The 72,089-nt window shown below is 39.6% G+C and overlaps 1 long non-coding RNA gene across 1 annotated transcript; it reads left to right on the forward strand.

Moving 5' to 3' along the window:
- Positions 1–26,150: 26,150 nt before the first annotated feature.
- LOC112653714 (uncharacterized) lies at positions 26,151–52,039 on the forward strand. The gene is made up of 4 exons (XR_007409843.1): positions 26,151–26,306; positions 43,003–43,700; positions 46,336–46,422; positions 48,445–52,039. It is a non-coding gene; the product is annotated as an uncharacterized LOC112653714 (long non-coding RNA).
- Positions 52,040–72,089: the final 20,050 nt, after the last annotated feature.

Consider the following 72,089-nt stretch of genomic DNA (forward strand, 5'->3'; position numbering starts at 1 on the left):
ACTAAGCAAAACATTAAAAAGGAAAAAATTAGAGGATGAGATATCCATACAGGGTTTTGAAAAGCTCCAACATATTCTTGAAAATCTAGAAACCCACATGCAAGTGCAGGGCTAGGTACGTGCTTGGGAAAGACCCAAGAAGGCTCCAATTTCTCACCTCTGGTGATCTTGAGTCTCTGTAATCAGAAAGTGAAGGCTAAGGTGGGGTTCTCAGCTATGTAGGTGAGCATTGGAAGTACCCCCTCTCTCTTTCAGAATTCCTTGGTGAAGGCTGAGAGACTTAGTGATTGAAATAATTTAAGGAAATCTCCTCTAATCATGAGCTGACCACTTATAGACACTTCAGTGGCTGCGTATGACACAGACTATAGATGTTATAAAATTATTTCAAGAAAATGACTAAGCAAACAAGCAGCAACAACAATAAAAACTTCATCAGCAATAAACTCTGGGCAGGGGGAGGGAGGGAATCTTATTTCCAGAGTAACACATCATACTTTTTTCTAAACAATCCAGTTTTCTAAAGAAAAAGGAGAGTCTGGCCCACACCCTCGGGAAAAAAATCAGGGAAAGAAGCTATTCCTGAAGTAGACCAGATGTTGTACTTAGTAGGCAAAGACTTTAAAAGAACTAAAGGAAAGTATATCTAAATAATTAAAGGAAAGTATGAGAATGAAGTTTTGCCAGTAGAGAATACTAATAAAGAGATGGAAACTAGAGGGGCATTTGAGTGACTCAGCTGGTTAATTACCTGACTCATGGTTTTGACTCAAGTCATGATCTCAGGGTGTTAAGATTGAACCCCACTTGGACTCCATGCTCAGTGGGGAGACTATTTGAGATTACTATTTGAGATTCTCTCTGTCCCGCTGTTTCTCCCTCTGAATGTTCTCCCTCTTTCTCATAAATAAATAAGTAAGTAAGTAAGTAAATAAATAAATAAATAAATAAATCGTTTTTAAAAAAAGAGATATAAACTATAAAAAAGAACTCAATAGGAATTCTAGAGTTGAGAAGTACAAAAATTGAAATGAGATATTTGCTGGAGTAAGTTAGGATATTGATTTTAATACCCAGGGCAACCACTAAGAAAATAACAACAACAACAAAAAAGGTAAGACAAACAGCAGAACATTAAAACAGCATACCATAAAATATCAAAATAACATACAAAAAAGACAGTTACAGATGAATAGTGGAACAAAAAGGCATAAGATATATAGAGAACATAGAGCAAAATGTCAGTTATAAATCCTACCTTATCAGTGATTACCAAATGTAAATGCACTAATCAATCAAAAGCAGAGATTAGCAAAATAGGTAAAAACAACAAGAGCAACAAAAACAACAAACATGATCCAACTATATGTATGCTACCTACAGAAGACACACTTAGAGCAGACACAAATAGACTGAAAGTAAAAAGATAGGAAAATGTTTATCAGGTAAGCAGTAATCAAAAGAGAGCTGGGGTGGCTATACTAATCCAGATGAAACAGACTTTAAGACAAAACTGCTCCCAGATGTAAAGAATGACATTTTATAAAAATATAAGTATCAGTTCATCAGGAAGACTTAACAATGATAAACATATTACCCCTCCAATACAGAGTCCCAAAATATATAAAGCAAAAAACCCGACAGAATTGAAGGGCAAAATAGATAATTTAACAGCAATAGTTGGAAATAAAACTATTTCTATTTGAAGATGACTGATCTTGTTTATAGAAAATCCCAAGGAATCCACCAAAAAATATTAGCACTAGTAGGTGAATTTTGCAAAATGTAATGGCAATATACCAAAATCAATTGTGTTTGTATACATTCATAATGAATACTTCAAAAACGAAATTAAGAAAACAATTCCATTCTTAATATAAAAAAAGAATAAAATATTTTAACAAAAGATGTACAAGACTTACAAGCTAAAAGCTACCAAATCTCGGGGATCCCTGCGTGGCTCAGCGGTTTAGCTCCTGCCTTTGGCCCAGGGCGCAATCCTGGAGTCCCGGGATTGAGTCCCACGTCGGGTTCCTGGCATGGAGCTTGCTTCTTCCTCTGCCTGTGTCTCTGCCTCCCCCCCCCCCCCGTCTATCATAAATAAATAAATCTTAAAAAAAAAGCTACCAAATCTCACTGAAAGAAATTAAAAAAAGAGCTAAATAATTGGAAAGACATGCCATGTTCATGGATTGGAAGACAATATTCTTCAAATAGCAACACTTCTCCAGATGGTCTATAGAGTCAACTAATTCCATTCAGAATCTCAGCTGCCTTTTTTTTTTTTTGCATTAATTTACAAACTGATTCTAAAATTTAAATAGAAATGCAAGGGACCCAAAATAGCCAAATGATCTTCAAAAAGAACAAAGTTGGAGCACTCACATTTCCAAATTTAGAACTTAGCGTAAAGTACATTGATGACAACTGTGGTTCTGGTATAAGTATAAACAATTAGATCAATGGAAGAGAAGTGAAAATCCAGAAATAAATCCTCACACGTACCGTTAACTGATTTTTGGCAAGATTACCAAGACAGTTCAATGGAGCAAAGAAGAATCTTCTCAAAAAATGGTCCTAGGACTACAGGTAATACACATACAAGAATGAAATTGGACCCCATCCTCTCACCATATTAAAAAATTAACTCAGGATGGATCATGGACATAAAGGTAAGAGATCAAACTGCAAAACTGAATTAGACGATGGTTTCCTAGATATGACACCAAAGACCAAAACAAAAAAACAAAACAAAAGGAAAATACAGATAAACTAGACTTCACTAAATTTTTTTTTAAAAAAAGGCTTTATGCTTCAAAAATCATCATTAAGAAAGACAACTCGCAGAATGGGAGAAAATATCTTCAAATCATATATAAGGAACTTAGATCCACTGTATACAAAGTATTCTTACAACTGAACAATAGAAAGACTAAGAATCCAATTAAAAAGGAGTGGGGGATAAGAATGGAAATTTCTCTAAAGAAGATAAACAAACAGCCAATAAGCCCATGAGAAGATGGTCAGTATCATTAGCCTTTGTAAAATACATATCAAAATCACAATAAGATTTCACTTCCTACCCACTAGTATAGCTAAAATATAAAGAGGCAGACAATACCAAGTGTTGGTAAGGATGTTGAGATATTGGAATGCTCATGCATCGTTTGTAGAATCATGAAATGGTACAGCCCCTCTGGTAAACAATTTGGCAATTTCCCAAAATGTTAAACATGGAGTTACAGTAAGACCCAGCATGCTTACATGTATACTTAAGAGAATGGAAAATACATGCTCACACAAAAACTTCAGGAATATTCTTAGCAGCATTAATCGTAATAGCCAAAAAGTGAAAGCAATCCAGATGTCTATCAATGGATGACTGGATAAACAAAATGTGGTATATCCATCCATACAATGGAATATTATTACAAAAAGGAATGCAATGTTAGTATATATTGTAACATAAATGAAAATGTCATACAAAAGAAGCCAGGCACAAAATGTCACATTTTGTATGATTCCATTTATATGAAATAACCATACTGGACAAATGTATGAAGACAAATTAGATTCGTGGTTGATAGAGGTGGGAAGAAGGGGAGATGGAAAGTGATGAAAATGTTCTGAAATGGATTGTGGTAATGATGGCACAACCCAGGGAATATACTAAAAACCACTGAATTGTACACTTTAAAAGGGTACATTTAAAAAAAAGATTTATTTATTTATTTATTTATTTATTTATTTATTTATTTATTTATAGAGAAAGAAAAAGGGAGCAAGGGAGAGAGTCTCAAGCAGACTCCCCACTGAGCATGGACTCTGATGCAGGGCTTGGTCCCAGGACCCAGAGATCATAACCTGAGCCAAAACCAAGAGTCAGATGCTTAACCGCGAGTGCCACCCAGGTGCCCCTAAAAGGGTACATTTTATAGTATATGAATTATATCTCAGTATTACTATCATACAAAATGCTAATATGCTCTATAAAATTAACTTCTGTAAGAAAAAAATCAATGTCTTATTAGATAAATTTCTAGGAGATAAAATAACTGTGGCCAGGATTCAGAATCATCCTTCAATATCTACTATTCTGGTTCTCCTATCTGTGGTCATAAAGCCACTTAACTGGACTGTGTTTCCCAACTGCCCTTGCAAGTAGGTGTAGCCATTAGGCTAAATCCTGGGCTATAGTCTAAGTATAAATATTTAGTGAAACTGATCTGTTGTGTCTGTAAAAGGAAGCTGCTGGCCCTCTACTTCATCATTCCCATTTCAGTCAGGCCGAGATGAGGACATGGGAGTGGTGATCAGTCTTTAGATGGCCATCCAGAGCAACATCCTAGGGCATGATGGAAAATAGAATGGAAGGAAGTTGGGTTGCTGGGCCATCTTGAAGACTAAACTTTTTTTTTTTTTGTAAGATTTTATTTATTCATGAGAGACATCCGGAGAGAGGCAGAGACACAGGCAGAGGGAGAAGAGAAGCAGGCTCCTTACAGGGATCCTGGACCCCGGGATCATGCCTTGCGCCAAAGGCAGACTCTTAACCTCTGAGCCATCTAGGCGTCCTGAGAACTAGAACTTTCTGAATCACTCTGATGTGGAAGAGAACTAGACTCTACCATATATTTGCCTTTATTATTCTGGACACTTATAAAGCAGTCAAAGCGATCTTCTCAACTATGTAATAACTCTTTGGGCTGAGATCAGGTAATTTCTGTTAGAGGCTTTTTTTCTTTCTGTGGATCAGCACTCAAATGGTTTCAAATGAACAACTCTGGGAGTACAAGGATAAACAAGGCACAATCCTTTTCCTCTGAGAGTTCAAAGCATAGTGTAAGAATTTGTGCATGAGTCTAATGCAAAATGCAACAGCTACAGAAGCAAAGATTCGAGTAGAGTTTTGTGAACATATATATAATTGTGGGGCTGGAGGCACTTGGGTGGTTCAGTTGGTTAAGTGACCGACTCTTTTTAAAAATTTTTAAAAATATTTTTATTTATTTACTCATGAGACACATGAAGAGAGGCAGAGACATAGGCAGAGGCAGAAGCAGACTCCCTGTGAGGAGCCTGATGCAGGACTTGATCCCAGGACCCCAGGATCAAGACCTGAGCCCATGGCAGACCCTCAACCACTGGCCACCCAGGCATCCCAAGCAACCAACTCTTGATTTTGGCTCATGATCTTAGACTTGACATCAAGCCCCGTGTGGGCTCCACACTCAGCAGGAAATCTGCTTGAGATTCTTTCTCTCTCTCTCTCTCTCCCTCTGTCGTGTCCCACATCCCCACCCTGTGCACATGGGCACATGCACGCTCTGTCTATAAATAAAAAAAAAATTGTGACTAGAGGAAGCTGGAGAGAATGAGCAGGCATGAGTTGGAAAACCCATTTGCAAGTGGATGAAGGTAAAACATTTTTTTTTTCATTCCACTTCATATGTTCTTATATAATGTGGTTTTGTATCAGGATAATTGGAGTTGTTGCTCTTTTCAAGACCTTTTTATTTTGAAAGAATCTTAGAGGTACAGAAGAATTCAAAGATAGTACAGAGAATTCCTCTACACCTTTCATCCAGTTTGCTTTTACATAATCCTAATACTGATACTAACAAAGTAAGACTGTGTGTGTGTGTGTGTGTGTGTTTGTGTGTATAAAGTATAATACTATTAACTATACTATACTACAGGCTTTATCAGATTTCATCATTTTTTCCTGAAATATATACATTGTATTTCTGTTCTAGTATCCAATGGGAGATCCAAAAATCACACTTGGTCTTTAACTTGAAATTCTCCTTAGCCCGATTTAGATAATGGGCTATTCACCGAGTATTTGTCTAGTCTGAAGTCAAGAAGACTGGAATGGGAGCTGCAACATGCCGGTGGAGGCTCAGATCAGTCATTAATGAAACACGAGGCCTGTCAACTGGATGGTTGTGGGGATCAAACATGAAAGCACTCTGAAAATTATAAACTGACTATCCTCCAGTGAGATCATTTATTCTTTCATCAATCATTCAGAAAACCTTTCCTGAGTGCCAGCCGTATCTCAGACATTGCATTAGGCACAGAGGCCACAGGATGCTTGACTTCCATTCATCTCTTACTGGAGCTTTTAGTCTTGTAAGGCTGATCCTTAAGTATTTATTGAATGCCTACCATGGGTCCTAGGATACTGATTATTAACTTTCCAAGACAGTGCACTGTCTGAATATTCCATAGCGTGTCTGAAAGAGTTAATGTGTTGCAAACACCTTGGCAGTGTCTGGGGAACTTCTCCCTTGATGAAGGCTGCAGATGCATTAGGGCTCAAGTACGTATTTTCTTTTCCTCTCTGTTTATGTCTCTGTTTTCTGTAAAGTCTCCTAAACTGCAGTAGTATCTACCAAGTTCTCTGACAATGCCATAAATTTCATTAAGAAGATGAAGCCTTATGGGACAATTAACTCCAAAAGTGGTACAAAGCAATAGCAAGGAGATACTGGCCTGTAGTACTTAGCACTAGCTCTGAAATTGAGATAAGCCCTATCAACTCGGGGTTGTGTTTAATGTTCACTGCCGCTTCCATACCACAGCTACAACCTAGCGGTCACCGTGTTAACACTCCCCAATATCTATTACAATTAGTTTTTGATTAAGAGGCCTTACATGGCTTTTGAAGCCTTTTATGTTGTGTCAAATGGCCAGTGATGGAGTGACATGGGCAGACACCTCCCAGTAACAAAGCATCTTGTAAAAGGTTTCAAGTGAACTATTTTATCATCCTAATGGAAACCAGATGACTCGAACTCCCCCCTGTAATTTCAACTATTTACTGAAGAGTCCTTGTTTTGAATTACTTAAAAGATTTATTCCTAAATGCCTACCTCACGCACTAAGAATCGCTAATAATGGTGCCATTTGGAATTTGGGAACACTTTTAGAGGTGACTGAGGCAATTTTCACAGAAAATTTATTTTATTTTATTTTTTGTTTTCTTTTGATTTTTAAAGGAAGAGATACCCCTGTCTTTTTCTAGTAGTTAAATATTATTTTAATTATTGTGCAGGAGGCCTTTTTCTGTGGAGTTATGCCTTCTCTGATGGGGTTTTTTGGCAACAAAAAAGTTTATTTTTTAAGAGAAAGGTCACTGGTATTTTTCAGGAAGAAAAAACTAACTTTGTTTGTTATGTAAGATTTAATTCTGCACCAGCACAAAATACATGTTATTTTTATAAAGTAAAATTTTATCAAATTTTTGATATGAGATCAAAGAAAGAATTATTTAAAGAACTTTTATGAACTATAAATATACTTGTAAATTTAATGAAAATAGTATATAAATAAGATATAACATATGAATATGAAACATATCAGCATTTTTCATGACTGTCTTTTTATTGTCTTTGTGGCATTGGCCACATACTATCTTTTGAACCTCAGTTTTGTCATTTACGATTTGGGGTTGGACTAGATGTGCCTGCATTTTCATTCACCTCTAGAAATTATTGGTTCAGGGCACTTGGGTGGCTCAGTGGTTGAGCATCTGCCTTTGCCAAAGGTCGTGATCCTGGGGTCCTGGGATTGAGTCCCACATCAGGCTCCCTGCATGGAGCCTGCTTCTCTGTCTTCCTGTGTCTCTCCTTCTCTCTGTGTCTCTCATGAATAAATAAATAAAAATCTTAAAAAAAAAAAGAGAAATCATTGGTTCTGTGATATCTGATGTGCTGGAGACTATTAGCTCCTACAGTATAAGGGCTTCATCGTGGAGAATGTGACATCCTGAGTTGACACCTGTTTACCCTTCGGTGTGGTACCCGACTCATTGAGGCTCAGATTTTCTCCCATGTAAAATAAGGACAGTGATCTCTACTTCACTTACAATTACAAGTGTAATTATAATTTGGTTACAATTAATAAGTAAAACCAGGTGTGTAGAATGCCCCATAAATGGTAGCCTCTCAATTTCTATTTTCCTTTTTATCTTTCATTTCCATATTGTTGAATATTGTCTAGTACAGTGTGAATGAATGGGAAATTACCACAATGTTTGTATGGACATCATTCTATTATAAGCATTTAGTGAGCACTTGCTAATTGCTCAATGTCTTATTAAGCTTGAGAATCTTGAGATTAGAGGCAGAATCCTCACTTATGTGCAGATTGGACTGTAGACAATAGAAAATTTAATATTTATTCATTTAAAATATTTACTTATTTTAGAGAGAGCATGCAGCATGCAAATCCACAAGCATATGTGAACAAGGGAGGGGGAGGGGCAGAGGGAGAGAGAGAGAATCTCAAGCAGACTCCCTACTGAGCACAGAGCCCCTATAGGGGGCTCAGTCCCAGGACCCTGAGATCATGACCTGAGCCACAGCTAAGAGTCAGATGCTTTAAAGACTGAGCCACCCAGGAGCCCCAGCAGAGAATTTTAATAGAATCAGCAGAGATGCATGGAGAAGAGTCAACCATCCAGTCTAGGTTCTCCAGTTGGGGCTTTATCATTCATAGGGTGACTCTTTTTTTTACATGGTCCCGTATGTCATTTCAGGTAGCCTTCTCAACTACCTGCTGAGCTGAGGGGGTTGGGTGGTGGTGCGGGGTGGGGAGGCATTATCAGCTCTATATTACAGATGAAAAGCTGAAGCACTGAAATTTGGGATCTTTTATGACTGTGCTTACTAAGATTCATAAGATCCTTCAAAATAAAACTTGCTACCATCAGTGTCATTGCAGCAAACATGTGCAAAGTTTTAAACCAACTAAGAAAGCTATAACGATCATTTATTAATATTTTCCTTATCAGAGTCTTTTTTTAAAAAGATTTTTTATTTATTCATGAGAGACAGAGAGGCAGAGATATAGGCAGAGGGGGACCCTGATGTGGGACTTGATCCAAGGACCCCAGGACCACACCCTGAGCTGAAGGCAGATGCTCAACCAATGAGCCATGCAGGCATCCCCAGAGTCTTTTTTTCTGAGTATTATTGCTCTGGGATCTGTGCATGCCATTCCTCAATACATTCATTCCACATGAGTGTGCTGCTTTCTGAGCACAGAGTGAGGTGGTGGAGGGTCCAAGATTGAACTCAGTAGCCCCTGCCTTCCTCTAGGAGTTCACAGCCCAGGTTGGTGGGGGTGGGGTGGGGAATGTGTCTACCCATGTACCCATGATTCTAGTGCAGAGGTGAGCGCTAAGGCAGAGATTGGCAGAGGTGCTCCAGGCATCAAGGGGAAGAGGCATTATGGACAGAGGTGAGGAGTCAGGTGAGGTTTTCTGGAAGAGAACACACTTGAACTTAGCTGAATTTTATGGGACACATAAAGATTTGCCTATGTCAAAAGTGAAGATGTTGTGGATAAGGCTGTAGTCTAAGAAAGATTAGGAGAGCTGCAAAAGCATGGCTTAAGGGTCAGCTGTCAATGATGAGGAGAAATTACAGTCAGCATGGGCTGTGGCCAAGTACGGAGGGACCAGACCGTGATGCCATTAGACCAACACCTGTCCCTCCACAATGGGTTCAGAAACAAGATCCCACACAGCCTCTGTATTTCATATGAAAGGTCTAACTCACATTTAACTAGTAAATATGTCCTATACCTGATTTTCTTTCCACCTCTTCTTAAACCTATCTCATTTGCTGCTTTTGGCAAGTCTGGTTTTATAGTCAACCTTAGCAGTTGGTTAGAGGCTGTTATTAATATAACCAACCTTAAATAATTTGATTTTCAGGTTGGGTACGTCACAATATCTCCTGTGGGCTTGATAGCCAAACTACACATTTATTTAAAAATTGGTTTCTTCACATTATATTTGAAAGCACTGCTACCCACTCATCTGTAAACCATTAGACCACATATATAAATGTATCTCATTTGACTTTTATTCACAGAGCTCTGAGAATGAGGTTTAGGTCCTTGCAGATATTCTGGTTTTCTATTAAGTCTATTGTCTTATTTTATTTGTTTTCTTTAAGAATATATGTATATATATTTTTTTATAGAGAAAAGTGTGTTTGAAGGAGAAGAGAGACTGTAATACATTTTAAAGGCACACTCAGACTCTCCTCCTCCTCCATGAATTTTCAGGGATTTTTGTTTGCTTTTTAAATTTATTTTAAATTTAGACAAGAAATTTAAATTGAGCTGGTATGGCCTGCAATAAATGGGTATTGTTTGGCCTGAGGAGGGTTTCAATGATTTTTCAACATTCAAAAGTCCAGAAATCTAGTAATTTGAAATGAAATCTGGCTTCCTTAAAAAAATAAAAAATGTGGGGCACCTGGGTGTGCAGTTGGTTAAGTATCTGACTGTTGATTTGGGCTCAGGTCATGATCTCAGGGTCATGGGCTCAAGCCCCATGGCTTGAGCTCTGTGCTCAGCATGGAGTCTGCTTAAGAGTTTTTCTCCCACTCTCTCTCCCTTGCCCTCTGCCCTTTCCCACTGCTCTCTTGCTCTAAAATAAATAAATAAATAAATAAATAAATAAATAAATAAATAAATAAATCTTTTTAAAAAAAATTAAAAATATGATGCCATGAACTCATAGGATAGCACTCTGTGGGGCTCAGGCACATTCATTACTACAGTCCTGGGGGGAGTCATCTCACTCACCAAGGTTCACTGTCTATCCCCCAACCCCTTCCCCACTCCTTTGCCTTCATAACCACAGCTCTGGCTTGGCATTTCGCAGTAAAAAACAAAACTGAAACTTATGTCCACACCAAAAACTACATGTGAATGTTGATAGTAGTGAGTTAAAAGATCAGAAGATTTGTAGGGCAGTGAAAATACTCTATATGATACTATAAAGATGGATACATGTCATCACATATTTCTCCAAACCCAGAGAATGTGCAAGACCTAGAGTGAGCCCAAATGTAAACTATAAACTCTGGGTGACAACGATGTGTCAAAGTAGGTTCATCAACCATAACAAATGTACCACTCTGGTGGGGCATACATACAGAGAAGTATGGAAATCTCTATGCCTTCCTCTCATTTTTGCTGTGAACCTTAAAAAATGTCTTAAACTCCTCCCCGCCCCCCAAATAGGAGTAAATGCCAATCAGCCCATGCAAAATTTAACCCCCTCAGTTCAGAAGTTTTAATAGAACACAGGGGCATAATAACTTCAAGAACTAATACTTTTAGTGATACCTTATAGGTTAGTGAGAAAATATATTTCTTAATCAATTTTATAGATTGTCCCAACAGGTAAAACAAGGGAATAGTTAGTGATGGGCTGAGTATAACTTTTCAAACACATTTTTTACCTAGAAGTTTTCTTTATAATCCCTTCTCTTATTCTCATCTCAAAACTGTTTTTTGGGGGTGTGAATATGAAAAATGTGAACATGGAACAGAAAAATTTTCGGGATGCCTGGGTGGCTCAGCAGTTGAGCGTCTGCCTTGGGCTCGGGGGATTAAATCCCACATTGGCTCCTTGTAGGGAGCCTACTTCTCCCTCTGCCTATGCCTCTCTCTGTGTCTCTTGTGAATAAATGGATAAAATCTAAGAAGAAGAAGAAGAAGAAGAAGAAGAAGAAGAAGGAGAAGGAAAGAAGAAAGAAGAAGAAGAAGAAGAAGAAGAAGAAGAAGAAGAAGAAGAAGAAGAAGAAGAAGAAGAAGAAGAAGAAGAAAAGAAAAATTTTCACTCTGTAGCGACCAGAAATCACTACTGGGTTTTTCTCATTCTGGGAGGGGGTGGCGGAGGGTTTCCAACCTGAGTTTGGTTGAAAGCGCGAAATTTTTTCTGGTGTTAATTATTAATGTGCCCTGTTTATGTTCCAGTTATCCGGCTAACCATTAATATCTGTTTACTCATTGATGACCTTTGCAATTTCGTACCTCTCCCTTGGTTGTAAATGTCAACCCTGCTCCTCCCCTCCCAACCTTTTTTTTTTCATATGCTCAATGTTCTCTTCCTATCTACTGGCCACCTCAAGCAACTCCTTCCCAGGGTAAAAGACCACAGGGCCACACAAATGTGATCTTCATGTCGATCAAAGGAAAGACAAGAGCTTTTACATTAAGGGTACTAATAAGACCCAGAACATTCCTTTTCAGAATGAGCAAGAGATGTACACAAATGGCGAGTGCAAAGATCCCTGGCCCTGGGGGTGTGGGGGGGTAAGGGGGTGGGGGTAGCAGGGGACAGAAGTTGACCAGAAAAAACTTGCTTAGCTTCTGTGCTTCAGTGGAGAGAAAAACCCAGGAAGGGACTCTGAACCAGTCCTGGGGAACGGAGCCTGAGTTTCTTTTCTTTTTTTTTTTTTTTTTTCAAAATGTCAGTATAAGCACTTGCAGATCCAAGCAAGCCTGCAGGATTTATCTCCAGTTCCCCAATCAGTCTACATTAACCCCAACACCAGCAAGACATTACCATTCCGCTCACTTGTAATGGCTAAAGCTGAGATTAAGCAATGCAGCTGGATTAGGGCTGCAACTGGTGACCTTAATTTTACCCATCATTGGAGCCTGTGTATATTTGACTCGTCTTAATTGCATTTACCTAATTTAAACAGACAATAGCAGCCCAAGAAAATTTTTCTACTCCCCCCTCCTCCCCAAATAATCAAAAAAGGAAGAGGAGCTATATTTTAGAAATGAAGCACAGAGCAGTCTAGCTCTGGCCGCTGCCCCGGTAACAAAAGCAGACGGTTCCCTTCGTTTTGCTCCATTAACATACTAGCACAGGGAAGGACCCATTGAAATATTATTATCTTTGCATAACAATACAATTTTAAAGTCTCACGGCGCTTCTTTATTGAAATGTTTTAAAATATTAATATCATCCCGGCCATAAATAACCATTATGGCATTCATAGAGATTAAAGTTTTGAGATATGCCCTAGGTGTAGATTCACATTTTCTCGTTCATTGAGTTCTAACTTCAGTAAAATTAGTTTTTTTAGATACAGCCCTGAACACTTGCTGTGACTGTCACTTCGTGTTGAATTTATCATATAGAATTTAAGGCGGAAGGCTGGGGAGCAATCTGTCACAAACGATTGTATTCGTAATCTTTGAGGGTTGGCATGAGGGCTGGGGGGAAGATAAGCATTCTAGAACGCTGCTCTTCATCGCCCAGACCATTCATTCGGCTCCAGCTGCTGTGGCGGTGAGAGGATTTGCGTAGACTGTGTCATGCGTTTTCTTCAAGCCTGCCTCTTTGTCGGATGGCTATGCTGTACTTCATGCACATAAATGCCTCTCAGGTTTTCTTGGCTAAATGATAACTCAGCTTGTCTTTCCCAGTGAATTTGGTAATAAATAGATACATGGGCTAGACGTGGGGTGTTCTGACTTAGTTAGATCCTCCAGTGTCCCAGAATAGACAAGTGGACTCAATCATTGTGCCAGCAACAAAACACAGACCTCCAAGGAAACACAGGGACCAGCGTTTTATGCTAAGTTTGCAATGACATGAGCTGAAAAACAATTCAAAGTCAAGGTTAGTGTTGTAACTTCATGTCAGTCCCACGCATCTGGGAGGGAAAAATGGCCCCAAAGCACTTCATTTTCCTTGAAGACTGAGTGGCTATTAGGAGAATTTGAAATGATAGGTAAGTAGAACAGTTGAGTTCATTCTCCATCTCATTGGATGTGTAGGTTTTGGTCTGGAAACTGAGCAGAGTATTTTCCCAAGGCTGCTCTTCAGCACTGTATATTTTCCCTCTGATGTGCAAAGCAAGCATTTCTTCACAACCTCTGGATTCTGGAAGTCGACTACTCTTGGTAGCTTGCAGATCTAAATCTGAGTATCAAAATCAGAGGCTTTGAACTTTGCCAATCAGAATCCCACATTTACATTTTCTCTTCATGTCACATGGTCAACAGGCTTCATTGACACATTGAAGATTTCCTTTACACATCTTATTCAAGGCAACACTGGAGATTTAGGTTTATGGAATGTGCCGGCAGCTCTGAGCTGTCTTGGCTTCTCCACTGTTGGCTTGGTCCGTGGCCCAGTATGATGCAAGCTATGCATAGCTCAGAACTCAAATTAACTGCTAGAGCAATATTGGGAGTGTGCTTGGGCCCAGGAGCTTTTCGGAGGGGTAGAAGGGGGAGTGGGGAGGCTCCCAGCTCACTTCCCACTGTGACGCAGAGGTTACCGTTGTTTGTAAAGACTTGGGCCGTTAACTTCTGCAGGAAACCTGCCCTCATTGCCACCCTGCTGTCTCCTTAGGGGCCCTTGCCCTGGGTCCCCATGGGGATCTTGGGATTATCCCATTCATAGTGCTTACCACATGGCACTGAAAGATTCCCTCATGTGTCTCTTCTCCAATTGGACCTCAGCAGCCAGCACAGTGTCTGACATACAGAGATACTTACTAAAAGCAGCCAGGGCATCTGGGTTGGCTATAAGACCAAGCAGGACTAGCCACCAGAATGGTAATAATAATTAATGACAATAATCTCTTAATTGGTGCACAGTTACTCAATGGTTCTAACTACTGAGCTGGGGGATTTCTTTGTCTTGAGTTTACAGATGAGAGACAGACCTGGCAGCGTCAACAAATGTTCACCGGCCAAGTTAGGAAGTGGGACAACTGAAGGGAAAAAACTAGAATCCCGGATGCCCCCTACTTGACTCTGTATTCTGATCACATGCACCTCTGCTCAGTCGGAACAAAGACAATATTTCCATCATCGAAACATAGTGTAGCAGAAGTCACAGAGCCAGTAATGTCCAGAAAGCGGCCCCTTGTTCAAAAAAGAAGCATGTCTGCTGTTCAGGCCTTGCCTCTGCTTCCCTTCCAGAGGCTCTCAGATTACCTCTTATTTTCAGTTTTGGTGTTAGTTTTTTTTTTTTTTTTTTTTTCTGCAGCATTTCATTCTTAACATTTTATAGTATGTTGGTGGCCCCTTTTCATATTTCTACCTGAACTAGACTTCTCGTTTCACCACATCTAGCTGTGCCATCTTCATGTCTAGCTATGTCATCTTGGACAAGTTACTGGACCTCTCTGGGCCTCCGTTTCTTCCTCTGTGATCTGTGTGCACAGGGTTGGCTTGGGGAGCACTATCCTAATACTTTTAAAGATCCCAGAAAAGCCGGAGAGGGCAGTGGATGTGAGATATCATGATTCATCGTTTCCCTCTATCCTGGTCTCCTGTGGTGGCCACTGTCCTGGCCTGTATGAGCTTCATTACTTCTGTGGCTCTGCTGCCCACAGGTGCCTTGGGTACAAGGAAATAGTTGGTGGAATGTTTGCTGAGCCCAGTGGCCTGGGCCTGGTCCTAGCATCTAGTTATCTAGACATGGCTTAAAGCCATTCTCCTTGTGGTCCAGCTGCTTCCCCAGGGGGCAGCCACAGATGGGGACCCAGGCCCTGCCAGAAGCCGGGTCTTCTGGCCTTTGCCCCCTTCCCAGCTATCAGAATCTCTCTCCTCTTCCCTTCCTCTCTCTCTCTCTCTCTCTCTCTCCTCTTTCTTTCTTTCTCTCTCTCTGCTCTCAAAGTTCCCAAGCTTCTCCCCTCATCCTCCTGGCTGGCATGATCTCCTCCCGGAGTGTGGGGCTTTGGGGAAACAAAAGCCAGGTGTCTTGGCTTCGGCCTCTCAACACGAGCCTCCCCAGGGCAGGGGCACAGAGAGGCCTGGCTTCCTTTGTAGAGCGGAGAGCCGGCAAACGCTGAGATAAAAACACAAATTAATATATCAGTAAATTATCCTGCCATGCTGACATACTCTCTAATCAGGAGGACAGTGAAAACACGGGGAGGATGCCAGCAAAGAATCTGGAGGAGGAGGGAGGAGCCACAAAGACCAGGGCTGGAGGAGGAGCAGACCTTTGGGAAGCTTCAAAGTCTGAAGCCTTCCCCCGAGATTCCCCAGAGTGTGTGGGGAGCAGCAGCCAGCTGCCAAGGGAGTGATGGGCAGGGGGGCAAGACAGAAAGAAATGAAGAGGGATCCCTGGGTGGCGCAGCGGTTTAGCACCTGCCTTTAGCCCAGGGCTCGATCCTGGAGACCCGGGATTGAATCCCACGTCAGGCTCCCGGTGCATGGGGCCTGCTTCTCCCTCTGCCTATGTCTCTGCCTCTCTCTCTCTCTCTCTGTGTGACTATCATAAATAAATAAAAATTTAAAAAATATATTTTAAAAAAAAAGAAAGAAATGAAGAATAAGAGGAACTTCAGAAGGAAGGGGCAGGGCAGAAGAGGCAGGTAAGGATGAAGAATCGAGAGGCACACGTCTGAGAGCTTCCCATGTGCCAGGCTCTGCTTGTGCTGGGACTGGACACCACCTGACCTTGCAGCCAGCATCCCAGCCACCGCTGCCCCACTCCGTCCTGCACACTCTTGCCCTTATGCCCATTGGAAAGATGAGAAAACTGAGGGGGCATAGATAAAGCTGGGTGGACATCTCCAATTTCCCACATCCAGTCGGTGATGGGACCGAGTTTGCAGCCAGAGAATCTGAGGCTGCACTTAACCACTTTGCTCTCAGGCTCCCTGCTGCCAAATCCTTGTCTTGATCAAATAGGGGTGCCGGGAAGTCATGTCCTGTCAGCTGGGGAATCTGGTGGTCGCTAAGAGGAGACTGAGTTCATACCTGTTCAGCCAAGAAGACATTCAGAATAGAAAAGAATATGAGCCTCTCCTCCCAGGACTTCAATATAATCACAACTGTCAAAAGGAAGGAATAAAGCAATCACATCCTACAACCAATGAAGAGCTTACGTGAGGGACACCCGGTGGCTCAGTGGTTGAGCTTCTACTTTTGGCTCAGGTCGTGACCCTGGAGTCCTGGGATCGAGTCATGCATGGGACTCCCCAGAGGGAGCCTGCTTCTTCCTCTGCCTGTGTTTCTGCCTCTTTCTCTGTGTCTCTCATGAATTAATAAATAAAATCTTAAAAAAAAGAGCTTATGCAAATATGGCCTCATTGGCCCTACCCAACCCCATCAGATAGACCAGGCCCAGGGCACTAGTGCCATTTTCTAGATTTGGACACCAAGGATGCAGGAAACTGAATAAGAGGCAGAGTTCAAGGCTGAACACAGACCTATAGGCTTGAAATTCAATGCTGGCAGGATGGTGCACATGGTCTGTCAAGGTGGTCCACAGCTGCATGCTCAGGGGCTGGCTAGAGAAGTGGGGCGGGGGGGGGGGGAAGGAATATTCCTTGACCCCATGCTCACTGCTGGGCTCACTCAGGGGAAAGGGACATTCAGGATGGTGGGGATTGTCAGGATGGGAAGGGACTGGAGATCTTTTTAGGGAGATCTCAGTTTCAAGTTTTTGATTCAGCAGAAGAAGGGAGAGAGTGAGATTCATGATACAGAGTAAAAGTGGCAGAGGAGTGCAGGAGCAGCCTGCAGGGTGCAAAGCCAGGAGGGGAAGAGGAAATGCAACAGGGATGGAGCAGTGGCTTCTGAGCAGAGAATGCTGGGCCTGCAGTTTGGAGAAGAAAGAGACAGGAAGACAAAGTAGGCAACGCAAAGGGAAGGAAGTGGCGAAGAAAGCCAACATGTGGCCGATTGGGAAGTTGTCCTCAGGAGCTAGAAAATGCTGCCTGGAATTTGTACAAAACACAGCAATCTTGCTGTGTTAAGGGAATATCATGTGTGGGGGCAGGAGAGGAAACACCTGTGTAAAGAATGATGTGGGAGCATCAGAGCCACACCTAGACCAGAAGATTCGGGAAGACCAATGGGTGTCATCACCATGAGAACAGAAAATAGCATCGCTTAAGTTTTGGCCAAAAGAGAAGAGAAAAAAAGGCAGGCAATAGGAAAAGGGAGGACAAAACAAAACAAAACAAAATGTTTTGTTCTCTTTTAAAAAATGTTCTTTTTTTAAAAAATATTTTATTTAAATTCAATTTGCCAACATACAGCAAAACCAATGTTCTTTTCAGAAGTTGCTAGGGTCGTAATAGAAATGTTTCAGCTGTCACTATTAGACCAATGTTTCCTGAACATGACTATAATAACCCCTCCTTTAAAACAAAATATTCTTAAAGACCGTCTTTCACATCTTGTGGAATGATTGTTTTATTAGTAGTATTAAAGTAAGCCTCTTTTGCCCATAAATTCTTCCCCCCGGAATCATAGTAGATTTTGAGTTTTCAATCGTGGCTAATAATTCTTCCCCGTTTTGCTGCTTTCACGGTGCTCGCCTCTGTATGACATCTGGTGAGGTATCAGCTGGAAATCCAGGCTCGTTAGCATTTTCCCTGTGTTCCCATCACAGGATGGTGGGTGTCGGCCTTAGAGACCCTTCCAGGGGTGTAGACAGGGGCCTGGCGCCCTGCTCTCACAGCTATTTTGACTGCCCTCGAGATTTTGCTTACTTGCTTGGTTCTTAGCTTCCATTCAGAGAGCAGAATTTTCCAGTTAATTGACCTCTAAATAGTTGAAGCATGATTGTGTTATTGCTACTAATATTGGCATTGCATAAAAGCCACAGAATCAGCCTGCAGATTATACACTGCTGAGGCCCTTTAAAGAAACAGTTAATCCAGAGATTAGGCTGCATATTTCGAGGACTTTTTCAAATTTTTTATCATGCACACACGCTCATCTGATGCTTGTAACAGTGGCGAGCATATTGTTTGTCAAATGATAGTGAACCATAATGTGAGAAATACATGCCAACCTACTGGTGAGGTTAAGAAGGCCAGGAATTTGGCCATGATCAAACACATTCCTCTACTTTCTACAACTCCATGAGGCAAGAGTATAAACTCACTTGTGGAATTTATGCTGTTTTCCTCAAGTGGATTTGATGGAGGCATTGCACTGGGGGATGTTTCGGTGGCTTTCATTTTTATGCATCTTTTTCTAACAAACTACAGATCCCAGAATTTAAACGATGCAGGAATTAAGGTTAACTTCTGGCTGTGTTAGGTGAGCTTCTATCATTGAATACATCCCAATCACTAGCCCCAAAGGTTATACCCAAGATACTTCTTTGGGTGAAACTAAGAAAGGGCATTTGAATCAAAACAGTTGCATGAAAGGAAAAAAAAAAGTTAATACTAAAATGGCTTCCGGGTGAAGATAACTAATAGTGTCACTTTGTGCTATACTTAGTGTAATTTGTTTCATACCAGGCATTACTTTTATCCCTCCCCCCCGCCCAGTATTTTATGCTGAAAATTTTTTTTGAAGAATAAACTTACTATGAAAGATTTTAATCATGGAAGCTGAATGAAGTGGACAGTGAACATCCAGATACCCACCACTTAGATTCCACAATGAACATTTTACTCTCATTGCTTTATCCTATTTTTTTTCACGTTTCCATTCTTCTATTCAATCATGCATTCCTATTGATGTTTTCATGTTGATTTTTGGATACATTTCAACATAAGTTGCAGGTGTATTGGTGCCTTCCCCACCAACTATTTTGGCATGCAGATCCTTAAGTAGAGTTCAATATTGACAGAATTGTTTTTGAGACACAGTGTCATGTACAAATTTTAAGTACATCTTTAGATTTATTTTGGCAGATGTATGCAACCTTGTAAATCAAATGACTGTCGAAATCTGCAATATTTCTATTATTCCAGAGAATTCCCTGATGCTCATTGTGGTCAATCCCTGCCCCATTCTCCCATAGACAACTGGCATTCTCATGTTCGCTTAGTTAAGTTTTGTTTTCACCATAGATTAGTTTTGCCTGTTTTAGAACATTTTTTTTTTTTTTTTTTTTTTTTTTTTTTTTTTTTAGAGTTTGATATACATGCCCTAAGAGCACTTTAGGTAAAGCTTTTTTACCTGACATAAAGATTTGGAGATTGATCCATGTCATTGGGTATCTGGGGAGTATATTTCTTTTTGTTACTGAGTACTATTCCATTGTATGAATATAGCACTAGATGATATTTTAAGAAGGATAAAATATGTAGTACCAGAGAAATTCCAGGGAAGAGTTTCTAAGATGACAAGAGGTTGGGGAGGCCAGGGGATTTGAGATATTTACCATAAAAAAAGAGAGCATATTTAAAAAAGGACATGAGAACTACCTTCAAATATCTAACACAAATGTCAGCAAATGTTTTTTTGTAATAAGCCAGATAGTAAATATTTTATGCTTTGTTGGGCCATATGGTTTTTGTCATAACTACAAAACTCTGACCTTACAGTAGAGTGAAAGCAGCCACAGACCCTGTGTAAATGAAGAAGTGTGATGGTGTTCCAATAAAACTTTATTTATGGACACTGAGGTTTGAATTTCAGATATTTTCATTGTCGTGAAGTATTAGGACTTTTTTTGATTTTTTCGACCATATGAGTATTTGAAATCCATGCTTAGCTCATGATCCATACAAAAGCAGGCCAGACTTTGCTAATACCTGACATAAAGGACTGTCAAACTGATGGAGGAATAACTATTACTCTGTTTAAGGCTAGGGGCCATATGAAAACTTAAAGAGGTAGATCTAGCTTAGAGAATCAAAGATCTTTCTATTAGGTCGTGTTGAAATTACTCTGTGTTCTCACCCTGTCTCTCTCCTCCCTGGTCCCCAGGCTGAAGGGACAGGCTCCAGAGCTCCTTAGTTCATTGAATTCCCCAATTTCCCTCTCCATCTAGCTATGTGACCCAGTGCAAGGTATCTAACTCCTTCCCGTTTCCATTGATTCATATATAATGTTAGAGGCATTGTAAAGACTCAGGAAGTTAGTGTATACCAAGTCCGAAGAACAGCACTGATTTACAATCAGTATCCCATAAACTTAGCACAGCGTCTGGCACATGGTATGTGTGAAGTTAAGTGTCATGATCATAATAATTATCATCATGATATTGTTGTTCTGTTAATACCACTGGGAGGCTGGATAGACGTGTATGAGAATTTTGTTGAAGGAATTCCTACTTTTCATGGTAGGCTGATCTAATACATGCTTAGATGCTTTCTAGTTTCAGCAATTAGCCTTCTCTTCAATTTAGTGCCTGAGGCCTCAACCCTGAGACTCAACTACTGTTGAAATTCAGGAAGACTCGGCACAATATTTTCATCATTTACATTCACTAGCCTCTACAATAAGTTAAAAGAATGTTTTGTTTCTACTCCGTCTTTCCCAATTTTGGATCTTAGACTTACCTCTCAGGGTCCCTTATTAACTATAAAGACTTATGCAGCTTGCTGCCTGATAGTAATGCTACTTTAATTTTTTCTCCATATGAGAGAGTGAGGAGGGATCTTTGCTTTGTGATGGGAAATGAGTTACACCAAAAGCACTAAGCAAGGTCATGATTCTTTCTGTGAGCTGTACTTACTTACCTATTTGATGATGCTGAATAACTGGACCGTGGTGGGGGTATCGTGAGATCAGGTCTAGGTGTCATGGGATGTCGTGTAACTGTGTCCCAAGACACCATGATTGCTGCTGCCTGTCGGGAGGAGAGTGATAAAGGTAGAGTTGGCTATGGCAGATGTCCATTGGCACCTCTTCATCTCCTGCTTATAACTCTTGCCTAATATTGCTGTGTTCGTTTACTTGCTCTCTGACATTTGTGTTTCCAAGCCCATTTATCTTTATTGGTGTCTATCTACTTTGCCTTACTTCACTCTGTTCCTGGCTGGAATGATGGTCCCGATGTCTAGGGGTGGTAAAGCACAATATATAGTCACAAAAGAGCCCCAGAAGAGACATGAGAGACTATTAATGGCAACATATTTACTCTCTAGATGAGAAAACCATGGCTCAGATAATATAGAACCTCATGGGCTCCTCATGTGGTCCAGTCCATTGTTCTGTTCATTAGGCCATGTTAATCTTTGTCTATAAGTAGGATCTGGTATTTGGGGGGCATGAGACCCACACTCATGCCTGAAATGTAGAGTTTTGTTACTACTTCCACATGAGGATATGCTACAACTGGAATAATAGTCTCTATTATATTGAACATTTAGTGATGACATTAATAAATATTAAAGCCTAATCCTTTTTTAAGCCCTCTTTGGAGATGTCTTTATTCTTTCCTATGTTGGAATCTCAAAACATGACATTGGTTTCAACCTTTCTGTAACTCCAAAATCCTAGCGGAGAAGAAGGGAGGTGCTCACCACAGCAACCCCCCAAGAAGTTAAGGTGAAAGGGGGAATGAAAAGCTTTCTGGTGAGTGAAGCTCCTAGCCTTTTGACATCAGCAGGAATGGACTATCCTCCTTAACCTCTCCTACTTCCACATCACTTAATAAACACTTCCAATCATCTCATATATATTTTGAAGCATGAAAGAATTTGAATCAACTCTCAATTATTTTCCATCTTGATCACCACATGGTTAATAGCAGAGGAAGCTTCAAGTTTCCACAAAAACAATATCATAAGAATTATTGATCTTAGGAGTAAAGATTATTACCTCTCTCCCTAACTGACTCTCTGGACTTTTTGGATTTGGCAACTATGGCTTTGAATGCAAAGGAATTCTGCCTTTTGTAGTATAATGGAAAATGACACACTAACATGAACTATGCTGATCATTGGCCCAAATTCTTTTTTAAAAATATAGTATAAGGGTGCTTGGGTGGCTCATTCGGTTGAGCATCCGGCTCTTGGTTTTGGTTCAAGTCATGATCTCATGGATGGTGAGATCCAGCCCTGCCTCAAGCTCTGTACTCAGCGGGGAGTCTGCTTGGATTCCCTCCCTCTGCTCCTTCCCCTCTCTAAAATAAATAAATATTTTTAAAACACATATCTATGAAATTGGAAAGCTATCTTACCCTCGTGTGTAAGAAATCTATGTTAATGACATTCGTTTAAGGAAAAGGTCCTTTTTAAGAAGAATAAAGGATTCTGCTGTCAAACAAGTTGTTTGAATTTGTTTATCACAGTGGAGGCTTCAAGATCACACATCTCCATTAGGAGATGCAGGGTCACAGAAGGGTCTGCAAAAGATAGCCAAAGCCAAAACTGACTGTTTTTCCTTTCAAAGTCCTGTCTGTTTCCTTCACTCTCTTCAAAACACCCTTAAGTAGACAGATGTATCTCGAGGTCAAGGTAAAAAAAATAAATAAATAAAAGTCAAAAAAAGGAAAAGACATAGAATAATGAGAGTTTTCTTTTACTATCCAATGGTCATGCATTTTGTGTATTTTTTTGCATTTAAAAAATTTTTATTTAAATTCAATTAATGAACACATATTATTGGTTTCTGAAGTAGAGGTCACGCATTTTAAAAACCTATCATTATGAAGAGAAAAATGAAGCCAAGTGTCTGATTAGAAGATGAGCTGCACAGTAGAACAATGTTCCACGTTGTCAGGATTCTGACTCAGGCGGCAAAAGCCACTGAATGAAATAGTCGAATCCCCACCATGGAGGAAAGATGGCTTTAAAGTTGGAGCAGAAGTATTTGTTTAGTGTGGGGAGAATCAAGAGTTTCTGGTATTTACGGCAGAAAATACAACCACCCCCAGCCTATCTTTCAGAACAGGAATGCATGGTTAAATTGCCCTGCTTGTCCTTAGCAACCTCAACTCAGAGGCCACATTTTTTCTTCTCTAAGAAGCAAGTGGGAACTTGAAAAGTATGTAGCATGTCGTGAAAAGGGAGCAGTGAACTTTGCTCAGGTCTGCAGCCAGCACTGAAATCTGAACCTTCAGAGGGTTTGCGATGGCGGGATTCCCGCCCCCTTCCTCTGAAATCCCTGTATATCCAGTGCCTTTGCAAAATACCTTGGTCTCGGATCAGAGAAGTCCCTACCCCGAAGAGAAAACCTGCTCTCTCAGTATTCCTGATGTCATTTAAAAGGAAGTACTAAAAACAAAAACCAAACATGAAATCCACCTCTCTGATGATCAAATTTCACCTGGTTTTCTAGAGCTGGGGGACGTGTAGAAAGATTTCTTTTTGCATTCATTCTGAAAGTAGCTTTCAAAATTTTTAAAGATTCCCCATGGCGAGATTATCACCGGTTGGAAAGATTTCCCTCCCTATGACCGAGGGAGAAAAAGATCTTGAAAAGCCTGTGCATTCAGGCTGCTTGCAGTACGAATCTTTTCACGACAGCAAGTTACTTGGTAACTTGAGCTTGTGTTCGTTCCTGAAATTCTTTCACATAATTGAAGATTAATTTGATTCCCTAGATTGTTGAGGGTTGTTGACAGTGGGGGGCTGGGGTGGGTGGAAATAGATTATTCAAATCACAAAGAGGTAGGTGTGTCCTAAGTGACTGTTCTATTACTGCTCAGAAGTGTTTGCCTTCCTCAGTATTCATCAGACTCGGAGCTGTAGGATCGCGCTGCTGGGAGAAAGGAGAGGGCCCTGCTAGCGCTCCAAGAGCAGGTGAACCTCAGAGAAACTGAAATATTTTGTCAAGAGAGTTCTATGTATGAATGGCCCCTCCAGAATCCATTACCGCCCAAACAAGCCAACTCAAGGGCTCTGGCTTTCTCAAGTGTCTAATGTAAACAATATGAAAGTCAATAGTGGGGGACATTCCAAGATAGTATTAACACGATTGATTTATTGATGGTTGCACAATGGGAGGTTATCTTTTGTTAATTGACTCGGTAAATAAACTCATAGGCGACAGGGGATGGGGGAAAGTAGCTGGTGCAGGGGAAGGTGAGGCCCCCCTGGATTGCCATTTGTTTCTTCAACTCCCAGCCTTTCTTGGTAAATTGCAAATACCATTCCCTCTGCCAACCTCAAACACAGGTTAGCAGAGTTAATTGTCCCCAGGACTCAGCCTCACCCCCCACCCCCCAGCCTGTGAGGGGAAGACTGCAAAGTCTTGTATTCCTGTCAACGATTGTTTTGGAAAAATTCAAAAGCTGGTGATACTAGATGTTAAAGAAAGGGAAAAATGCATCGACTCAACTTCTTGTCCAATCTAGAAACACTTGGAAGATGCAGGTGCAGCGTTTGGGATACTTGTGACCTCTGAGCGGTGAGTGGTTGAACACTGGGGAAAACAGAGCATTTACTGCTTGACAGTCATTCTGTATTCAGCTGCTCTCATTTGGCCCTTCCTGGGAGAAAAGACAGAGAAAAGACCCACCACCAACATATGCTGTATTGGTACCACCTGAAGTGGCATCTCCTGGGTGGATGGGTGACATTTTAAACTTGTTTAGATGGATTCGGGAAACTGAGGAAAAAAGAGACAATTATATTTTTTTTCAAAGTTTTATTTATTAAAGTAATCTCTACACCCTGCATGGGGCTTAAACTCATGACCCTGAGATCAAGAGGCACGTACTCTTCTGACTGAGCCAGCCATTCCCCCTCTTTTGGGGACTTTTAAACTGCCATCAGATATGGTTTAAAAATTAAAAACCCTCACAGTTCATTCCTTCCCATCTTCTGGAGCATTTAAGAAACATCAACTTCTCCTTTCAAGATGGCTTTCCCTTCATCCTCTTAAGGCTTTTTTTTTTTTTTTTTTTAATATGGTCATGCCTCCAACTCCAGACATTCCCCTCTCTCTGTCCTCTACTGGATCTCCCAATCTCCCCTCCACCTCCTCGGCTACCAGGTGTGCTCTCTGCAGGAGAGGCCAGAGCATGAATCAAGTGCACATCACTTACTGTACCAGCTCAGTTCCCATCTTTACCTGTGAGCCTGGCTCCTCTGTCCCTTCATCCTTCTATTATCTTTGGTCCTAAAAGTTGGAGTCCACCTTGTTTTTCCCTTCCTTTTGCTTGTCCCATCCAAGAAGTACTCAGGTCTTCTAGATCCTGCTTTTTAAAATGTATACACTAGAATGTATCTAGTTTAACCCTCCTGACTGAAATGAAGTGATCCAAGAATGGACTTGTGGTAGGATCTTCAACTGATTGTTGAATGAAGGAGTCAATGAGTGCGTAGCTTTGCCTGCTACTGTATTTTTTTCCATGATAATCATCTCTGATCATATTATTTCAGGGCTTGGAAACTATTGATAATGACTTATTTCCCTAATGAAGTAAATCTCTTATTTTCCAGACACCCACATAGACTCGCCCCCGATTTTATCTTCTGCCAAGCTCCAAAACACCCTATGCTCAATCCAGACTATTCCTGCATCCCCTAAAGTCTTCGTATGTTGCTACCTACATGTTGTAGCTTATCTTCATTTTCTTCGGCTGGAATGTTTGACCAGCTTCTCAAGTTCAAATTTTGCCAGGTTCTTAAGGTCCAACCCACATGTCACCCCCTCCATGGATCTATTTTTAAATTCCGTATGCCTCTCTCTTTCAGCCAAGCTGGATGTGTTCTCCCCCTCTTGATTCTATTCAGCATGTGTCATAGATATTTCTATACCTGATTTACTCTCTCCTGATAGAAGGCAACGCTTAGGGGACAGCAGCTAAGGAAGCAGCTTCCTTCTTTTCCTGTGACTGGATTCTCAACGCCTCCTAAATAGTAAGTGCACAGAATTTTCCTATCTTTGAATCACACTGACTGTTTTTGCTTTCTCGTTGTTGCAGGATTTCTCTTTCTGTTTTGATTGCGTGGTGTTCAGCACTGTGTGCATGTGTGTGGTTCCCCCTGCTTGTTAACCCACGTGGCTCCTCTGGTCTTGAAATACACATCTGTTAACCAATATTTTACCACCGTCTTCAGGATGAGCCGAGGCATGGTAGGAAAACTCCTTCACTGTGGACAAGGCTTGCTTGGGGTTTACCCAACTTGATGCTCTTTCTCTGCCCCTTTTAATGTCTGGGAATGAGTTACACTACAGTTCTACTGTGCGCTGAGCTGCAATTTGAGATGCAAACTCCAACATCGTGGGCTACTTTTTAGAAGGCTGTGGTCATTTGGGGAACAAAGGCAGTCCTGTTTCCTCTTCTCAATAACAATTAAGACATCAGATTAATAGAATCTTAAAATTCTTCAACGATGCTTGCAGAATAGTTTGTGTTTGCCTTAACACAAAGGAATACTTTCCAAGCCATAAAGGTCATCCAAGAAATAAGAGAGAGTGAGAAAGAGAAAGAGAGATAGAGAAAGAGAGAGAGCGAGAGCGAGCTTATGAATTGGGCATGTTTGTAGGTTTTTGGAGAATGCCATGTGTCCGTAGCAGTGCATTCTGGCTTTGGAGCTACTTGGCATGGGAGCACTCTTGTGATCTACTCCAGAGAGGCAGTTCTCAGGCAAGGAATCCCTTGTGTTGAAGGGGCCCGCCTATAGGACAAGGACAGGAAAGGAGGAGGGGGTGGGGAGGAGGAGGTTTCTCTATTCCCATCCAGGGTTCACTTAATGAGTGTAAGATTGTTGCTAATGGGATTTAACCACAATACCCATCCCTAACCTTGTCACCAAAAAGGTAGTCTACATGCTTCTTTTTTCAATACCGTCTGCCTGGTAACTATGCAGAAGTCTGTTCTCCCAATTTTCTAAGTGGTAATCCTAGAATTATCTTGGCTCAGAAATAAATGAAGAACTCGTGTACAGGACTCAAATTTCCCTACAGGGGTTGTAACTGAAACAAGGCTTAAGTACCAGTATACAAAACCTCTCAAGCAGTGGACAACGTGTCAATTGCTAAACATTCTATCGAAGGAGGCCCTCCGTCTTTCTTTTTTATTAAGCTTCGGATCAAGTTTGGATAGGGAGTAAAAAGCAAGGCAATTTAGCTCCTTTAAAGGCTTGCTCCTTGGGAAGGCTGGAGCTATATTTAGCTCGGCGATGGTCTCTCCAGGAAGCTAAAGCAACCAGGCAATGAAATGGTAAAAGGTGTGTGTGTGTGTGTGTGTGTGTGTGTGTGTGTGTTTAGGAGCCTGTGCAAGAGGAAGGCAGGCTTGGGGAGATGATAATAGTTCTCAAAAAGAATCTGTTCAGAAAGATTATAATAGTTGCACAGTATGCAGAGAAAGGAGCCTATCACTTGACCATCTGTTGCACCTCACAAACATTTATTCTGATGTGGTGCAAACAGGGCCTGGATGACTGTAAATTAGCTAAACTCTTACACCTCACGTCCCCTCCCTCTATGCAGCAATAATATTAATAATCCATCAACCATTTATTGTGTAGCTATTCTGTACCAAACACAATGCTTTACTTGTCATGTCATTTAGTTTTGATAACCGTGCTCTGAGAAGCAGATAACCCGAGGGTTTTGCCCCAGATCATGTAGCTACTAAGTGGTTGAGACAGATCTGAATCTAGTTCTCTTCCTGACTCTGCTTGTTGGTGCTTCTCTGTCCTACCTCCTATACTATTTTCTGCTGCCCTGGCATTGCAAGGTTTTAAATTCATATATAAAAGCACTTTGACCTTCTCAGAATAAGGCACAACACACAGGCACACCATCTATATCTAAATCTACATTTTAAGTGGACTGGTATCCTTAAGAAAGGAATAATGAGGGACTCTTATTTACATTTTAATTTACATTCAGATATCCTAGAACTGTAACTTGTACTCCTCTGTTTTGTTTTGTTTTTTTTTTAAACCCTTTCCCTTCTTTTATTTATGGTGATCTCTGGAGACTTTGCTGTGCTCATGTTTCTAGATATGGGACCACAGTGGTGGGACAGAGATTAGGGAGATAAAAACATGCCAGAAAAGTAAATCAAAGGGTACAATTGAGTGGTATATAACCAGCTCTCAGTGGCTGTTTCTTTCATTTTGTATAGCAAACCTAAGATCTGTTCAGTTCGGCATCTTTGAGTTTTAACCCCAGGTAAATCAGGTAGTCGATGGTGAATAATTGCAAGTAGAAACTTGATTTACGGGAGGGTAAAAGATTTGACTTAATCTAAACAGAGGTTACTTCTTCTTTTTTTGTTTTAAAAAGATTTTAGTTATTTATTCATGAAAGACACACACAGAGAGGCAGAGACACAGGCAGAGGGAAAAGCAGGCTCCCTTCAGGGAGTCCGATATGGCACTCGATCCCAGGACCTTAGGTTCATGCTCTGAACCAAAAGCAGAGCTCAACCGCTGAGCCATACAGGTGTCCTTTTCTTTAGTGGGGGCGGGATTCTTCTTCTAAGGGCATTTTAGTGCAAGGTGATTTTCCTTTTTTATAGCTATCTTCTTACTGAACAGGTGAGAGTCAAGGATTGTATCTTTTGGAAGATTAGTGTTCTTTCATAAACAAACAGAATATGAATAAGAAGTATATTTCCTTGGAATGACAAAGTTGTTGGTTTAATGCTTTATGTGAAAAAGGGATTTGATAATTATTTGGCAAATCAAATACAGAAGTAAACATTAATCTACTGAGGGCCTGTCAAGGTCTCTCTCTAAGTAGACAAACGAATGCGTCCAATCTTATGCAACCTCTTTGAGCCAGGTTGGGCAAGATTACCTCCCAGGCTCTGCTAGCCATAATATTCCATGGATCTATCATAGCCAAACTAGCTTTCGTTCCTGGGCTCATTCCTTGAGGGATGGGGATGAAGTGGTCAAGGAACCAGAAATCAGCTGTTAAGCCCAGATGTAGTTACAGATATAAAACAGAATCTTTCCTTCTCCCAGATCAAAGAGAAAGAGCTCTTAGATCTTCTCAAGTTTGAAGCAGATGAAAAAGGGAAAGAACACTGAGGATCAAAAAATAGTGGTGTATATAAAAATCTGGGCTTATTACAGAGACTTGAGAAGCAACTCTTGGGAGGACATTCCTGCTGCTAGTTACCTGGGATTATTTAATTACAAGCAATTCATGATTACCCGTGAAGGAGAGAAATAGAGTGAAGAACTCCAACAGTAGATGTAGTAAAATCACATCAATTGGCTTGGGGATATTCCATGTATGATTCTCCCCCCAAGAAATTTGCCTTCCTAATTATGTTTTGCTTAGCCCAATATTAAAAATCAGTTGGCTTCCCTAGAGTCTCTCTGAGGTTAAACTGCAGAGAGAGTTGGTTAAAGAGCATGCCCACTGGAATAGAGAAGATGAAACGTTTTCTGGCACTTATGTAAGAAAAAAAAATTCCAAAAGTTATTTTAATCTTAAAGAAATGCATATTTTTCCCCAGCTTTCGCATATTGCCTGGAATGCTATAAACATTTGTAACAATCACGGAAATGAGATTATTTTTACTTAGGTATATTTTTTTCATTGAGAATGCTATGTCCTCACCCCTATCCTTCTTGGAAGCCATAGCAAATAATCACCTCTCAGATTTGAGTGTAGTGCCCTGCACATAAAACAATCTGGAATCTTTTTTGAATAAGTACATGCTCCTGCTTAGAAAAGGCCTCATTCTGTAACATTGAAGCAACAATACTGAAATGGGAAAAGTACAAGTGGCTTGGGAATGCTAGAGTTATTATCACAGGAGTTCTGGACTGAGCTCCTCATCCGTTGCCTTCCTTTCTCTGAAATTCAAGTAATTTCATATTCTAATATTTCTTAGGTATATCAAACTTGAAAGCAGGGACACTCCTAAGTTTATGACTTTGAAACAACTAAATCTGTAACAAATTTACAGATTGCATTCAAGCAAAATGATGAATACCACATTCAAATTAACAACATTGATTGAATGTGATGGATAAAGGTTTGCTGACATTACATTCCCACTCATGGCATTCATATTGCACCAATGGGCGTGCAGAAGATATTTTGATTTTTAGCCTGCCTAAATCTCCATGTGGTATACAAGACAATTCTTCTGGCACTTTCCTCTAATTAAACTACTGCAGAGATTTGGCCCGCACAGCATACTGGAACATCACTTGACCTTCCCTTGGCATAAATACAGAATTTACTTACTAGGTGGAACCAGGTTTTGTGGATCTGAATAGTATACAGTTTTGAGGGCTTTCTTTAATAAAAATGTAGTAAAAACAAAATTGTCAGCACTCTTCCCAGGGCCTCGGAAGGGATCCATGTGCACAAAGAAATCTTAAAGCTCAAGGTTCATTATTTCCAATGCTAAATCCATCTCTGTTCACATATCAAGTCCTCTGTTGTTTCCAGTAAAGCAGTAAGATCTGGCAACAATCAGAAGTAGTGTTACATTTTTTTTCTTAAATTTTAGGGAGATCAGCTTTAAATGGCACATTCATACTTTTAAGATCATGTTCAAATAAAAACAGAGAATTAAGCATTTTCATTTGATAAATACAGAGATGGTTGAGAAGTATCTATTAAATTCTTCCCCCTGATAAATTTATTGGAGGAGGGATACAAGACAAAGCTTGAGGATTTTCCTATACTTTGCTATGTTGGATTTACAGTGGTCAAAATTTGGTGTGGAAATTGAGAGGTCAGCAGGTCCCTGGAATAGCTTTTTTTAATCTGCTTGATTTCTCAGAGCTTAAACTTTGGCCACAGCCACTGTGAGTTTATAAGCCCTGGGCTCCATATCTTGCCTGGCTCCTGGGCGGATGGTGCGGTTGGGAGGACTTGTGGGCAGGTAGAGCCAAAATGAACCTCAGGCTAGTATTTCTCTCAGGGCCAGAGGGACAAACAGAATCCAGACGTCAGGACCTCTCTCAAGGTCAGTGTCTCAGAGCCTAATGGTTGTGACTGAGTATGTTGTGAGTCTGATCTTCAGGTGTCTGCAAACAGCCAGCAAAGGGGGTATGGAAGGGCCAGGTAGGCAGTGGAAACCAGGGTCAGGAAGAACTTGGAGTTGAGACATTGGTTGGCATCATGGGCAGGTATTGATATCACAACCAAGCCAATCTTATGCTTTGGGCCCTTAGTCTCCCTGCCTTTTTTCCCTGGTAGGACTCATGTCTACAGGACTGCACTTATGTTCCTAAACCCTCAGTGTGAAACCACAAATGTGGAAATGGCTGTGGATCTTTCTTAATGGAGAGATTCTGGAATTATTTTCACTAGAGTTGATTGGAGAATAAATGATAGCCAATATCTGTCTTCTCCCCCCTCAGGCTCTCTTCCTTCTTCTTCTCTTTTTTTAAGATTTTATTTATTTATTCATGAGAGACACACAGAGAGAGGCAGAGACACAGGCAGAGGGAGAAGCAGTTTCCTTATGGGGAAGTCTGATGCAGGACTCAAATCCAGGACCCTGGGATCACGCCCTGAGATGGAGGCAGATGCTCAACCACTGAGTCACCCAGGTAGTCCACGCTCTCTTCCTTCTAAGACAGCAGAATCTCCATGGTGCCAGTATCCAGAATACATATTCTGATTTCAGCGTGGTTCCAAGCAAATGTTTATCTTGGAAAATTGTGAGGCTTGTCTTCGGAGACCCTAACTTTCTATCTTCCTATCTTATGGGATTACTGTGAAGTTCAAGTGTGATTGGTAAAAAGCTCATCCTGTGCCAGCTTATTGCAGTCCCATTTCTTTCCAAACGGAGATGTTGGTTTTTGTCTCACTGAAAATTATTTTCAGATGAGATTACATCACTTGACACATACTTAAAAACTTGCGATATAATTGACGCATAACATGTATCAGTTCCAGGTGTACAATGTAACAACTTGATATTTGCATATATTACCAGAGATCACCAGGATAAATTCAATTAATATCCATGAGCACAGTCACAAAATATTTTTTTTCTTGTGATGACAAATCCTTTTTCTGTTTCCTTTTTTTAAATGTTTTTGTTTCTTTTCTATTTCTGGGGAAAAATGATTCCACTGGAAATTTTATATCAGAAAACAATTTTTAGAGAAGGGAGGGTTTCTCAGATTTAAAAGAGAATTTCTTAAAAAAAAAACTCTCAGTGCTGTTTGAGCTATTAAATAAACCTCTTTATCTAATCAGTTAGGTCTTTCATACAATACACTCAACTGATGCTTGGGTAGAATATATATTTCCAGTCACATGAAGTCTTATCAGTTATAATACAGAAAAAGAATCAGCCACTCTTTTATTGAAAGAGGATACCCGTGGGCTCATTCATTTTTCTTGAAATATTTGGGGTGGGGGGAATCCAAAAGCTTATGAAGTAAACAGCTTGTTTTGTTCAGGGAACATTCTCTGAAATAGTTAGCAGGGTTCATCTGATGACATTAACTGCGGGTAATTTCCATGATGTCAAGGGCAAGCTGGAGAACGAAGAGGGATTAAGCCTACTTGCACGGTCAAAACATTACAGTAAATTGAGTTGGCAGGCTACACCTCAGGTTGGCACCTTTTACCACCTAATCACCTACAATCCAGTTTTGTGGTGTTAGCCTGGGTCCTTTCTCAGAGGCCAGAAGTTGTGAGGCAGGCATGGCAGGAGGTTGAAGATGGCATAAAGGTGTTGTGGGTAGACTTCCAGGACCACCTCACTTCAAGACCACCTCGCCCTCAGGAGCCGCCCAAGGATTAAAACATTAAGGAAAACCTTTTTTGTTGTGTTGTTGTGTTTTGTTTTTTTATTACCCCCCCACCCAAAATGTTTCAGAAAATGAACTTAGTTTCTGTTTGCCTTCCTTGTGCCTACTTCCAACTTTCTCAGAGGCGCTTTGCTCTTCAAACATTTTTTAGTCCCTCGTGTGTTTGTCTACTCTTCTGTGAAAGGAGTCAGGTTTGCCCAGGAACTTCACTGAGTAAAGGTAAGTTTATATTTTTAAAAAGGAAACAGCTGGATGGCAAAAGCCACGGTGGGAGGCAGCTCTTGTTTCATTAGCAAAGGGAAGTTTGGGGGCCCCAGAGAGACCAACTGGGACGGCCGCCACGGCGGGGAGAAGAAAAGGAAACACACCATCATAAAGAACTAATCATGAAAAAATGGAAAAGAGACTAAGGGCCAAGAACAACAAGCAATAAATAGATCTGGGAGGGGGGAGAGAAGTCGAAGAGAAATGCTCCACCAACTTTCAGGAAAGAGGAGAGTGAGACAGCGTGTGCGTTTCATTTGGGGGGGAAAAAAAGTAATAATCCTGAAAATCATTAAAAAGCCCTCTGAAAAATGGGCAAAGTGAACTTTTCAGGCCCAGGTTTTATTTGGGTTGGGTCATGTCAGAGTCGTGTACCATGTGCCCAGAGTGTTTGTTTGTTTGTTCCTTAGTTTTTAATTTCTGCCTGATGGTAGGGAGAGGAAGCAGTTAGTTTGGCTAGGTAAAGTAAAAAGCTGCACTCATCTGGTAAAATCAGGGGTGTTTCTGAGAATAACTCATATCCCTTCTAGCCTTAATTAGAAATATTATGTATATCTTTACCTGTGTGGCAATCACCTAATGCCTATATGTATATAATAAGGGAGAGATGGTTTATACTCACAGGTAAATCTCTAAATATTTTCAGATGAAATTAACATGAATTTGAGGAGGATCTAAGAGGAAAACCAGATCCTAGTCTGTCCTTCATCTTGAAATCTGTTCAACATAATAAAATACACAAACATGGCCAACAGTTCAGGCAGTCCTCGAGAGAAGGCATTTTTTTTTTTTTTTTTTTTTTTTTTTTAACTATTTGAAGCTTTCCATCAGTTACAAACAACACCTTACCAATGAAATGGTGCCGGTCTTTTATTTGGGGCATGCTTAAGAAGTCTTTTTTTTTTTTCTTTTTAAATTAGTTTTTAATAGCAGCATTTGTTTAAGGAGGAGAAAATGCTTGGTGTTGAGTTCTGGAATGTACATTAATCTTGTTAATGACACCACAGTTCATGGTTGGCAAAACAGGACTTTTGAATCAACCTGTTTCTTTGTGGTAACTACACTTGAGAAATAAGGCCAGGGAGCTAGAGATATATGCAAAGTGCATGAAGACAAGATACAGGATTTCCTATGATTTTATGTTGTTCTTAATTAGGAAGCATATTGGCAGCAAACACTAACATGTGTTAGGGTGTTTAGTTGTAGCCAAATAAATGTTTTCTATTACAACTCTGAATCCCATGCCTAGTCAGAACTCGCGCTGTTCTGACCATGGCTCACAAAATCCCTTTACAATTCACCTCAAGGGCCAATTTTCTATTGGCTCATGGGGCAAAACTACTTTTCGCCACATGTTTTCCTGAGAGGTCATCTTTAGCTCAGGGTGGAAGTCAAGGATTGAAGCATGGTGACCTCTGTTCTTGGGACTGCTTTGCTTGGTGATAATGAGGGGTCCTTAATAAGTGAAGTCAGTTTGACCCCAGAGTCAGAACTGGTGTCAAGGACCTAGAACAAGCATCCTTTCAGTGATGTTAATGCTTGTCTTAGTGGAGGAGGAGGGAAAGGAAGAAGATGGAAAGTCTAGTGGAAAAAAAAAAGTGATGAGTTAAAGTAGCTACATTAGGGAAACGTTTTCTTGTGTAGACAAGAAACCATGTTATGTTCATTAAAACCATTGTAAAACTCATTAAAAGCAAGTAGAGACTCGGCAAAAATTTAAGTGTCCATAAACATAGGAAGGGAGCACTCTAAAACAGTCAAAAGGAATGAGTTAAGACTATTTGTAACAAGAGGCCAGCTCTCAAAAACATATTAGGGGAAAATCATCATGTTTCAGAATACTCACTGCATCATGACAGCATTTTCATGAAAAAAAAAAAACAATAAAACAATGGTACATATTTGCCATAAACAAGACTATCCCATCAATTCTGAAAGGGTATGTATCCAGAGCAATTCTGTCTCAAAGGATCTAGGGAACAAATCAATATTGTTAATAGAATCAGTGAGAATCTTTTCTCTTTAATAGTAGATTTTTTTAAAAGAAAATGTTCTACTCCTAAAGTTAAAAGTTAATTGAAAAAAGGAAAAAAGCAAATGATTAGGTACTTGTTTCCTAAAATTCCATATCAAAACATTTTATCTATATTTGAATCTGACATTGCAAACTGGCCGTACAACCTCTGTCATCCTTGGAGAAGTAATGGGTACATAGATTATTCTATCTGGGTCCTAGAAATTTTTAAAACAAAAAGAGTTTCTATAAGTGGCCTTTTTATTGCTGGGCCTGAGAAATTTTACACACACTCATATACATAGATGAAATGATGCAGAAGCTCCATGCTTCCTGCCTCTTGGTTGGAAACATTCCTTAGTTTTTAATGCCAATGAATCAATGAAATCTTGGTTCTAAGGTGATCTTGAGGCATTCATTCATTCATTCATTCATGCTGTGAGCCCGTGCCTAAAAAACTATTCCAATCTCTCTCGATGCCTTTACACACTCTAGTCCCTCTTTTTGGAATCTTCTTCAATTTTTACATGACTTATTTCCTCATCTCATTCAGGTTTCTTATATTTTCCTTCACCCCTGAAACTTTCTTTGGTCTCTCCATCATTCATTCTTTCTTCTCTCTTGTAATCATTTGCTTCCCTTCATTTATCCATTTGTTTTCCCTTTCCTCCTCTAGAATGTACATTTTTGAGACAGGAAGGACTTTTTTTTTCATTGCTATGCCTCAGTGCCCGGAGAGTGTCAGGAACACAGAAGGAACATTTCACTAAATATTTGTTCACTGAATTAACAGGGCCATGGTGGGGTTTTTGTTAACTTGTTATACATCATTTGTAACATTTTCCAAGCCTTGGAAATTACTAGATCATTTCTCTGCATTTTATATTTACAACTCCTGCCATTCCTTTTTTAAAAATAATTATGTATTTATTTATTCATGAGAGACAGAAAGAGAGAGACAGAGACATAGGCAGAAGGAGAAGCAGGGGGATCCCTGGGTAGCGCAGCGGTTTGGCGCCTGCCTTTGGCCAAGGGCGCGATCCTGGAGACCTGGGATCGAATCCCACATCAGGCTCCCGGTGCATGGAGCCTGCTTCTCCCTCTGCCTATGTCTCTGCCTCTCTCTCTCTCTCTCTCTGTGACTATCATAAATAAATAAAAATTTAAAAAAAAAGAAGGAGAAGCAGGCTTCACGAGGGGAGCCCGATGTGGGACTTGAACCCAGGATCTGAGCCGAAGGCAGATGCTCAACCTCTGAGCCACCCAGGCACCCACTCCTGCCAGGAGTCAGTCATACGTGTCTCTTTCCTTTTCCTCATAAACGATCCCACAGGGATCCCTGGGTGGCACAGCGGTTTGGCGCCTGCCTTTGGCCCGGGGCGCGATCCTGGAGACCCGGGATCGAATCCCACGTCGGGCTCCCTGCATGGAGCCTGCTTCTCCCTCTGCCTGTGTCTCTGCCTCTCTGTCTCTCTCTGTGTGGCTATCATGAATAAATAAATAAAATCTTAAAAAAAAAAAAAAAACAATCCCACAGAGGATATGGGTTAAAAATATAACAAAAGGACAGCCCCGGATGGCTCAGTGGTTTAGCGCAGCCTTCAGCTCAGGGTGTGATCTTGGATACCCGGGATCAAGTCCCACGTGGGGCTCCCTGCATGGAGCTTGCTTCTCCCTCTGCCTGTGACTCTGCCTCTCTCTCTCTCCCTGTGTCTTTCATGAATAAATAAATAAATTTAAAAAATATATATAACAAAAAAGTGAGAATGTACACAAAATTGCATTCAATAAATGATTTTTTTCTCTATTCTTACATAAAGATCTTTAATTTTCTTTTTTCTTTAAATTTATGATAGTCAGAGAGAGAGAGAGAGAGAGAGAGGCAGAAACATAGGCAGAGGGAGAAGCAGGCTCCATGCACCGGGAGCCCGACGTGGGATTCGATCCCGGATCTCCAGGATCGCGCCCCCGGCCAAAGGCAGGCGCCAAACCGCTGCGCCACCCAGGGATCCCAGATCTTTAACCAATATATCAGATCCTTCGTATACCATGAAATGAAATGACTGACTAACCAAACTCATCTTGGGAAGAAAAACTGTCATCTCCAAAGCAGTAAAATCTCCATAAAACTGTGTAAACTAATTACTAGGTTAAGTAAAATCACTGGAATATATCAGGATCCTCAGATGTCTCCAGGGCAGACATAAGACAGTAATTCCCGCAAAGTCACTCTGGGAAGATACTGTAATGGGCAGGACGAAATCTGTAATAGTCTCACTTCGTTTTGGTCCTGAGACTTATAAAAAGACTATTGGTGGTGGATCACATGTAAGAAGAGATGCCTGTTAATGCAGCATGATACGAGCTGGCCTTTTGAGGTCTGTGGGTCATGAGCTCAGTGGAACTTAAATGGAGATGATACAGCCATTTTCTGCTCAGATGCTGAAGGATATATATACCTTAAATCTATTTCAATGTTTCTTTTCACCTTCTTGTCCAAGGAAGTAGAAAGTTTCTTGTATATAGTGCTTTTTATTTTAGATTATTACCTGCTTCTATATTTTTGTGTGTGGGTAACAAAACAATAGCAAAACCTACCAGAAGCCTCAAAAGAACAGATACAAAATGAAAGATCTCAGGTTCCTTTGATTCAGTAAAAAGCTCTATATTTTAAGAAGGCAAACTGATAATCCACTAGGATTGGATAAACTCATTGGAATATTGAATGTTTATTTCATTAGGTAATTTTATATAAATTTGTATTTATGTATGCTACACATATGTTGTATGTATGTATGTATGTATGTATGTGTGTGTGTGTATACACACACACACAGCATGTTCAAATTAGTGACAATGTTTGGCCAAACCCCAAACTAATCTTATACTCAACACAGATGATCATTGCTCTGGATTCAAATTGACTATTTATGTGTATGTCTTTCTCATACTCCTTGACGATAAGGAAGGACTCTCACCTTATTTGCTCTGTTCCCTAGTGTCCAGATTGTGGATTAAATGAACAGTCCTTCCCAGAAAAAAACCTCTCTGTGATTCCCTTCACATAATCTTTTCCTAAAGGTGTGAATCAAAGAGAAATTTGTTTTTTTTTTTTTTTAGATTTTTTATTTTTTATTTTTTATTGGTGTTCAATTTACTAACATACAGAATAACCCCCAGTGCCCGTCACCCATTCACTCCCACCCCCCGCCCTCCTCCCCTTCCAACACCCCTAGTTCGTTTCCCAGAGTTAGCAGTCTTTACGTTCTGTCTCAAAGAGAAATTTGATCAGAATATTGTTGGTTCTCATAAATATAACTTCACTAGACCCAAAGGTTGACTTCCTTATACTCCCTCATGGGGATTTCTACCCTAGCTCAAGGAGGCAATTCATGAAAGAAACGTGGTAGGAACCAGATCTCTTGAAAATGATGAGTATCAGACCACAAACTCAGAGGATGGCAAATGAGGAATAAATCTGGACAGAGACATTAATATGTACCCAAATGGCTTGCACATTAGAAGCTGTACACCCTTCCCCCTCCAATTAGAGTGGAGGGCAATCTTTGTGCTGGTTGGATTCTTTCCTCTGTGTCTGAACCTGCCATTGCCTGGTTGGCCTGGTGTCCCTTTGGAATTGATAATGAGGTTCAAGAGAGAGGGATAGCCCTCACTAAGCATGTCACCCCTATTTAGCACCTTTTTCAGGATGGCAGCTACTATTGTTTTATTATATCCCTGATCAGCTGTCACTATTCATAAAGTAATCACTGCCATTAACACGTCACGCCTCAAGCCATCTGCTGCTGCATGGCACACACTGGACTGTTGGTTGGAAGCTAAGCAGGTGTCACCTACGAATGACAGTATAATAAAGGTGGGAGGTCATCATGATGAAAAGGGATATGTCATATCAAATAATTCTATCTTTTCATGTATGATAGTGTAATGGGTAATGGTACTTCTTGTTCAACTTGCATAATTTTAAAAGAAAAAAATCTTATTTGAGATACTTAACTATCAATATTGGTGAGTTTGGAAACCGAAATGTCATGGAAATCCTTGACAACAATCACATCTAGATTGTCAATGCACTGTTGCATTAAATTTGCAGCCAAGTCTAAAACTTTCTTGAACAAAACTTCTGATATATCAAATCTTCTTCTGACAACCATTTATTGAGCATTTGCTATGTGACACTGGCATAGGGCTGGCTGGCCCAGTCAAAATCCCTACTTTAAAAAAAATCACCAAATAATATATACAGTGGATATCCTTGACCTCCACTAAATTCCTGACCATTGTTCTGTCCTTAACATTTATCTTGATGTGGGACAACTTTCATTTTCTTACTTTTTCCCATACTGATTGGATTTCATTGGAAATGAAATACAGTGTATGTATTGGAAAATGAGCTTGCATTGGAAAGATATAATGATTTAATGAAGTCTTTTAAGAAGTATAATATCTCTTAGACTAATTATTTTCTTTACCACCTTCATACAAGGGGGTCTTATAGTCATACAACTGAAAGAGAATTCAGAAAGTTGATTGGGAATTTAAGTGTCTTAGAAAGTGTGAGATAAATGATCATGCTTGGGCTGAGTAGTCTTTCTGCCCCCTTCCCTGCTGTGTATACAGTAGAATTGCATCCATGTTCATTAACCTCAGCAAATTCGCCCGTTGGCCCTTGGTAAGGAAAAAAAAAAAAAAAAAAAAAAGGAAAAAAATTACCTGGGGTAGCCATTTCTGCCTTTCATTGAATGATTCTATTTTTTCCTGGGAGTGACAAGTGTTGGATGAGAGAGTTTGGATCTGAAAGCCCCTCCGTATCTCTCAGTAAACCCCCCAATACTCCACTTACAGTGCGAGCATCTCGCTGTATGCATTGTGATGCTAGGACATACACAATATGACATTGTTTACTATGATCATATAGCTATGCATCTTTTATGCTGCTGGTGATTTAAGAGTTTTCAAGGGTAAATTCAGTTTTACATTTCTTTTTTTTTTTTTTTAAAGATTTGCTTATTTATTTTAGAGAAAAAAACAGTGCACCCACAAGTGGTGTTGGGGGTGGGTGGGCACAGGCAGAGGGAGAACATCTAGGGCAGCGAGGAGCCCAATGTGGGGCTTGACCTTCTAACCCTGGGATCACACCCTGAGCCAAAACCAAGAGTTGGACTTTTAACCAACTGAGCCACAAGCACCCCCAGTTTTACCTTTAGAATCTAACCTCTAAGGGGGTATATTACTTGATTACAAACCAAATTATGGAAGGCTACACAATCCTGAAGTCCACAGGGAAGTAAAGATGTCCTCTTCTATGTCAAGATTTCTCACCTAGTTTTTTGAAACCAGCCTTCTTTTGAGGAACATAAAAATCGCAAGCTTTCTCCCCTACTCCGAGTTGTAGAGTCATCTGTTATAACCAAAAAAATACAATCAAACTTCATTTTTGTAGTTTGTATTAAGAAAAATGCTTACTGGGGATCCCTGGGTGGCGCAGCGGTTTGGCGCCTGCCTTTGGCCCAGGGCGCGATCCTGGAGACCCGGGATCGAATCCCACGTCGGGCTCCCGGTGCATGGAGCCTGCTTCTCCCTCTGCCTGTGTCTCTGCCTCTCTCTCTCTCTCTCTGTGACTATCATAAAATAAAATAAAAAAAAAAAAAAAAAAGAAAAATGCTTACTATTTTCTTTTCAAAATCTGTGATTTTGACACATATTACATATATTTGTCAAAATAGGTCCTCCTTTCTCCCTGGATCTAATTATGTGATCAGTTCTTCATCCTTCCCCAATTGCTGGTCATGCCCCAGGAGTCACAAGTATAGATTTCAAATGGGAAATAGAATAAGTTTCATTATAAAGCAGTCACTCTATTAATTCATTGAAAACAAGCAACAGGGCCATTTTCACTTTAAGGGTGAAATAAGGAATCTGAGATGCATGCCTTTCAAGATATTAGGGAAGTATCAGAATAAACAAGTATGTTTCTTCAACTGATTTATGGCTCTTTCTAAGGTTACTTAAGTGTAAACCTGTGATTATTGGTTATATTATTTGCCAGGGAAAGGCATCCTGATGGATTTGAACTTGACTGTTTCAAACTAACTTAGTAATATTAATAAAAAGCAAAAAAATTGTTTTATAATTAAGCTGCTTTAAAATGTTACAGCTCAATCACTTTATCGATTGTTCCTTCAAAATGTCACATGTCTTGGAACTGGGCTCAGATGGAAAATGAAGACTATACTAATTTTGGGTCCTGCCTCCGACACACTTACAATCCACTTATGGTTTTAGAATTTCAATAGAGAAAATGGCTAATGACTGGTAGACATTGCACTGAATGTTTTGCTACTTCTGCTAAAATAGTATCTGTTGAATACTTGATAAGACACTGTAGATTCAAAATCAAAACAAAGTGTATTTGATCAGATCTTCTCCTCAAAGGGAAGAACTATGTTGGGATTTCAAGACATCCAAGAAACCGAGTAAGGTTGGCTACAGATTTGGAAGTTACAGAAATTATAGTAGATACTGGGGAAATGTTCTCCTGAGGCATGTGTCTCGATTGTTTTGGGCATCAGGAAGGTGCTTGCACTATGTAAGCCTCTTATGAGTAAGCAGGAGGATGACTGAGTCAAATACCTCTGTAGGTTGTGACCAAATGTGGTCCAAGATCCTCCTTGATAAACAAACAAATTCATGCATTTAATTTCATGATGGCTACCTACCATCCTTGGCAAAGTCTATTTTTTCTTCATGCAGACCCTTGGAGTCTCTGTTGACTCCCTAAAGCTATCATTAGCACAACATTTATTTGAACACTTGAGGCTTCATCTCTAACCTATACCATGGAAACAACCAGATGACCTACCCTAAAGGGTTTGAGGGGTAATTAAATAATATAATATGACATTTACAAATCTCATGTATACAAATATAGTACTTATACTTCTTATAACAATATAAAATATGTATGTGTGTGGCACACGGTAAATGCTCAATAAATTAAAAAAAAGCAGTTACTATTGTAGATTAAGATAAAGAGTTAATGAAATAAAGCTGTGATATTTGCATGTACAAAATACTATAGCAGCAGGGTAGGAGGCTTGGCTAGATGGAATTAAAGAATATTTTAAAGGGAGTATTTTAAAAGTAGATGGTATTTAAACTGGCTGTTGAAAGAGAAAGCAAGAACTTCTGAAGGGAAATAGCATGAGCAAAGTTTTGGACTATGAAAGAGAACCAGCTGCTTTTTCTCCTGTATCCCACACACTGTAGTGTTTTTCTCAGTTTGCCCAAAGTCTTGTTTTATGGATTCTTTGAACTACTTTCCCATTTTTTTATGTTTACCTGAGCATAAGATCCATCATTTGGATTCTAATTATGGAGAGGCACAATTAACAGAAAGTTCTAATAAATACTATTATTCATTAGTTAGTATGATTGAACACTTTATATCTTATGCCTTGGATATAATGATTTTAAAGTTTTACTCATCCTAAATCAACTTCTTCAGTCTCACTTGAAACTCATTCTTTGTCTGTTCCCTCTTTTTTTTTTTTAAAGATTTTATTCATTTATTTGAGAGGGAGAGAGAGAGAGAGAGAAGAAGAAGAAGAAGAAGAAGAAGAAGAAGAAGAAGAAGAAGAAGAAGAAAGCAAGCACAAGCGGGGGGAGGGGCAGAGAGAGAGGGAGAAGTAGGCTCCCCCCTGAGCAGGGGGCCCTGGAATCATGACCTGAGCCAAGGGCAGATGCTTAATGGACTTGAGCCCTCCAGGCATCCTGAGATGAATTTATATATGATTCTCTGTCAAACCTTCTGATAGATGTTTTTAACTAAAAAAGAACAAGAATACTAACAGCCATCTAGGTATATGTTTTAGAAAATAGTTTGTCCTGTGGAAAAGCAAATAGAGTGTTGATTTAAATTTCCCAATGATCAAAGCATTAAGGTAATTTGTTTTGAATAGAGCCATTGATGAGATATGCCCATATAAACAACAAAGCCCGTAAATGTGGAATGGACAAAAAATAATAAAACCATCAAAATAATGTATTTTCTTTATACCAACTCTATCCATTAATTTTTTTACAGTTTTCTACCATGTCATATTGCCCTTCATGAGACGGGGTTGGCAAAAGAAACAACAGGTAGTTAATGGAAGGAGTACAAAGCTGTGTTCTGCTGGCTCAGGGAGAAGGGAAAATAGAATTTATCTGGGGCTTTCCTGAGCCAGAAGCCATGGTCTACAGACTTTACAGAGGTGAGCAATGCTCAGAGGCAGGATTTTTATATCTTTATTTTGACTCTTTGTTTCTTTTCTCTAAAGAAAGCAAACACAAGCTATTTGAAATAATGAAACTCACTTCAATATAATATGTGATAAGCCAGGTTGTGAATCTCACACGTACTAACCATTTTAAAAATTCATCATGAATTCTTGGATGACTGGATAATCTCTAAATTCAATATGCTGTTATTGCAGGCAAGTTATTTGACCTCCATGTGACTAGATTTCTTCATCTGCAAAGCCAAGATTACAGTCCTAGTAGTACATACTCGGGATATGACAGTTCCCTTTCCCCACCTCCACCCTTGATTTTGTCACTCTTTTCAATTGGGAGAGGATGACTGAGAGGCCATAATGCTATTATTCAAAGAATTGCACTTAAAATGTTTAATATCCTTTGATATTATGTGTTAAATAAAAATTTACCTGCTTACAATTTCTTTTCTTAATGCTTGCAATTTCTAAAAACAGAAACCAAACAACAAAATTGAAAGTTTGCTTCCCTTTGCTTACGTTAGAAGGAGAATCCACACTATAGTCCCATTTTTGGGAAGGCAATCATTTGGGATATGAGTGCTTTATTCTTCCACTTATCCAATAAATCCTGAGTACCCGTTAGACATTTGGTCCCATGCTAGGCATTTATAGGATAAATAAGATGTGACTCTGAACTTGGAAGAACTGGAGTCCAGGGCGAAGATCACACACAGAGAAGGAAAGTGAAGTGCTGCATAGGAGCATTGAGAGGGGAGCCTAATTGGTGGGGATGGGTAGATGGTAACAGGGGAGGTTTCTCAGGAAACATGGTGGTGGTATGGACATGAAGACTTTGTGCATGAGTTGGGATTATTTAGGTAGGAGGAACTGGAGTGGGTGAGCCAGGAAAAACAAGGCAGAGAGAGAGAAACTCATATGAGTGGGGGAAGGTGTGGAAGGAAGTACCAGTGGACAGTGCTATGGTACCCAAGGCTGAAAGCTGGAAGTAAAGAGAATAGTGCCATTGGAGAGGCAAGCAGAGATGGTGGAAGTTGTATTTTCCTGGCCAAGTTGCTTAAGCTTTGTGCAGCAGAACATGAGAAGGCAGAAATACTGCAGTTCTGTCTATGGGACAGGCTGAAAGAGTTTGAGCCAAGTCAGTGCAGTGGGCACAGAGCAGTGGGGGTGGGGTGGGGTGTTGGGGATTGGCAGCATGTGGGGGTGAGTATGGAAGCATGAGGAAGAAGAGTGAGTCCAGGGTGACCCCAGGTCTGAAGCTTCTGTCTCTGAGATGGTGCTGTCATCTGAGGTAGGAAATACATAGATATGAATGAGTTTAGGTCTCAACCTTAGGCATTCAATGACATAGTGTCTAAAAGATGTGCATCATTACATTATAGGTTCCTTAAAATTTAGGCCATGCTTTTGTTGTTTTTTTAATACCTCCAATGAAATTTTATTGAAATGAGCTGCATTTATGATTTCTTCTGGTACATGGTGAAGGCCTGCCCGGAGAGATCAGAAAAGCAGTGATAACTGGATTAGCATTAGCTCTGTTTCTCTGTAGCTCTAGGATTGCAGGGAAGCCATTTTAGATATCTGGACTTCCTGTTCCTCTTTGATAGAATGAGTTGATTTGACAAATAATCTCTAATTTTAAAAAAAAACTTATTCTAATTTTATTAATTAGAAACCACATAATGTGGTACCTCCACTTTTGGCATTCCCCATTTGTGCATAAGGTCCCCCTAAATTTATAAAGCAGTTAACATTTGATGCCAGAAAGACATTTTAACTCTTCTAGACTCTAACAGAAGCTCCTTCTCCTAGGAATTGCTTACAACTCTTAGGTGGTGTGAATAGCCCCCAAAGTGTGTATTCTCCCAATTTTCAAATGCTCCTAACAGAACTTGCCTAGATGTAGCATAAAGCCTTATCCACAAAGCTTCAACTCCCTTCCCTCAGCAAACTGCCCGAACCTGTGAGCCATTTCTGCAGGGGTAGGTTCTACTGTGAAGGAGTGCATTATAAATAAAGCAACATGTTTTTCAAATCAGCACACATACCAAAAAATGTATTTACTTAGTACTGCCTAATGGCTTTCAAAGAGCCATTAGGCTCAACTGAGTGAAAATTATATATTACCAAAATATGCACAACATATCCTAAAATAGACATTTGACCTATAAATACAATAGGAAAGCCATTATCTTTTTGAATTCTCCTCCACTCCTTTTTGCCAAGAAAGGGGCTCATTTTAGAGCAAAAGGGTACTTTTTCTTAAGGTTTTTGTGTTTCCTTGCTTTGTTCCAAAGCTCAAGGAATAACCATGTAGTGCATTAATCTGTTGAGTGGTCTTAGTGGGGGACATGCTATCTGCTCAAGACCTGTCAGAACTTTCTTATTAACAGAGGTGCCAACAAAGTATAAGAAGCCTAGAAAGATAAATGTCAAGTGGAAAATGTCTACAGAAAAAAAATACGAAAACATCTTTCCCTTTCCCATCCATTAGTTTGAGGCACTTTAATTTGATGAACTTTGTATTTAAACTAGGGATCTGTCCCTTTGCATCTGTCACTGGAGAAAGCAGCAGCAAAGGAGTTAATAATCATTGACAATTTTTTTTTTACAGGCAGTTTTGTTATAGAAATGGAAGCTGAACTGGAACATTAACAATCAGAATGAAAGAGCAGCAAGCAGATCTGGAAAACTCGCCATTGTATGTGAAAAGGGAAAGTTTTTATGGATGCTAGAGAGGCCAAAGGAAAGGGCTTATTTTATAATTGAGAACATAGTTTAATTTAGATTTTTAAGGACAAGTCACCAAACATTCAAAATCCATATATGACAGTTGAGAGAAATGGGACAATACATCCATTTGATAATGGAAAGGAAAGCATTCATATTTGACAATATGATGTTTATAAGATGTCTCCTGGTGGTTCTGCAAGGAGTCAATGTGTAATTTAATGTATTGACTTCTATTTCTAAAGAATCATGTTGTTTACCTGGCTATCTTAGGGGTTACTGTTCTATCTTGAACTGTGTCGGTGAAAGACACAAACCAGCCAGTGTGTACCTTCTGACAATTTCCAGATTTTTACCTGGAGACACCTGGAAGCAGAGACTCATTCATGGAAGGTGTGTTACAGTAGCAACAGGACTGGATTTGGGAGTCAGGAGATAGAATTAAAAACCTCAGCCTTTTTACTTAGAAATATGTGGCCATGGGGAATTAGCTTCTTCCGGTGGTTCTTGACCACAGCTGTACAGCAAAACCATCTGTTGAGCTTTATATACACATATATACACCTGGGCCACACTGCTGAGATTCTAGTTCAATGGGTAACAGTTTGGTCCCTGTATTATTCAAAACCAACTGAGGTCAGTAACTACTGATACAGTGTCCTCATTTGTAAAATAAGGATTGCATTTCCTATCCATTGTATAGAGTTGTTGTAAAGATTAAATATGATGATATACTTAAGGCACCTGTGGCATGATCAGAGGGGTTCATTTTTTTCTTCCAGTGGGCCTTGATTGTTCTAGGTTAGGGCTCCCCAAATGGGTTCTAAGGAACAGTAGCCCCATTGGATGCTCTATGGAAAGACTGCACCTGTCAGGCACATTTGGCAGCTGTGCATTATGCTCCCTTCCAGACTGTTACTGGGACCCTTGTCACAAGGAAAGTTCTGAAAGCACTGAAGTCATTGAACTCGTGGACACAGTATTTCTCCAGGTTATTTAACCACCAAATTCCTTTTCAAGTGGCAATTATTAATTGACTTTTAACACAATACACTTTGGGGATTGCCCTCCTCTCTGATCTCTAATGTTCTAATGTTCTGGAGCCTCCTTCAGAGAATTTGCTGCATGTTTTGATCTGATTAAGACTCAGCCTTTCTCATAATCCTGAAGAATATCTGTTCCTTTTCTGAACTATTTGTTTAAATGGACACTCATATTAGAAACGATTCTATTTAACTATTGTAGTTTTCACTCCAAGTGACTGAGTTAATGATGGCAGAACATAAAGGACTAAAAAAAAAGTTGAACCATCAACTGAGAAGTAAAATTAATAGCTAAACAGTAGGAAGTCATAAGCTCACAAGTTTTCCAATAAAGGAAAGACAGTTATATTATGTGAGATCATACCTTACCCTTGAAACCAGAGGGATGGGATAAAATTAGAAATGCAAGTTATGATTACAGCTAAATTAATCCAATGGTCAAAATACTTTGGTAGACATTTTACATGAGTGCACTAAAAAAATAAATAAAAAACCATATATGTTATATGTAGGAATTTAGTAAATACTAGACTTAATTAAATAGGAAAATGTCATAGTCTTTATCTAATGAAAAAAATGATGTTTTAAATCTACTTTGGAGAAGGCCAAGAATTTAAGAGCTTTTGGGAAACTGATTATAATTATATAGATTTTTTGGCAACGTCACTTGTCTGGTCTGCACTTTTAGTCTAAGTGGAATATTTGGCTTCAAATATGCCCTCCTGGGAACGAAAGGCCAAAGTGGTAAAGTGTATCTCTGGTTGAGGTATTTTTGTAGAAGAGTCAGCCACTCATTGACACATAAGTGGAAGAGGATTCATGCACATGGATACATGGCCTTGAGATAGATGGGAGGGTAAAGTTTATAGTTAGGTTGGACAGAGTTTGCAATAAGAATTTGCTTCTGATAATTACTTTTTTTTTTCTTTTCAACCATCTTGCTTTTGCAGGTTTGGTATGAAAATCTTAGAAGAACAGCTTTCCGTTATTTCTACTCTGATCCTGGCCAGAAACACTGTGAGAACACCCTTTCATTTGGTATTTGAGCCCTTATGCCTCTGTTCCTGGCTGCAGACCAAAGGGAACGAACACAACTGAACATTTCAGAACCTCAAAATAGTAAACTAAAAATGGTTTGCTCTGCTTTTGGTTCTAAAAATGATTGACCCCAGAGCCTTGTTCCAAACGATCTGGTTGATCCATCTCTAATGTGAATTACTGGATTTTAGAAATCATTGGAGAACAAGTGTTTTGTTGTGTTTCATTTTGTTTTTGATCAACAACTAAAAACAAACAAGCAAACAAAAACAAAAACAAACAAAACAAAAATGCCCATACAATCAAAATGGTTATGATATGGATATCAGGTCACTATAGCCGAGGCTCCATTTTATGAATGTGCTTTATGGTCCAGTGTAAATTAATGTAAAGGACAAGAAGATTGGAACCTGGAGGAGGATATTTGGCTTTGAATGTTAGCTTAATCTATTACAAGCTGAGTGACTAAGGCACATTTTCAAGGCTCAGTTTCCCTTGGGTAAAATTAATAAGAATAATGGAAAATAACTACACCCATTTTAACTGGGGTGTTTTGAGGAGTGAAGTATTTTGAAAAATACTTTATAAATTGTAGTGTGACTATTATTTTATAAAAGTTAGTACATCCCAGTTACTAGAAGTTTGAACTTGAGGTCAAACACCTGGGTCCAAACCTTTATTGTTCTGCTTTCTGGTTCTTGGTCCCTGTAAGTCACTAACCAACTTCAGCCATCAGCTTTATCATCTGTGTGATGGGGATAGTGTTGCTGGGATAAGTAAATGAAATAAGGTATGTAAGATATGGGGCACATAGTTCATGCTAGAAAAAATTGATGGCTGTTAATAGATGTATAAAGTGATGATGATGATGGTGATTTTATATGCTCATAAATTTGGAAGCCAGTCTAACTATGAGAGTCTGGATAGATCCTTGAGAACTCTCTGAATCCTTCTCCCATAAAGATATATGCTCTGTCAAATTTTGCTAGATGAATTAACACACTGTGAGATTCTGGTTTGAGCCATATTTACATAGCTTACTTGGGCAGACTCAAAGTATGAGTTGGGCAAAATGTGAGGATCTAGTAGGGGAAGTGGAAAACACTTGCTAGGGTGATGCCAAGTATGAAGCAATGCTGATCTTGGCAATTTTAAGCATCTAATTTTCACCAGTAAGAAGAGGTAGGTGAAAAAGTGCAAACATATGTAAAAGTCATAATAAAATTGTTGTGGAATTAAAACATGAAACCCACAATCTCTTAATTCCAACACAGCAGTTTACTGTTTCTAAAAGTTCTTTTTAGATTTGGGATTCCACAGGAAGATTGTTGTCTTCCAAGACCATACTCACTGCCAAAAACTTTCCCGGCCCAAACTATAACTTCCATCTTCTTTACTTGATACCCCTAAAATACATATTAAATGTAGAGATTTCATAAACATTGGACATGATTAAATATTAAGATGTTATATTATTTTTTTAAACTTTTTTTTCATATTCTTTATCCAATGAAAACACTGTGTTTTTAATCTACTGTGGGGAAATGAGTAGCCTGCTCCTTGAGATATTGGCCACATGGTATTTACTTTCCTCCCTTCATAGTCAAAATGCTTGAAAAAACACTTTTCATTGACAACACTTCTTGGATTTTTGAATCTCTGGCTCTTCCTACCCCTTAGTCCCAAAGCTGCATTCTTCATAGACACCTCTGACCATCTAAGCACTGTATCCAATGATAATTTGTGAATGTCCTTTCTCTTTTGTCACTTTGCATCATTGACTACCTTCTTAGAAACTCCCTCATTTGTACTCTGCTGCACTATTCTTGTTTTCTTTCCAATTCTGATGACTTCTTTTCTCTAGCCTTAAAGGACTTGCTTGGGATTCTGTCCTCTATCACCTTTTTTATGCCAGAGATTTTATCTTTAGGTAAACCCATCCATTCTCACTACTCCAGCTAGTCCCTCCACCCCAAGGCTGGGCCACCATATTTGTTCACCCTATGCTTGTTATATGCAACTGGATTTCCTCAAACTCAGTATATAAAATCAAAATTCATCAATTTTCTCTTTGAACTAGTTCTCCTCTCCCTTCTTTTTGGATTCCGTAGTTTTGTTTGCAAGTGGAAATTGACTTCTCCTCATGTTAAAACCCCAAAACCTCAGTGTTCTCTTTGTCTCTACACTTTTTTGACCTCCAGATTCTAGGAAGTTCCTGTGCTTATTTGTCAGCTCTGTCAATTTTATCTCACAAAGTCTCTCACACTTATGGGATAGCTACACCGATGCAAGGGTCTGTGTGACAATCTTTGTGATACTTGTTCTTGGGTTCACAAGATAGGTACTAGAACTTCAGCCATCACTTCTGCATTCCAATAAGAAGAAGGGGGAAGGATCGCAGAACCAAAAGTCGTCTGTCAATGTAGGAGAGCTTTCCTGAAAGCAGCACCCAACTATCTTTGCTTATGTGTATCGTCCAGCACAGTGGTGCCTGATGACCTGATCTACAAGGGAGGCAGAGAAATGTAGTTTAAAGAATCTGGACACAGTACTGCTCTAATAAGTTAGAGTTTTATTTGTATAGGAAGAAAGTACAAAGTGATATTGGGTAGGTCATTGGCCAAAGGGTATTGATTGGGTGGACCTGACAAACTTGTTTTTCTTACTTTCCTATGTTTTCTTAAGATAAACTTCCATTGGTAAGATGAAAGAGCCTCATACTCCTTATTTCCCACCATCATCACTTTAGCTCACATCCTCATCATCTTTTTGCTTGGATTATTGCTAAGCAAAATGGATACATTTTGTCTGTGCTCTGCAGCTACTATTGCACTTGGTCATCAATTCATTTACTTCACAAGAAGTTATTGACAATAAGCACTGTGCTGCATGCTAGGGATGAATAAAACAATGCCCACTGGTTTCAGGGGCTCACAGTTTCAGGGTCATAGTGTCTTGTCAGTTGATTTCAATGTGACACAATGATTGACATAATAGAGACAGGCACAAGGAGTTATAGAAACAGAGATGAAAATGTGACTAATTCACCCTGGGAGTCACTGAGAAGACTGAGTAGGTGATGTGAGTTGAGCTTTGTATTATTAGGAGTTTCTCAGGACAATGCAGAGAGACATAAAAATACATTTACTATTTTCGTAAACTAATTACCAGTGAAAAACAAAGTGGTTGTATACTTGACCTCACTCTGAATTTAATTTTTAAAGAAAGTAACCATAAGCAAAAGCAATTTTAAATATACATTATAGGGCACAGTATTGATAAATGAGAGGAAAACTCATTCTTAAAGAGTGTACCACTCGCTTACCATGTCCTGAAATTAACTGAGAACTCATTTGTCAAGGCTGCACCTACCCTACAGAAAATTCTCCCAATTAACATCAAAAACGATCATTCTTAACCTCTCATGCATTAAGAAAATCTTGTCTGCACCCAATGTTCTGTTCATAATCAATGGAGCCCTTTATGTATATTATTTCAAATTTATCACCCTGCATATAACTAAAATGAATTAATTAATAAATGAATCTGCTGTACGTCCAGAAGCCAGATTTATTTGTTGTCTTCTGGTTCTCACGGGATTTTCTTTTGGTCTCTGCGACATTTCACTCTGCAGTTTCTCAGTTTGGGATATTTATTGATAGCTACTGACAGCATGTGTTAGTACACATGGACAGACAATGGCTCTATCAGAAAAGTGCTCTTTTTGGGATCACTTATCCTCTGAAACTGACAGGTAAGTCACTATCAGACTATATTAAAAAGGCAATGCAAGCAGATGTTATATCAATTTTCATGGTATTACATTGTTATAAAAAAAGATGAATTGAGATCAAGTAAATTATAACACTTTATGCTGCTTAAGTTATGGTAACATTGATACATTCAGAAACTGATTGAGGAGTAAAATAGTACAACATTCCTGGAGGCCAATCTCATGATATGTAACATGATCCCTAAAATATTTATATCTTGACCCTTGATTGCACTTGCAAGAATCCACTTATGGAGTTGTTTAGAAATGTAGAATTGTGGGCAGGGCTTGGTGTAGAAGGATGGCTATTAGAAGTGAACTGCAGACCATACATAAGATAGAACATTATGTTGTCATTGAGATTTGTACTTTCAAATAATGTTTGTTCACAGAGGAAAGTGCCCACTATATTCAGTGATAAAAAAAAGAAGACTGTATATTAAGGTTTTATCTATCTATCTATCTATATCTATCTATCTATCATCTATCTATCATCTATTATCTATCTACTCATCCATATATATTTTTTTAAGATTTTATTTATTTATTCATGAGAGACGCAGAAAGAGAGGCAGGGACACAGGCAGAGGGAGAAGCAGGCTCCATGCAGGGAGCTCGATGTGGGACTCGATCCTGGAACTCCAGGATCACACCCTGGGCCTAAGGCAGGAGCTAAACCGCTGAGCCACCCAGGCGTCCCTACTCATCCATATCTATCATCAATCAATCATCTATCCATCCATCCATTCATTGATATGTATATATCTATCTATCCATCTTACATGCACACACAGATACGCACACATACAAACAACTTTCAAATGAATACTCAGAATACTAACCATGCTCTAAGTGATTTCTATTATCATCTTTAAATTTCTCTAGATTCTGTGGATTTCTATGTTGAGAGTATGAGTTTCACCATCAGGAATAAATCACTCAAAAGAAAAACTAACAAGGATCATGTAGAGGAAGAAGAGATAATTTATTGGCTTTTTTCATACCTATACTGTCTGCATTGATAATTCTCAGACCTGCACACAGTGTTAAGTCTCAGTTCAAGCTCTGGCCAGGCCAGGTGCTTCAGGCTCTGAGCGAGGCTCCCTGATACCATGCTCTGCCCTCACCTTCCTCAACCTCTGAATGTCAAGTACAGTTATCGCTATGTTATTTCCTGCCTTCAAACATGATGAAAACCTTGCTGATTGCCCACAGAAGAGACCCAAAGCTTCTGCTTGGGACCAGCCCTACTCTTGAGTCTGTTATCCTTCATATCTCCCATTTCTTGCACCCCAACAAAAGAGAGCATGGAATATCTTGCTGGTATACGCCCCCTTGCTCCCTGCCCCCATCCACCCAACTTGAATTCCAGTTTTGCTTATTGAAGTCCTATGTATCCTTCAGAGTCCTGCTCAAATTCCCAGGGGAGTTCATTCAGAATTCATGCCTTTTCCCATTAGGTCCTCCTTGAACTTTGTTGATTTCTTTTATTACATATATCAACATTTATGGATACGTACATTTTTGTGTGTCTTTTTGTTTTTATATTGAGTCCTTGATTTTTAACCCTCTTGCCCCCAATTTATGTCTTTTTTTGTAATCTTTACAGAATGGCTCTTCAACATGAGGATATATCACCATCATCTGAAGGTTTGGTGAGATTGAGTGCTGGGCCTCATCTCCAGGATCTCTAATTCAGTATATCTAGGGCAGGCCTGAGAAATTCCAATTCTAACAGATCCCCAGGTGATATTGCTGCTGCTGATATAGGGACCACACTTTGAGAACCAGTGCTTTTCAAAAATGGGAGAAAATAAACTAATATTAATGAATTTCCATCTTGCTATAGTAGATAGACCCAGAAGATCAGAGCATAAGAATTAGAATCAGACACTTAGGGTTGAATTACAAGTTGGCCACTTCTTGCTTGAGCAAATCTTAACCCCTCTGAATCTTCATTTTCTTGCCAGACAAATGGAGATATTATTACTTCATCCATCAGGCCATTCTGAGTGTTGTAAGAGATCATGTTTGTAAAGTGCCCAGGAAATAGTGGCTATTATTATTAACCCATGTAATCTGTGTAATAACTTTATAAAATGGACTCTGCCACCATTTTGCGGATTAAGAGATGGGGACACATAGAGGATAAATAACTTACCTGAAGTCATCTACCTTATAAATGTTGAGACTGGGATTCTAATTCAAGTCATTCTGACACTTTCTGCTCTACCCTAATACAGCATATTATACACAATACACACTTAAAACAGTTCCTGAATTGGGATTTCCATATTTATTTGTGTGAAATCCTCCATTGACAAAACCACATCTCAAAATATTTTCCTGGATTTTCAGTGTCAGATTATTTCCATTGTTATGGGCACAAGTGCAATTTCCAACTCATTTTAAGAGGCTGTGAGAAAATAACAAATCAGGGAAGTAAAAGTAATAATTAAAAAAGGAAATTGCAAGGCACGTGGGTAACTCAGTTGGTTGAGCATCCAACTCTAAGTTTTGGCTCAGGTCATGATCTCAGGGTTGTGAGATCAAGCCCAAGTCAGGCTCTGTTCAGCATGAGGTTTGCTCAAGATTCTCTCTCTCCATTTCCTCTGCCCAGCCCCACTTTCTCTCTCTCTCTCTCTCTCTCTCTCTCAAATAAATAAATAAATCTTTAAGAAAAATCCTTTAAAGAAAAAACTCGCATTAATAAAACCAAGTTGACTAAGCCAAGTGTCATCTTACAATTCTTTGTTACTTTGTGGCATTATTAGTTTCAGGAACATTATAAAACATAGTTTAATTTTCATTATTGTTGTTTCTCTTGGGGAAGGTGGAGGTATGTTCTATTATAGATTTTATGATAAATAACTTGATTTCAACAGTACTTTCAAATTTGTTAGACATTAAAACAATAGAGAAAGACCATTTTTATAAATTGAAAATTCACTTTGTGTGAACACTAAAATGCTAGGATTTGATTTCTTTGTTTCTATAGAAACAAAAGAAAATTGAGATTAAAATAAGCTAAAATGGAATGAAGTTTTGTGAAACAGATAAAGGAGCTTATTTTACTTGTTCCCAGTGTAATGTGTTAAGATAAAATTTTTATTTAAAACCCAAGCTCTCTGTGGACACTTCTTTTTGAGGAATAGTTCAGTTGAGATGGGGGGAAGGGTCAGTTGGCATTGTGGTGAATGGCAAGATTTATACCAATAGAAAATCCACCATGTGGGCTCTCAGGAAATGTATATTCTTTATCACTTGCAAGCTAATTTGATCAAATTTATCACTCAATGTTTTTTGGGGGCCTTTTAATGGGAAGAGTAGAAGATGAGTGAGGTCAGTTTCATGGTATAAGACTTGTGTAGCCACATGGGGCCCACATTCACAAGGGCCTCACACTTGATTTAATACTCTATTGCTCTCATTTTAGGATTAATAATATTTGAATATAGGTGCCCCCACATTTTCATTTTGCACTGGGTCCGAAACATTATGCAATAAACCTTGAAGATGAGCATTATTTCATAACCTTTTTGACTTTCCTGAATACTGCCTTCCTTCATTCCCACTACAGGGCGACCATAGATGGCCCTTTTGCTTTAGGTGACTGTATACTTTGGATATGCTTGTTGGTTCAGAAGAAGACACCTAACACTGGATGGGTCAATCAGAGCCCCTTCTCATGGGCAAAACTGATTGGCCCAAAGATAGACACTTGAACCAAACTGAGCCAACTTCTAGGAACTTTGAAACTTGAACTGGATAACTGAGCTACTAGATTGTTGATGGCAGTATTTCTCATTATTTGGACTTAGGAAGGAAGAGAAAATTGGTCTCAAGAGAGAATATAAAGAAGAGGTGGGTATGAAGATACAAAGGTGAGGACTAGAAAGAGGGTCTTGTTAGCATTCCTGGGTCCATTTGTTTCTCAGGCCCAATTGGCTTTATATAGTTGGATTATGTTATTTATTATCAAAAAGTCCTAACTATTATAGGAATGCAGAGAAATTTTTTCCCACTTACTTCTATTTTGTCAGGACAGTTCAAGGTAGGGCTCTTTTTATTTTGAGAGAATAATCCTTCACCATGCCATCTGTAACCTTTTTCCTGAAATGACTTTATTTCCTGAGGTGTTACAATCTTGCTGTCTTGATGACCTGTAGAAAGAATGTGTCCCCATTGGTAGCATGCAAGAAGTAGGCAGTGTTTTTTCCTCATGCTTGTATTTATGTATTTCCTCATGCTCTATTTTCCTTGCTCTACATATGTAGCATGAACAACTTGAACCTAATAGAAGAAAGAAATGTTTTTTTTTAATTTTTATTTATTTTATTTATTTATGATAGTCACAGAGAGAGAGAGAGAGGCAGAGACACAGGCAGAGGGAGAAGCAGGCTCCATGCACCGGGAGCCCGACGTGGGATTCGATCCTGGGTCTCCTGGATCGCGCCCTGGGCTAAAGGCAGGCGCCAAACCGCTGCGCCACCCAGGGATCCCGAAAGAAATGTTTTTGCAATCAAAGGACACTCAATTCAACCCATCTTTAATTTGAAATTTTTGCTCACTGAGAATATGTATGTGTATGGGGGGAGGGAAGTGGCAGAAAAGAAATGGAAAAGCCAAATCAACCTTGGAGCATTAATGGTGGTGTTATTTTTAAAAAGCACTCTGTGGGATCCCTGGGTGGCAGTGGTTTAGCACCTGCCTTTGGCCCAGGGCGCGATCCTGGAGACTCGGGATAGAATCCCACGTCGTGCTCCCGGTGCATGGAGCCTGCTTCTCCCTCTGCCTGTGTCTCTGCCTCTCTCTCTCTCTCTGTGTGATTATCATAAATAAATAAAATTAAAAAAATAAATAAAATAAAAAGCACTCTGTTTGCAGTAAGGATGTCTATACTAGCCCATAAAACCACTCAGACTTTTCTTTCTTTCAGACAATATGGTTCAGTGGGAGAAGTTTGGGATCTAAAGGAAACTATTCTCTAACTTTATGATGTGTTCATTCCACCTTTCTGGATCTCAATTGGAGGATTTGCAGAATTTAACTCATAATTTCCTCTATGAAATCTATGAGGTAGCATGAGGACCTTTAAATAGCATGTTGTAGAAAAAGACAAAGATATGCATATCTACCCATTTCACACATTTTGCTGCCTCACTAGTACGATAGAGGAATTGGAGTGATTTATCTTTTGCTTTCCTATCATAGAGGCATAGTCACACTTGATATATTTTCCTATTCCTTTTTGCTCCATTTAAAATAATATAATATGTAAGTTAAAATATTGTTTTCTTAGAAATATATTATGAAACTTACTGAGAATAATATCTCTGTGGCATTTATCTCCTGGGCTTGGTACTGATGGGAAGTGAGGCTTCCATAGGAAGATGTAATCAAATCAGGAAGATGAACCAGGCAGAAGTAGAAGTACCTTTGCCAGGAATGCGTCTAACTGTATATAGGATGTCGATCAGGATGTGTTTGGCTGCCAAAAGAAACATTTACTCAATTGGCTTAAATGATCAGGATATTTTATTTTATTTATTTATTTATTTATTTATTTATTTATTTATTTATTTATATTTATTTTTAGAGAGAGAGTGCATGCATGAGCAGGGAGTGGGGGTGGGAAGACAGAAGGGGATGGAGAGAAAGAGAATTCTAATAGGTTCCATACCTAGTGTGGAGCCTGACACAGAGCTAGATCTTACAACCCTGAGATCGTAGCCTGAGGTGAAATCAAGACTGGAAGGCTCAACTGACTGAGGCACCCAGGCACCATGATCAGGATATTTATTATGTAATATAATAGAAATTTAGATATAGGGTGCTAGCCCTGGGTTTGGTTTATTCAGCAGTTCAATGGCGTCGTCAATAATGGAAGATTTTGCATTTCTCCTCTCTGTTCTTATCAGCATAGGGGTCTTGCTACAGAGCTCAGCTGTAACACCTGGCACTTCATGTAGTAACATGAGCAGGACGAGGGCAGGGAGAGCAAAAACCTTTCCCAGAAGGCCTTGACTTTTCTTGCTTTCATGTCACTTTGGTAGAATTTCATCAGTGCACATTCCAAAATCAAGCCCTGCCAAAGGAGAATAATTTCTTTGATGGATTCACCCCTACAAATGTGGAACTCAGACGTCCTTGAAGGATACAAGTACCCAATATCTGAAGACTACTGGGGTTTTGTAGACAATGAATAGAAGAAGTAGGATGCCTGTAGGGAGAAAACTGTAGGTAACCTGTGACAGTAGCAAGATACAGTCAAAAGACATTTACATTTTACAGAATTGTAGAATATTCCAACAGTATGAGATGTATTATAGTCCTGATTTAAGAAGCTAGAATTATTGAAAGGTGGCCTTTCTTAGAATTCTATTTTCCTATACCTATGATATACTAAAGATATCAAGTAAAGTTCCCAGATTTTAACAAGGAACAAAGAGAAATTCTAAAGAGTGAAATCCCTCTTCAGATCTCTTTAGCCACCTGGGTTTTATACAATTGCATTTGACTCAGCCTTAGTGTTTGGTATGGGAGTTTTTTATTTGGCCTGGTTGAGTCCACCGCATGGTTTCATTTATTTGGTCTGTTCATTATTAGTTTGGTTTTGTAATCTACAAGTTCACATACAAAATATCCATTTTTTTTCCATCAAATAAATAAATAAATAAATAAATAAATAAATAAATAAAATTATCTTGAAATTTTATTAAGTTTTCTTGAAACTTCCAAAAATTTTGAACTGCAACTAGCTGTCCACAGGGTAATTTGAGATCTCTCAAATCAGGAAGTACTCTGTTAAGGACAGACTCATCTTCAATATATTTGGTAATATTTCATAAAAGAAATAAATGTAAAATTCTACTTGATACAAATAATATTTGCTCCCTTTATTTTTACTACTCCCACCCCCTTGGCTCAGATTCAGATCTTCTCCTACCTGGATACTTCAGTAGCTTCCTAACTGGGCAACTCCCCTATCATGTTGTGCAGAAGGTAACCTTCTAAAGCACAAATATAATACTCTTTCTTTGTTTGCACCATCAGTGAGTCCCTGTTACTTACAAGATGGAGTCCATGGTGTTTGGTTGGATGCCCAAGACTTCTGAAACTTTGTTTCTATCTTCTTTTATAGCTTCAAAAGTTACTAATTCAGTAGAATTGGAAAGTACTTCAAGGGTTGCACTCTCTGTAGACTCCAGGTGTGGGGTGTTGTTTGTGGCTCCCAAATACCTCATGTTCTTTCATGTTTCCAGATATTTGAGCATTCTGATGCTACAATTCAGATTATAGTTTTCCAGCTCTTCTGCTCAACAGGATCCTATTTATTCCTTAAGATGTAAAAGCTCCCTTCCCAGTGAAGACTTCATGGAATTCATCTCTCCTCCACCCTTACTCCAGATAGCCTGTGGATTATACTTTGTAACACTGACTTTGTGTTTCTAGTACACAATTTGGACCTGTCCATCACATGCATATTTAACCTAAGCTCATCCCCACTTGAGATGGGTCTTCACTGATTGGACCTACATACACCAGAGACATACTAGTTAGTGGACCTTCAACAGAAAATGGATGTATATGAAGAAGTAGTTCTTTTCTACAACATTTCTTTTTAATATTTTGTTTGTTTATTTGAGAAAGAGAGAGAATGAGAGAAAGAGAGAGAGCATGAGCAGGGAAAGTGGCAGAGGGAGAGGTAGAAGCAGACTCCCCACTGAGCAGGGAGACCCAAGGTGGGAATTGATCCCAAGACCCTGGGATCATCACCTGAGCAGAAGGCAGATGCTTAACTGACTAAACTACCCAGGCGCCCGCTGCAACATTTTAAAGACATTGCATAAATAAATCTGTTCAAGACAGATTTAGGTTCAAGCTGAGCATTGAGCATCTCTTGGGCGTTTTCACTCATACTATCTCAAAATAACAAATCTGTTAAGTTATATAGGTTTACTGAGGTTATAAACATTTGAGAGGTTTAATTTTTCCAAAAATTAATAGATCTTTGTAGTTCAATGGTGATATTTTAAAATTTCTATGACTCCATTCATTGGCGATTAGATAGTTATGTTAAAGGTTTTAGAGGTCAAGGCAACTTAATAGATTTTCTGTTTGGTTTATTCTTTGGTTCTCTAACATGAATAAAAACTATAATTACCAAAATAAAATAATTACATGATAAAATATATTTATTATAGTTTAGGGATAATTTATAATGCCTTTTAAAAGGGTATTCCTAGCCCTTACGTAATTAAACTAGTGTGACATCTTCCCTTCTTTTCTCTGAGCTTATGGACAAAGCCCATTCTTCTTTGGCATCTTTCTAACCTATAGTATAAAGTTTTGCACTCAAAATATGAATACGATAAATATTTGCTAAATAAATAAGTGAAATTATAAATGTTAATGGTTTTTATTATTATAATATCTGGACATTGTCAAGATTTAAACACAGTTCAGGCTTACTCTACAACAAATTAGTCTGGATTTTTTCTAGTTATTATTATTTTTAAAATTTGAGTACAGTTGACTCACAATGTCACATTAGTTTCAGGTATACAACATACTGACTCAAAACTCTATATATTATGCTATGTTCCCCACCAGAGCAGCTGTCATCAGTCACCTTTCATTACTAGAATTTTTTTAAAGATTTTATTCATTTATTTGTGAGAGACACACAGAGAGACAGACAGAGACACAGGCAGAGGGAGAAGCAGCTCCATGGATGGAGCCCAATGTGGGACTTGATCCCGGGACTGCGGGATCATGCCCTGAGCCAAAGGCAGACGCTCAACCACTAAGCCAACCGGGTGTGTCCCACAGGAATATTTTTTTAAAAGGGGTATCAATAAGGAGCTTTTCTTGATTATAAGGAACACATCTATCAAAGGTGTGTTTGCAGTTACATCTATATTTCCACATGCAAGATGCAACAGATTGGCTGCATCAAATATTTTGATTCTTCCCATTTGGCCAAAATTACATTGAAAGCCAGTAAGAAATTCAAATTCTATTGTTTCACACAGCTTTTCAATATAGAGAAATCATGTTTCAGTATGTCAGTTGCTAGACCAAAGACCTTGCTTTTTCCCTGTTGCTGATTTTTTGACGATTTCACTGTTTCTCAGCATTTTCATCATGGTTTAGGACCATGATGAAAGGACCCAGCCGTTGATTCTGTTCCCTTTTGACATCCTTGACAAAATTCCTTGTTAATTTAGATGTGGGTACATGGCAAACAATGAGAAAGTGGCTCGAGAAGATCATGACTTCCCAGAAATCCCAGATCAGAATAGATGTATCATGGGTTCTGGTTCTTAAGTATCGGTGTGTGTGACACAGAGGAGTACCTTAGGTCTGGGCAGGGCCCTAGGAACCTGCATTCTTGACAAGTGCCAAGGTTCTGCTGATGTGAGTGGTCCCTGGACTCCACGTGAACATAGGCTGAGGTAGTTCAAGGAGGTAATTAAGCAAATGAAGCATAACTATTTGACTGTGCTGCAGTTGGGTGATTCTACTTTACACATATGTTTGGTGAGATAGTGCAGTGGTACACATTTGAGAGTCAGAATGTCGAGTTCAAATCCCAGCTCAATTTCTTACCTGTATGTGCTCGCAAGAAAGTTACCTAACCTCTTTTTGCCCTGGTTTTTTCAACTGTTAAGTAGGGATAATAACAATTATTACCTCTCAGAATCTTGGTGGGATTAAATGTGTTAATACATGTAAAGCACTTGGAACACTCTCTGGCACACCGTAAATATCATATAAGTATTAGCTCTGACTGTTGGTTCCAAATCTTCAAAATGAACCTCTACTCCTTCTATCCTGAGGTCACGCTACATTTTGTCAGCCTGCTTATAAAATGCTCCTATATGCCTAGGAGTGGGAGTGTATTTAAAGACGCTGAAGACTTTTGCTCTCTCGTGTTAATCCTCTCCATTAAAAGAACCAGAAGACTGCATTATGAATTTATAAATTCACTTAAGTAAAGACGGAGAGAGGGATCGATCCCAAAGGACATATTATCAAAATTGGGCTCCAGATGGAGAATTTATATCAATTGATGTAAGTTTAAATTTAGAGTTGTTTCATTCCAATGCTGAGGAGAAGAGGAAGGAAAATTTGGGCCTCGGCTAGTTAAATGAACGTAAGGAATCGTCCTTATTTCCAATAGTATTAGGTTATTCACAGAATTTGTCATTTATTTCCACCACCTTTCTAACTTCTCTCCTTACCTTATCTCTTTTAATGATTAGTTTTAAAAGTCTGGATTATGAGGCAACTCTGGTGGTTCTTAATGGGAAGAAAAGAAGATTCAGAGTGTGCAGAGATCAGAATTGTCATGGGAACAAACCTGTCTGAAGAGGAACAGGGTGGAAGATCCATGGGTACAGCTATTAAGTGTTCTGTATGTCTCAGTAATAAGCCCTCTGCCTCCTTTTTCCTGTATTCTTTCTTTCTTTCTTTCTTTCTCTCTTTCTTTCTTTCTTTCTTTCTTTCTTTCTTTCTTTCTTTCTTTCTTTCTTCCTTCCTTCCTTCCTTCCTTCCTTCCTTCCTTCTTTCTTTCTTTCTTTCTTTCTTTCCTTTCTTTCTTTCTCTTTCTCTTTCTTTCTTTTTTATATATATAGAGAGAGTGCGAGGGAGAGTGGAGGGGAGGGGCAGAGGGAAAGAGAGAATCATAAACAGGATCAGGGCTCAGTGTGGAGCCTGACATGAGGCTCAAGCTCACAACCCTGAGATCTCGACCTTAGCCAAAATCAAGAGTCAGATGCTGAACTGACTGAGCGACTCAGGCACCCCTCCTCTATTATTTCTGGCCATCACCTTCAAGTGGAACAATCATTCACTTTTCTTTTTTAACTAAATGAGAAAAAGATGCCTACAAGTCTCATAATCAGTATCAGTGAGTCCAGAGTGGATGAACAACTGAATTTAGTGAGAAATTTCTACACTGCAGGCTCTGTTTATTCTAACTTTGCTATTTCATCTTACTGTGGCTTCAGAGTTTCACCAAAGAAACACATGCCAGGCATAAAAATAACATGCTAAATAAGTAGCGATATATGATCTTTTCCGCAAAACAGAGGGAATGTAACCAGGGCCAAATGGCCTTAAATTAACTTATTTAAAAACAAAATTTGTCATTGGGTTATGGATTTTATTTCCTCCAATGATGCGCTGGTAAATGTTTAACAACCAGCTCTTTGGAAAGGTAGCTCTTTTGTGGTGTTGGTCAATGTCCATAGTTTTCCCACCATAGCCAATTTTGAGCTACCATGTGACACCCCCAAAAGCAGATTTGAGAAGAAAGGGACACATAGGCTCTTAGAGCCTGTTCACTTGTTTGAGCCAGCTCCTGCACACCTCTGCTTATATCCCAGAAAAGATTAGGGAGAGGCCAACCAAAGTCCTGACAACTAGCATTCAGAAAAAGATCAATGACTTGCTTAGGCAAACATGAGGGGTGGCATCCAAACTTGCAAGTTTGATCAACATGTGTGTCTGCCTAGCATTGGATAATCCAGCCAATACTCATGGATACACTAGTTTAAAGAAATGAATTAGGCAAGTGTTTAGACATTCCTCTACAAGTCAATCTGGGTATGTCAAAGGAAGCACTCAAAAACTGATTTTCTAAAGTATATTCTTTTTCTTTAAATTTTTAAGGTTATGTCACTTGATATAAACTTCTTTCAGAAGATTTAGCCTACAAGTCCAAATTCTTAGGTTTCTTATGTTTTGGAGGAATTCATTCTGCATTTCTTTTCCCTGATATTCTATCATCCTAACTGCAGTGTAAGGATGGGGTGATCTAGTACCTATCTCTAAGGGATGAAGTGAAGTCCAGAACACAAGATCATCAAGCCACTGTCAGAGGCTGTATATACACAGATCTAGCATGCAGGAATGTAAAAACACCGTATGTGTGAAGTATTAAAAAGAGAAGTTAGGGGAGCCTGGGTAGCTCAGTTGGTTAAGTGGCTGGCTCTTGATTTCTGCTCAGGTCACAATCTCAGGGTCCTGGAATCAAGCCCTGAGTCTGGCGCTATGCCTAGGAGGTAGTCTGCTTTGGGATTCTCTCTCTTTTTGCGCTCCCCCTGCCCTCTCTCTTTTTCAAATAAATACCTCAATCTTAAAAGAATAAAAGGAGAAATTAGAGCAACTGAGTGTGTAGTGGGTAGTCCAGATAGGGGACAGAGGGAAGGGTATGATGGACAGGGAAGGCTGCCTTGAACAAGTGATATTTGCACTGAGATCTGAAGGAGGTCAGAGGCCCATGCACTCAAAAGACTTTGATGTGAGGTGGAGTGCCAGGTTTTGGGCATAGGGGACAGCTCTTGCTGAGGCCCCCTGGTAGGAGGAAACATGGGGCATTTACGCCGAAAATGGAAGGCCAGGCTAAAACCTGGGAACCTGAGGGAGCCTCTTGCAGGATGAGATGGGAGTGAGTATGCAAGAGGGCAGCACCTAGGAGCTGAGATTTTGTCCTTGGATCCCTGGGTGGGGGCTGGGGAACAGTAGAATGAAAGATTGGATGAGGTCTCATTGCCAGGACAGAGAAAGAAATTCCCTGGGAATCTTCATGAGGGATGTAATAACATTTGGGGTCCAAGTGGTGCTGCTTTGGGGCCCCAAGGTGCCAAGGGTGACCTGGCACCAAGGAATGGAGATGCTCCTCATTTCTGGAAAGTCTGCAGAGTGACTAAGTTCCACACAGTCATGACTAAGAGGGTGACTCATCTCATGTTTGGTGAGATAGTGCAGTGGTACACATTTGAGAGTCAGAATGCTGTGAGACAGAGGGGAGGGGACCCAAGGAGGGGAACGCAAGAGAAGGAGGAGCCCCACTTTCTAAAGGCAGCAGTGTTGGCTTTGAGGTGGGGTGGGGAGTGGCTTTTGGGTAGTGGGCTACCATGCACAGTTGTGAAGTTCGTGGACCTGGCAAAGGAGCCCAGCTCCCAGGCAGTGACAGCCTTGACCCAGCCCCCTCTCAGTGCCTCAATTCCACATCATGGCAAGAGATTGCTCAGAGGTATTGTCTCCTGGACTTGTTCCCTAAGGCCTTAGGCCAGCTAGACCCTGCCCAGGAATAAGTTTGGAGAATATTGGATGAAGGGAGAAATTCCTGAGGCTCTATGTCAGCTGGGAGAGGTTTTGAACCTGCAGAACTGAAGTTACTATTACCTCATTTGTGCTTACAAATTAATGTGGGGACAGGGATTACTCAATTGTATCAGGTACGTGCTTATATACAAACTCACCCATGTATATGGGTAGGTGTCCATGTGTATACACATCTATGAATATTTAAATGGTGATGGTAGATCCTTCATGCCCTTTCTTTTCTCTAATTGCTAGTGCATAATTTCCTACCCACCTTCCCACAACCACCAGTACCTGTCTTGTCCAAAGTACTTAATTGCCTCGGGGAGGATTAAATTTATTCTAATGGAAATTTAAAAAAAAAAAAGAGGGACACAATATTGAGCTTCTAACATCAGACTAAGATTTTTTTAAAAAGATTTTATGTATTTATTCATGAGAGACACAGAGAGAGAGAGAGGCAGAGACATAGGCAGAAGGAGAAGCAGGCTCCCTGTGTGGAGTCCAATGTGGGACTTGATCCCAGGACCCCAGGATCAGGACTGAGCCGAAGGCAGATGCTCAACCACTGAGGCACTCAGGTGTCCCCAGACTAGGATTTTGTTCCATTTGCAGAAAGTTAGCCTTTATGGGGAAAAAGAATTCTAAATTCCTTTAAATTCTTATTAACTTATTTGGAGTCAAGCTTGGAAGATAAGATCATCTATTTCTTCCAGAGAAAGGCCACAACTTCTTTCAAAAGGCTAGGCCTTGGGGCTTCACTTTCTGAAAGAAGGGATGATTTTGCAAGTCAGAAAAATGAAGAGGAAATTCACTCAGGTAGAGGATGCAAGGCAGGTGGGAGACAGAGAAGATATGTCAGGATTAGGTTTGATTCTGAGTGATAGGAAATCTGAACAGTGGTTGAAACAAGAGAGAAATGTATTTCCTCTGATGTGATTGTCTGGAGAAGGGCAGTTCAAGGATGGGCTGGTACTCCCCCATATAAGGCAGTCCGGTTCCTCCTCTTGTTTTACTCTACCATGATCCCCATTCTAAGGCTGTCTCATGGTCCAAGATAGTTGCTCTAGCTCTATCCAACTCATTCATATCCCAGTCAGAAAAAACAAAAAAGGATAAAGAAGGCCACACTCCCTAACTTTAAGGATACTTTCCCAAATTTAACCATTTCATTTATATCCCATTAGCCAGAACACGGTTGTTTATCCACCTAGATGTAAGGGAAAGAGGTAAATGTGAGTCTCATTCAGGGAAGTTATGTACAAAGCTAAAGTTCTGGTGAATCAGTACTGGGGGAAAGGAACAGGGTGAACTGATCTGGATGTGTGTTAGAAATGACCAGATAGGGGCAGCCCGGGTAGCTCAGTGGTTTAGCACTGCCTTCAGCCCAGGGCCTGATCCTGGAGTCCTGAGATTGAGTCCCATGTCAGGCTCCCGGTGCATGGAGCCTGCTTCTCCCTCTGCCTGTGTCTCTGCCTCTCTCTCTCTCTCTCTCTCTCTCTCTCTCATGAATAAATAAAATCTTAAAAAAAAGAGAAAGAAATGACCAGATATTTTTAGGGTTGTCCAGGGAAGGGAACCTTGCTTACTTCCTTGTCATAATCTGGGACATGTCATCTTGCTTAGAAAGGCCTTGTTGAGTACTGGAGCCACGTGGTGGCAACTGGGTTTGATAGATGTACCTGAGCCTGCACTACTTCCATGCTCAGCCTGAAGCCTGTTGGGTCTCAGAATTTCCCACAATCCTCCATGAGAAGATGTATTTGGTAGAGCTGTGAGTTAGCAGAGGTCTAGAATCAGAATAAAGGCACAATGGTGCATGGGCCCTTTGAGACCAGAGGATTGACCCATGAAAAGATGTCTAGGCATGGGCTTGCCCTGCCCGTCCTCATCAGACTCCAGGTGTGCCCAGAGTCCCTGGTCTGCCATCTTCCCACTGTTTCAAAGACAGAGAGCCTCCTCATACACAGGCACCATCCCAAGAAGGAACAAGGAGAAGACAAGGAAACTCAAAAGATTTATCCGAGAGAAGAGCATTTATCTGAGAGAAGCTTAGTTACCAGAAATTAATGTTTTTCAAGTGGAGTTTGGCTCTCACCATGAAATTTGGTAAGGTCACTTTCATTCTCTTTCCATGTGACCCCGTGGGCTGTATTGGGGGTGGGGGTGGGGCAGGAGGTAAGAAACCTCCTCCTCCTCCTCCTTCTTCTTTTAAAGATTTCTTATTTATTCATTTGAGAGAGCAAGAGAGAGCATGGGCAGGGAGGAAGGGCAGAGGGAGAGGGAGAAGCAGACTCCCCATTGAACAAGGAGCCCAACATGGGGCTCAATCCCAGGATCCCTGGAATCATGACCTGAGCTGAAGGCAAATGTGTAACTGACTGAGCCACTCAGGTTCCCCAGGCTCTTGAAGAAAGCTTAGATGAATTATGGCAGATAAAGAAGCCAATTTTTTTCACCACACATCCAAGTATAGTGTGAGTGAATTTGCTATCCTGTTTGTGTACATAAAACCAAACTCATAATACCAAGTCATTTCCTTTTGTATTAGACCTCATAAGAGTGCAAAATGAATGATAATTCAAGTTCAAATTATTTGAGATTTTAGATTAATGTATCAGTGTGGAATTTAGCTGAGTATTAGCCTGAAGACTTGACTTTAGAGATATACCATTTATACAATGACTTGTTAGCAAGTGACAATTCTTTTAAAATTGGAACTAGGAAAGATAAAGTTGAATGGCCAAAAGAACAACCTCCCACAAATCAGATGCTTTCCAGTTATTCGAGCATGTGACATCCACACAGCTACTCTCAGAACTCCTTACGGAATATCAAATACAAATATGGACATGGGACATTAGACATTTCAGTGACACAAAAATTCCTTTCCATCAACCACACTGTTCAGATGCACTTCAGATATGGTGATTTCTGAAATAACCAAAAAAATTGGTTTGTTTGTTTATGCTTTCAGTGTTAAACCTAGACTTACTGATTCCAGACAGAGAGCGATTATGTGGGGGATATTGTATCACTATTGCCCCAATTGAGATAAAACCAGGGTGTGTGTGGTATGCAGGCACACACGCGAGTATGTGCATACACACAAGCCCAAACTCACAAACACACAAACCACCCATAAAGTACTAACATCATGAGGTATATCAATGCATGCACGCCCCCACAAAACCAGCCCTAGTCCAACAACTGACTTAAGGTTTTCCCCAGGACAAAATGATAGTTTTTGCTCTTTGAACACTATGGCTAAAGAAAAAAAATCAGCTTGTTGTTTGAGCACAAAGTTGGGATCATGTTCTCCAGGTACTCGTGGAGTTTAGGCAGACGCGCTGACACCTTCTGCAATATTTCAATACTTGAATTGATTGACACTGAACTCTGATCACCAGGTAAGGAAAGTTACAAGGGAAGGTTCCTTTCCTCTGTTTGGTTCTCTTTGATTAAAAAAAAATGTGGAGAAATTAAAAGATGTGGTTTTTCATTAGATAAGGATTTCTGTCCATTGCCTTTCTTTTTATGCTTGGCCTCACTAACTGGACTGGTGGCCTGGCGTGGCCTGCTGTTGACACAGATTGGCAGCACGGACCTTACACTGCTGTAAACACCTATAAAATGTGGCCTTCCTCACATGGTCAGTGATGAGGCCCTGACAGCATGACACCCGTCATCTGATAAGCCAGGGTCAGGAGTCACTCAATTGCTTTGCTTTTTCTTTGGATGTCAAAGAGCCAAAAGCTTTTAATGTTTTTAATAAGTAAATTACCCAAACATGCACAGTCTTTTGCACATATTAACTCATCAGAGGCCAAAGTGAACCAGGGAGGGCCCCTGGGAAGGTCAGGGGCTATTCACCTGGTGTATTGTAACCTTGAGACTGAATTTTGGTGAGAATCATCTAGGTATCTGAGATCGATTTTGGAGAGCTGCCATTGCTTAGTGACAGTGGGATCTTAGCAGGGACTCACAGGGCATCATTTTAAGTGAATGGTTGGACGCTTTTGCAATGTTGACAATGTCTGCAACCTAGGGAAGGAAGTAATCAGCAGGACTTTGATTATGGAAGAACATTTTTCTGACAGCAAAATGAATTTTAGTATTAGAATTAGCATTTCAGGTCATCCTCTTGTGTATATACCATGTCTGTTTTTATAATGTCTTAGAGCTAGAGGCAACCAGGTTTTCTTGGTGTCACTATTTGGGATTCAGTGAATGTGAGATCAGGTGGCTAGGCAAAAGGACAATAAATGATAACAAGAGTTCCTCCCAATAGTCACCATGTGGAAGATAGCTCACCCAATGAGTCATAAACTCATGAACAGAAGTGCCTGGGTAATTGATACTGATAAATCTTTATTCTCTTCCAGATCTCTTTTATATCACCGAGGATAAGATGTGGGATGACATGCAAAACAACCATTTTAACACCTTGGACAAAACACTATGGGTGAAAAAAGAGAGGGGTGCTTCTTGGACATAGTGGATGTTCCTCAGTTAACTTCCTCTGGTTTCTTCTTGTGTTTCAATGAACACTCAGGAGTAGATGGGAAAGAATCAGCTGGGACATTTTTAGAGCTTTTGGTAATAGCTATTTACCACTGGAAAATTCTCACTTACATAGGCCACTTCAAGTATGTAATCCTGTCAGATTTTGAAGCAAATAAAGGTATTTTTCTTGGCATTTCTGCCATGGGTCTCATCATCCTGTCAGATTTTGAAGCAAATAAAGGTATTTTTCTTGGCATTTCTGCCATGGGTCTCATCATACTTTTAATTCCAAATTTAGTGTTGCAGGTAGTCACAATGTTGGAAAGGACTCAGTCCACACAACTCAAAAGCCACTTTTTCCTTTCTGATCACAGATTCCAATCCAACAATTAATCTGTGGATACCTCTAAGTTGAGACTTGCAGAGATTTCTCAAAATAAATAAATAAATAAATAAATAAAAAAGACCAGGAGGTCAAAAGAAAATGTTGAGTGTTACCAACACAAGCAAGCTCAGGAAGGAGGCAAGTAGTTCCAAATGAATTGAATATTTGGCCTCTTTTTTTCATCCACACTGTTTAATTCCATTCTGGGCCAAAACATTTTGTAGCAGGCAAAAACAAAGTTGATTTTTAATTTATCCAGCACTGAGGGTGAGGGGATATCTTGTTACCCATAAGAGATGTAAATTTTTATTCCTTATCTAATCTTTAACTTTCTGCCTTTAACAGAACAGTGAAGTAGTGATGGCCCAATATCTAGCACCAATTTCCTCTTGAAACTGTGGTTTCCCTTATCACTTCCAAAACCTTCTCCCCTCTTATCCCAACTCCAAACAATCCAGAATTTTTTGGACTCCAGAGCCTGTCTCCACTCAACCTCCATATGAGCTTGAATATAAACTCCCTTGGATATACATTGTGGAAGAAGGGTGTAGTTTCCATGTTTTACATCATATTTTTGTTTCTCTATCACCAAATTGTGATTTGACCTGATTCAGAGATTCATTTTTTTAACCTATCCTTTAGGAGGTTAGTTTATAAAATTTTTTCCAGCTTCATTGAGATATTATTGACGTATAACATATGTAAGTTTAAAGTATGTAATGTGGTGATTTGATACATATATATTGCAAAATGATCACCACAATAGGGTTAATTAGCACCCCCATCCTCTCACATAATTATGATTTGTATGTGGGGGTGGGTGTGTATGTGTGGTGATAACATTGAAGATATACTCTCTTAACAACTTCCAAGTATATAACACAATATGGTTAATTATAGTCACCACCCCAGAACTTATCCATTTAATAGCTGGTGGTTTGTAACTTTTGACTAACATCTCCCTATATTTTTCAACACCATGGGTCCTGGAAACTAACCATTCCACAGAGATTCATTTTCACAAATAATTTAACCAACTAAAGGCATAGTAGACTCATGGAAATTGGGTATAATCATGAGATGGGGCAACAAAGCTGGGGTTTGATCTGGAGTTTCCTAAACCATGTGATCTTCCAGAATTGACCTTGTATAAATCATACTGAGAAGATATGTCACTGAACTTTTTTTTCCTCCCAGACTTACACATCAAACATATTTCCCCCACAGGACTATCTAGTATCATCTAAGTGGATAATTAACATTCAAGGTGCTAAGACCATGTCCACATGATGAAAAGTGTTTTGGAAAAGAATAAATGAGTGCATTACTAATGAAAGATTTTTTTCCTTTACAAAAAGTCACTGAATTATGCTATCCAGACAGCCCACTGTCCGATAACGCATTGATAAATGAAGGGATAGACAATCACATTAAGAACGTCAGAACATCATTTGCAATTCTCAAAGCTGGTATTCAGAATCAACAAACTATGAACTTTCTCTCAAAATTAGAGGTAATAATCCACCCAACTGAGTGTCAGTGATGTGCTCAATTGGAGACAGAAAAATGAGAGACCTCCTTTCTGCTCACAAGAGCCTTTATTGTAAAGAAATGTTTTTCAAAGTATTTTGGCTGAGACCAACATTAAGAAATATATTTTATATTGCAGCATACACCTGGGGATGCATGAATGCATGTATGGAACAAACAAAAATGGCCAATGTAATGGTTCCTTGAACACACACAGATAGTTTCTATAATATTCTCTTTGCTTT

Source organism: Canis lupus, chromosome 3 (assembly GCF_003254725.2).
Source record: "Canis lupus dingo isolate Sandy chromosome 3, ASM325472v2, whole genome shotgun sequence".
NCBI lineage: Eukaryota > Metazoa > Chordata > Mammalia > Carnivora > Canidae > Canis > Canis lupus.